The 72,089-nt window shown below is 37.4% G+C and overlaps 1 protein-coding gene across 2 annotated transcripts; it reads left to right on the top strand.

Moving 5' to 3' along the window:
- The first annotated feature begins 1,859 nt into the window (after positions 1–1,859).
- Positions 1,860–59,824, top strand: ADGRA3 (adhesion G protein-coupled receptor A3). Of its 2 annotated transcripts, XM_065633409.1 has the most exons (20): positions 1,860–1,914; positions 6,751–6,781; positions 18,535–18,606; positions 25,422–25,493; positions 26,824–26,895; positions 27,810–27,881; positions 29,471–29,631; positions 30,531–30,744; positions 31,692–31,856; positions 38,661–38,862; positions 41,049–41,198; positions 43,877–44,038; positions 44,355–44,558; positions 45,663–45,876; positions 46,033–46,241; positions 51,540–51,664; positions 52,196–52,319; positions 54,040–54,185; positions 58,032–58,127; positions 58,315–59,824. In XM_065633409.1, the coding sequence occupies exons 2-20, from the start codon at positions 6,771–6,773 to the stop codon at positions 59,555–59,557; spliced, it is 3,714 nt and encodes a 1,237-aa protein (XP_065489481.1). In that variant the 5' UTR covers positions 1,860–1,914; positions 6,751–6,770; the 3' UTR covers positions 59,558–59,824. The 2 variants fall into 2 exon arrangements, with proteins under 2 accessions (XP_065489481.1, XP_065489482.1); XM_065633410.1 differs by lacking the exons at positions 1,860–1,914; positions 6,751–6,781 and adding an exon at positions 2,903–3,263.
- The last annotated feature ends 12,265 nt before the right edge of the window (positions 59,825–72,089 follow it).

Genomic DNA, 72,089 nt, shown 5'->3' on the forward strand with positions numbered 1-72,089 from the left:
TCAGATCTTTGTCACAGAATGGAAGTTGCAGTAATTTGCATGAAAGAGGAAAGATGAGGGTAAAAGCATAAGCCTTCAAGAAGAGCCTCTTGCTTGAAGCCTTTAAGGTTTTCGAAAATAGGTGAGGAAAAAAATGCCCTGAAATTAGATTCACTGCAGAAACAGACAAACTAAGAGAATATAAATCAACAGAGAACAATACTTCAGGGTTTCAATAGTAGCAGTTTAAACAGAAACATCATTTAAAATTGTAGGAGCTTTGCAACTGGGATCCATAGTTAGAGATCTTAGCAAGGTTGGTCTCAGTGGAGCGGACAGAACAGAGCGGAGAGTTCAGAAACATCAAGGGCAAGTAACATACTTGAATCTACAAATTAGAAGGAAAGGAATTGGATGTGACACTAAGATGAAAAGCAGTGGCAAGAAATTTGTCACTCCATGATTATGGGAAAACCGAGAGTTAAGATGCTCTATGATTAGTGACCAAAAGCAACAGTTCACCACCTTGATCATCATCTTTAGATCATGTGACCATGTGGATCATCTCATTGATACAACTGGAGACTAATGAGGTCAAAATATATGCGTTACCACACATGCAAGACAAGGGAGAGGAGCAAGCAGCTTCAGAAAAACATGGGACTGTATCCTTAAGTAGCACTAAAGTGCAACCTTGATTAGCTATGCTCAAACTGTGGTGACACCAACCCAAAATTCTCATGGGATCAATGGTTTAAACTGGCATAAACTGGTTTCACTGCCAAAAGAGGCAGGTGTATGTCCTGTCTCCATGTTGATCCTTAAACCAGTACAATCTTTTTGTGTAGCTATGCAGTGAATTAGACCATGGTATTGACACAGCTGAAGGTTACAGGAAGAACCGTTTAACTCAGCACTACATTCGATGGAAAAAGTATCTTGGGCTGTGGTTTGATATAATTAATCCAGTTTTAAAACTCCTGGTGCCAGATCAAAAATTATGAAGGTCTATGACATAAAATGCTGATCCAACACAAATTCACTCTGCTGTTTTAATTTGTTTAAAACAAAACACAAAATGGAGGAATTTACTTTACACTGGTTTTATGCTAATTGGATCTCCTCTTACAGTTGTCACAACAGCAGCATAGGAGAACAAAGGCATCATCAACTTTGTATTTCGTGTCCTCACCTAATTTAGCTCAATAGTGGCCTTGCATCTCACTCAGATCAGGTTAGTCCTGCTGTGTGACTCAGTGGCATGCAAACCTAACATTAAAGTTCAAGGACCTGTGTCCTCTTTGCTTTCTTATCAACAATTTCAGGTTCCATCTTTGTTTGTAAGAGGCCATACAATTGAAAATCAGAAACACTATGGTGGGTATAGAGTATCTACAACATGCCCAGGTAATTGTGATGTTATTAGTGTAACCTTGTTCCATTTGCCCCAAACCACAGTTCCTATTGCTTGCCCGTATCTTTCGTCAGGTTACATTTAAAACGGTCAGAACCTGAGTGTTCAACATTATTCAAGGACACTTTAGGTTAAAGACTTTGTAAGACTCATTGGCAGCTGTTATTGCCAATGCCTAAAACTGCATTTCTCTGTAGCAACTGGTATTTTGCAGGGTGTTATTTGCCAGAGCTCTTCTGCAAGGATGGGCCATTGTGAGTTCTTGCTTAAGGACCAGAACTTCCTATGCGTTCTGCAAAGTCTCTCTTAAAATTCTTAAAGTAGGTGCTGACAGATTTTGCAATTTGATTGCAAGTTAGGTAACAGTTATTATCCTCACACCTACTGGAGGCAAAGAATGTATTGAGAATTTCTGTTGTCATTGGCACAAAGGCATTGCTGGCTGCAGAGAAATGTGAGAACATGACCTATCTATACCCAGAAGAGCAGTTCCGAGCGTGCAATGAAATGACACATTGTGGGTAGGTGTGGGTTGTTTTGGGGTTTTTTGGGGGTTTTTTTGTTGTTTTCTATTTGGTTGGTTGGTTGGGTTTTTTTTTTTTTTTTTTTTTTTGGGGGGGGGGGTTGTTTGTTTGTTTGGGGTTATTTTTTTTTTTTTTTAATATTTGAGATTGGTGATACTGAAGTAACTTTTCCCACCCTTTGGCTCTTTGGCTGTGAAGTGGGAATAACAGAGTTACCTCATTTTACAGGGATGATTTCAGGACAAATTAATTACAAGCACAAGATCCCTAGCATCAGAGTGCTGAAAACCATTCAGCACTTAGGCACGGGATTATCCCATCTCCATGAGGCATGAATGGCAACAGCCCCTCCTGCAAGACCAAGGATTTGGAGCTGGGGGCAGCAGGCAAGGGACGGAAGCAGAGGAGAGGGAAACCACACCGCTCCACCCTGTCCCGACAGGGCCCACGGAGCGTCAATGGGACTCTACAGAATGCTGGGGGACCCAAAGACGCCGGCCACTGGGGAAGGGGCTCGGGCCTGGGCGAAGAGCTCCCGCTGGAGGAGGCCGCGGAGGAAAGCGCCGACGACTGCGGGGAGACGGCGGGACCGCGGGCAGGCCCAACACTGCCGACGACTCGGCCCGGGGCTCCCCATGGGGCGAGTGCTTCTTCCCCTCAGAGGCGCTCCCCGCTCCGCCGGCAGCAGCACCCCCCCACCGCGGCCCCTCACCCGCGCAGGCGCCGTGGCCGCAGCCTCAACCGCGGCGCTTGCGCAGTGGGGCCGAGGCCCGGCGGGCGCGCTCGCAGCCGCGGGGCTCCGGCACCGGCGGAAGGCGGCGCTGCTACCGCTGCGCGGAGCCCGCCCGGCCCCGACACAAAGGCGAGGGCAGCTGTGGCGGCCGCGGCTCCTGCCCGCCCGCAGCCCACCGGCACCACATGGCGGTAGTGCTGCGGCCGCGCCTGGCGCCGCCCCCGCGGAGCTAGGCCGGGGCGAAGGGCGAGCCCTCTGCGCTCGCTCATCTCCCTCCCGGCCCAGCCGACCCCGTCCGTCCCCGCCGTCTGCGGGAGGAGCGGAGCGGGGCCCTGCACAGCCCCGCCATGCTGCCCCCGGGCCGCAGAGCTCCCTGCCGCCCGCCGCGCCGCCGCCGCCCGGCGGGGCTCCTGCCCGCGCTCCTGCTCCTGACGGTGCTGGGGGGCGGCGGCGGCGCCGCGCTGCCCCCGGGCTGCAAGTACGACAGTCGCCCCAAGAGCGCCGGCAAAGCAGCGGCGGCCGGCACACCGGTGGAGGTGAAGGTAGTTTGCAGCAACCTGGAGCTCGCTCAGGTCCTGCCTCCCGAGGCGCTGCCCAACCGGACGGTCACCCTGTGAGTACCGTCCCCGGGTGGGAGGTGGGCGGCCTTGCTGCGACGTGGACGGGGTGGGGGAGGGAGCGGCGGCCTGAGGTAAAATGGGGTCAGCCGGTGGCGGGGGGACGCGCGGTTGACCCCCCTCTGCTGCCGGGGAAAGCCCTTGGGACCGTGGGGGTTTTTCTGGTTATGCTTTTCGCGTGTTCCTTTAGCTTCCCAGGATGCTGATTTTAGGGGGGGGGGAGCGTCCCGTTACTCAGCGGCGGGCGGGGGCCGTGCGGGACGGTCCCGCTCTGTGCACCCCCCTCGCCGCCCGCCCCACGGAGCAACGTCCCCGCACAGCCCTTGCTGCTGCTTCCCTTTTGGGGCTGCTCTCCATCAAACCGTTCAGGAAAGCTTAGATATTTCTTTATTAGAAGCAGTTGCACTTTGTTTTTTAAACTTCTCTAAATGTACTTTTTTTTTTTTTTCTTTTTTTTAAATCTCAGGAGAAACTCAGCTTTGGAGTACCGCGCTCTGAGGTAGTTTTAACAACTGAGCACTAACAGAGAGCGTGAGCTGCTCACTGTGTGGTAGGCTAGCTGGGCCTGAAGTTTAGTGGTAGCAAACAGCAACTTGTTCATTATGGCTCACAATAAAACCAGCCAAAGGGATTTATTTTGTTTCCTCTTTGGAAAAAAGGTCAGTTTACTTCCACGTAGCAGTAGGCGTGCTGTTTTTATGTGGAGTTAATTCTAGCTCATCCATTTGAAAAACAAGTTTCAAACAGGATGTGCAACTTATTCCAAAGTAAGAAATATGTTGCTGTTTACTTAGACATGAGTGTGCACATGCAAAGAAAGGATTTGCATGTGGTTTTTCTTCCTGAGACATTAACTGGTCAGTCTAGCAAAGAAGTTCATAGGATGATTTGGGTTGAAAGGGACCTTTAGAGATCCCCAAGTCCAATTGCCCGGCCATGGGCAGGGACGTCAGGAGCACTGGATTTCATCAGTGGACGGCCCTAAAAGTGGGACCTTGTCCTTTGGAGAGCCATAAAGTGCCTGTGCTACTGTGGGAAGGCTCAAGTGCAACCACACAGTATGCGAGAAAATCAATGAAAAGAAACTGAATTATGGGGTCTAACTTAAGATATTTACGTACTTAACTGGAAATCAAAGGTTTGAAAGATTTATCTATATTCCGAGATGAATAATCCCAGGATATGTATGGTTCTGTCAAGAGAATAGTCTGACTGTTGCTTTTGTGAACTTCGACAGCACTGAAACACCAAGGAAGAGCTTCCTTCAGGAAGTGTTAGTGAGATGTGGACGCAGTCAATGGCAGATTCATGGATGTGGAGCTATGAGAAAAGGGAAAGCAAAAAAAAAAAAAGGGGAGATGATTAAGAATAAAGTAGTTGTTCTTCCTTGGCAATCTGTAAGGGTTCAGAGAACAGGTCTAAATGACCTGTGAGAAGTAACCAGAAATACTCATACGTGAAGGTTCTGAAATAGAAAAGAAAGCAAAAGGTAGAAGGTGACAGCTGTTTGATCAACAAATTCATTTTAGCCTTTGTGAGCCTCAAAGGCTTTGCAGCTGGTTATCTGTTAAAAATATAGCATTATCCATTAACATTTTGATAAAAGTATATGTTCGTATGGTTGATATGCCAAAATTGACTGTGGGAGCCTTTTGGCTCAGAAAACTTGGAGTCACAGCTCTGCTGTGAAAGACAAGCAGATATCAAACACAGTAGCCTGGCTGTGGACGGACCTTTGTTCATAACTGCAGTGACAGAAGAATTCGGAAGAATGATTCATCTTTCATCTTGATTTTCATACTCCTTAATTATCTAGAGTGTATCTAGAGCATATCTACATACGCTAATTAGTTGCTTTCATTTTTAACTGACCTTTGAAGTTCATGGTAACTTCCAAAACATTTATTTTTCCTCTTTAAACTTTTTAATAGACACAGCAAGAAACAATGTGATTTCTTTAAATGTTATTTGCAGCAAGTATCATAATGGTGTTGATACAATTAATATGAATGCACACTTTGAAATTTTACTTAAATATAAGACAAAGAGTATTAAACCAATGCTCCTGCTTTTTCTCAGAGTGGACACAATAACTGTTGTGATTCAGGATCTTTTAAGTTTGTTGACTCTTAAAGGTGTGGCTTCTGTATCTTGCGTGGGTTGTTTAGTGTGTGTGGTTTTTGTGGGTTATAGGGGTTTTTTTTGGTTACTGGATCTGCGTTAACCTGGTTATAAAGTTTTGTTGATTTATGAGGTGTGTTGCCAAGTGCCATTTCACTAACATGTTGATGAGTAGTGCCTGGGTTAATCATTATCTAATCTTTTGCCAAAAGTTACTTTTTCTTCCAAGCTGATGCTTAGAATTGCAACATTTGGTGGATAGTGGAAGGCTGTCTGATTAGCGTCAAACTACCCCGAGTTATCTTGAATCTTGATTCTTGCGGGATTCTTCTATTAAGATAAGTACTAGTTCTATTACAGCTTTTTGGATTAGTGGATCACTGCAGAGATAAATAGCTGAAAATAGATCACTGTTGTGTAGATGAGCTACATTTTAATTCAGTTTATTTTATGTTGGCTCTTATTTTGCACAAACCAATTTTAAATATGAGTAGTTTGTAGTTTTACAAAACTTTTTGGTTCTTGAGTGACCTAGGAATGTCTCAAATTAAGTGATTGTATTCATTTTGGAAATCCTGATTCAGTCCTTATTGCTGATCTAACTCTTAGCTTTGAGTACATCAGCTGCTGTGTATTTAGCATTTACAGTTGTGGCTTTTTTTTTTTTCCAGTGAAATATTTTTGAGCACAAAAGTGTCTAAAAAGTGAGGAAATAAGAGAAACAGTGGAAATTAGGATGAATTAGTAGCATCTGAGGATGCTGGCCAGGTTCTATCATTCTTGCACACCATTGTGGTTAGTGGTTAACAATGCTAATGATAAGTTGGACAAGGTCACTTAATTTATGAAATGCCTTGGCTTTTGTTTGCCACAAAACATTTTGTTGTCCTGGTAATTTAGGTCAGTAGTAGAATCTTTAGTTACTATTCAGAAAAAAAAAATCCTAATTTGTTTTCAATTGATAGGAGACAAAGTAAATTTGTTTAATGATTGAGGAAGGAAAGCAAACACTGGAAGAGGAGTGTTAAACTATAGAGAGATGTCTGTGGGAGAATAAGTAATGTTTAGGATTTCTGGGGGTACTGTAAATGGAGATCCAGGTAGAATTAACTGGTGCTTTACTGAGCAGTTAGGTCAGGTTACAAGATGAATTCAAATTAGTTGTAGTTAAGAAAAGGACTTTTTCATAGTTTTATGTAATAAAAACTGATTGGGATGTAAATGAAGGGTGTATCTACATGAACGCCATAGATGGCTTTGACCTTTGTAGTTTAACCAGCCGGATGAGATGCTTTTGATGTGAAGATAACATAACTGGGTGAATGTAACTCCATGCTTTGTCTGACGTGTTCTGTATTTCAGTAGATACTGAGGCCATTGCTATGATTCACACGTAAGTAAAAAATGCATTATACTCTTGTAATAGAAGTCTGAGATAAGAAATCCATTGCTGTTGTATTTCTTTGATGCAAGCTGAAATTATGATGTCATAACAAATTAGATAATTAGCCATTACATCATTGTTTGAAGGAGAATGTGTAATCCCACTGAAGACAAGCCCATGAGGTTGTAATCCTTGTTATTTGTTGAGAATTTTAGTTACCCATTACACATAGGTTATTCTATAGGAATAGGAATCTAAATCAACAGAAGAAAAGCATAGATATTCAGTGAAGAATTGTTTATCTGAATCAGGAGCCTTACTGGTCTGCAAACAACTTTGCTTACTCACGTATCCTGGTAGGAACATATGAGTATGAATGTTTGAACTTGCAAGTGTTAGAATTTACAAGCCAGAGCATTATCCTGGTTTTTTTGTTCAGAACTATTCAAAGATATGCTTAACTGGTTTACTGTTGAGACACATCTTAAAATGTCCCAGTTTTTGTCCAGCTCCTAAATAATCATGTTGAATTACATCCATTAAGCAGCTGAAAGGCAAACTTATTTGACCTGCAAGACATCTGCACAGCCTTTCCATTTGTAACACAAATACCTAAATCCAAAAGTTTCAAAGCAAAAGGTCACTCATATTGCAAGGAGTCACTTGTATCACAGTGTGTGATTACATTGTAATTACAGGAATTATGTGTAATTATGTAATTTTTTTCTTCTGACAGAAAAAGGACTTTTCAAGTTTAAAAAAGAAAGCAAATAGATATTATGTAGAGATTTACAGTTATGATTTTTAATCTTATTTTCTTTCTTTTGAGGTGTGATCTGGTATTTTCTAAACTGTTTTCATTTCCTTTGTTTTGCTTAGTTGGGCCTTTCTGTATTATGTGTTTGGAAAAAAGTGTCCTTTACCAAAACACTGACAAACAGGAAGTATAGACATAGTAAATGTCTTCTGTGGAAGTTTGTCTCTTCTTTTAAAGTACATTTCCATTACTAACTTGAAGGTACTCTTGACAGCTAATTCCTTTTTTTTGGTTGTTGTTAAAATAGTCTATTTTAAACTGTTGTAAGTGCTTGGTATTAATAACTTGGTCAGTGTTAACATTTTTTTTGAAGACACAAAGGTCTAATAACTCCCATTAAAACTCATCTTAAAATTTTATTTGGTCAGTCGGTACACGGGCTATGTAAAATACATTTTACTCATGAACACAAGGCAGTAGAGAGACAATACTTGAGAATCGTTGCATCCACAGTTTCGTAATTTGCAAGTACTTGCTCATCCCTTTTTACCAGTGGCATCTGACTCCTAAAAATCATTAGGGATGTTTCATTTTATATTAGGCTTGTATTTTAGTAGACCTATTCAGTATACATCTGTGAGATTTTGTGTATGTCTTTTACCTCATTGAAAAGATAGCAATCCACATTAAAAATCAGATTCATGCTTTGCTGTATGCCCTATTCCAATGCTGATTCATTATTGTGGGGTGGTTATTATAGAATATTGAATACATACAATATTCTTGTATGATTGTGGACACTACTTCTGTGTATATTTGAGCATTGCAAGAAAATTCTGAGGTCACAATTTGAACGGTGTTTTCTTCCAAATTGCAATATTTTGTTCTACCTAAGTAACTATTCCACTTCAGCAGACATCGATGTTACCTTGTTAGTAAGTATCCACTGGGATACCCAGACAAGTTTGAATAGTGTTTGCTTGTTTCTTTCAGTGTTGCAGTAATGGCTTTAATGTAACATGCATGGTGGGTTGTAATTGGTAATAGTCTTCATACAATGAAGATTGTATCAATGCATACTGATTTTTTTCTTTATCCTTCTATATAAGCATTTAAAAATTGTTTTAGGTGCCTTTCACGATAAGATTATTGTACTTTTGGTTAAATATGTGAATTAATTAGAAATATGGCTTCTGTACCATAGATGTAACTGTAGGCAGTTGTTACAAGCCTGGGGCCCAAATTTTGCATGAGAGCTATGTACTGATTACTTCTGAGTTAAAAATAAGGGAGGAGGATAGAGAGAAGTTCTGAAAAATAATGGAGAGCAAATTCAATTTTTTGTAATGAGGACAAGTTATTAGTAGTATTTTAATTCTTAAAGCCACAATATCAGTGTAGAATTTCCCAATACCTTTATTCCCTTGAAGATGTCCATGTGAGCAATGCCCTTTTTGTGTTCAACAGCCTCAGGAAGAGAGATTTTTTAGTCTTCAGGACTAATACTTTTTTTCTTTTATTGTTGTCTTCTATTGATCGCTAGCACTCCTGTTTTTGTTTCAGTTTGGCAAAACTGCAAAATGCTAAAATTTTAAAGTTAATGCCAAGAGTTAAAGAAATAGAATTAAAATTTGTGCTGCAGTGATGAACTGCATGTGTCTCATTCCTTTTTGCTTGCAGTTTGTTCATGTTTCAAGGGTTATTTTTGTAATTTAAAACAAGTATGGAGCTGCAAAGTTAGATATTTCAGAATTTAATGGTTCCCATATGTACTCTGCATGGGCCAGATATGTTGCAGGTTTATGGTTTTGTCATTACTGCCTTATTCAGTCTGTATTTTCACCGTAATAGTCTCTGTAATTTTTTAATCTGTACAGTTGAAATGCTTTCTTTGTATTAGTAGATAATCCATTAAGATTAAAAACAGTTGAGCATTTCTTTTCATTAGTAATAATAAATTGTTTTAAATTACTTTCTCAATGAGATACTTCATGAATTCTAAATATTAATTTGTAAAATCTTAAATAATCTATTAAACACATTTAGTCTTTAACATAGTTAATAGGTGAGAATTTTATTTTCACCTTTGGATTTCATTGTTTGGTTGTTTAGCAGTGAGAACTGTCTTACTGCCCTTAGAGTGCTACAGCAGGATAGTCTGGATCCATTAGTTGCTGTTGATGTGGATCACTGTGCTGTGACGACTCCTTCGGTAATGGCACAGGGCATGTCCAGTGGTGTCATACAGCTCTGTCCTGCACGTCTCCTCTGTCCTGCACGTCTCCCGGCTGCCTCGGGCGGCCAGGGTGCCAGTGCATGGCTGTGCAGAGCTGCTGGTCCCTGAGCAGTTGCTCTGGTGGTGTGTGTGATCCAAGCTAGTCAGCCAGTTTTGGCAGGGCTGCAGAGCTGTCGCTTTTGGAGAAGCAACTTGACCTTTTTGGCAAGGCAGACCAACTAAGAGCGTTTTTTTGAGGGGGGAGAAACAAAACAAACATAATAAATGCAGGTTGATTAAATAAGAAATAGGCAACTTAATTCCACAATTCTTTCTGCACTGGACAGTGTGTTCTAGGATTCATCCAGGCAAGTCTCCAGCATTACATTTCTAGGTGGCTGTGGGCTGTGCTGTCTTCAAATGCTTTGTCTAAGAGTACAATCTGTGTCCCCGGCTAGGTCAGTTCAATCTAGGGAAAAATGGTGCTTTGAGGTAGAGGGAGGGAGGTCAATGTCTAGATATGGAGTGAAGAAAGGCAGGGAGACTCGATTAAAAGGCAGAAACTACTGGAATTGGTGGGGAGCTGAGATGAGAGCATGGATTTCTTTGGTTGTATTGGTTATGGAGATGGGAAATAGGAAGGACTTTGAGGAAATGAAGGCAGAAGACATAAGGTGCTGAAGAATGAGTGTAACTGGCTTAGCATGAGATGGGCAAGAATTCTTTGAAATTCAGCAGCTGCCCACAAAATCAGTAAAGGCAGTATTAGTGTCTGGATGCCAGTAGGAGAAGATGGATCATATAAGGAAATGGTAGTGGTATAACTCGGTCTGGGAAAACTCTACTGCTGTTGTCTACATGTGCTATTTCCATCTGAGCAGGTGAACATAAAGGCTTATTTCTGTCAGATACCACAACTCACTATTAGTTAGCCCATGTAGTCATAGAAGAGGTTTTACCCTGAAATTTAGTATCAGAGTTTGCAAGTTATGCTCAGATTTCTAAAAGCATCTTGTAAGACATACCAAACAACTGATTCTAATACCTCGAACTGTTGTTTTAGGATAAAACAGCCTCTGGTGTTAACAGGAATTCATACCAGTGCTCAAAATTGCCTGTCGATGGGCTCATTAAAGTTTCTGTGGGTTGCAGTGAGCTGACCTTCCAGCTCTGTGCTGGAGAGGAAGTCCCTTCCACCCTCTCTTCCTGCTTCTGAGACAGGGATGTCCAGGAGCGAGGGCAGGGGAAGGATCTTTCCTACAGTTACATCCACATCCAGCTGCCTGTAAAACTGCAGCCTGAACTGGATCTGGTGTGTTTGTACCTTCACCTCCCAGCCTCCTGCTGTGTGAGTGTGGGATTTTTTTTTTCCCCTCCCTTGCTGCTGTACTAACATTTGTCTTGCTCTATGCCTAGTCAGCTCAGGGAGCTGAACTATCAGAAAACTGACTTCTGTAGCATTAGGATATACATTTTTGTGAAAACATATCTTTGTATGCCAACAGTTGACAAGAAATGCTTGCTAAAATGTGTCTAGACAAAGCCCTTTCTAGAGAGCACGTACACCTGATAGGAAATGTAAATACATGTGAGACTGGGTATGGCAGCATATGCTATAATTAATACTAGTGTGATTTGACACACACAATATATTTGCTGTAACAGTTTAAGTTAGAAGAGGCATCTGTGTGTGTGCAGTATTTCCTGTGAAGCGAGTTACTCTCTTGCACGTGCGTATGGAAGTTGGAGCGGTAAATTTGCACTAAACTGCAAGTCCGTGAGAATCCTAAAAAGTCTACATCTGGTGGATAAGGAGCAGGAAACTTGGGAGGGAGCAGAAGGGAGGTGAGTAAGACAGGAGGGTTACTATGAAAAAAAGTCAATTATCTCTTAAACTAATGCAGATGCTACAGCTATGAAGAGGGGAGAGGGAACTTGGAGGAAGCTTCTCAGAATGTAATGATCACAAGGGTTAGGTTATGAATGCTTTTAATTAGCTTTAGAGATGGCAACTCAGAGTTAGTGTTGAAAGAAATTAGATGTTGCTGTGTCCTCTTCATTTTCTCTTAGGTAGGCTTTCCAACCTAGGATAAGTACTAGAAAGAGAAATTTGGTTGGTAAGGTTATAATTTCACAAGAATTTCTTTTGATAGTAGTACAATTTTCAGCAACACAGCTACTCATTCTTGCATTCTGTTTTGCCCCTCGATTCTGTCCTTCTAGGATGAGTTTTATTTAGTACTTTTACATGGAAAATTCACTGAGATACTCCAGTGATTGGTACTGTATTTCACTGGAAATGAAGAATTCTGTCCTTAAGAATGTTTTTTTTCCTTAAAGAAAGGCAATAAATAAGGCACGTGGTCATGCACTGAATATCAAGAAAAAAATATTTGGAATAGCAGTGCACAAAGTGAGCATTGTTGCTTCAATGATGCAGGGATTGTGTAGAAAAGAAGTCCATCATTACATCATATGAAGTTAGCACATTCCCAGGTAAAAATGGAGTGATTATAAATTGGCACAGTTTTTATTCTGTAATTTCATTACTTCTGTTTTACTTTACAATCTTAATATTGTTTAATGTGCATAATAATGAAATAGCACAGGAAATATTTTATCAGTTGCAAGTTTCTATTTTGCAAATGTTTAATTGTTAAGCTTCCTCAGTTACAATGTTTTTGTTAAATTGGGAAGTACTATTTCCTTTTGTTAGGGGCTTTGGAAGGGTTCATAATTCTTTGTGTGTAGCTTGTGGAGTGTTTTCATTTCAGTTACTTTTAAGCAAGTGCTGTTCATGTTCTGCTTGGTCTATTACTTGCATTTCTTTCCCTTTGACACTAGCAACTCACTAGAAGGCAAAATACTAACTGTTGAAAAATACTGGGTTTATATCCTTGTTAAATCAGAGCTGCTACAAGATAAACTTTGAAAAACGTATTTCTTTTTGCATGTTCACAGCTTTTAGCAGAAAGCGTTTTTCTTGGTTGTACAGATGGTTACTTTGGTCCAATTTTTGCTGGTGGCTGCTTTCGCAGTCCTTAGAGTATACAGCCATTGTCATGAAATGATGGGATTTATTTTTCTGCTTCCTGGCTCTCTATGTGAGTCTTTAGCATTCAGCTAAAGACTTTATTCAGTTACACCATCTTCCAGCTCTTTGTACAGGCTTCTTGGAGGCCATTTTGACTTTTTTGTAATAGCGTTAGTCAGCATATGTGTAGATTTTAATAGTATCCTATGAAATGATTCATTTGTGAAGTTTGGAGATGCATTCTAAATTCCTGTCTAGTTGACTGCTTATCTTAGTGATGGTGGTTTTAAAGCTGACAAACCCAAATTGTTTCACTGAACAAAACTTTTCTCACTTAGAGCTTACGACCTTGTTCTAATTTAAAAAAGAAATCAAACCTTGATTTCTGCCTCCCCACAGTATGAGAAAACGATGATTACATAACCTTTAGTATCTGTTGTAAAACTATTTGTAGTACAAAGGACAGACTTTGCATTCGACTGCATAGTTATATTTTGCGTGCTAAAACTGGCGAGACCTTTAGCAAAAGATGCCCAATAAGTTAGACCCAGAGTTGAGGTTTTTTGCAGAGTTTTGCCAAATTCTGCCACTGTATGGAGCAAAACAGAATTGGGCTTTCAGACCCAAGCTATATTCAACAGAGGAACATTGCAACAATGTTCTTGGAATGGGTGAAAAGCTGGGATGGTTTTGGAAGGAGGGGATGTGTTTGTTTTGTTTTGTTTTTTTTTCTTGAGGTGTGTTGTTTTGGATCATCTCTTTGTCTCTGCAGCTATAACTATTCTGCTCAGTCAAAGGAGAGGGAAATGTGTTGCTTTAAGCTGACTTGAGCTGTTGTCCATAATGGTTTCTAGAACCTACTTTTCAGATGCCTTTTCATCCAAGTTTTTGGTGTTAATTCCTGTGTCTGTGAGAATGTTTGCATACAGTAGTTCCACATTTTATTTTCTGTTATGTAAGGGTTGGGCAGGCAAAATGCATTTGTTCTAAGCAGGTATTGTTGATCATTAAAAAAATTTAAAAAAAAATAAAATCTCATGTGGAGCTTGTAAGACATACAAAGCAACGAAATATCCAGGTACAACATTCATGTTGCAAAGTCACCTGTTAAAGAAGAGTTGAATAAGATGGGGAGGGGTGAAAATCTGTAGCTCTCTACCATTTTGCCTTTGAACTTCTTAATGATGTAAAAGTTGGCATATTTTCAGAATTACTTGCCTCTTAGGAAAAATTATGGTCTTAAACCAGTAACTTAGAATTATTATTGGTCACAAATAATTTTCTGTGTCTAAGTGGCACATGATAGTCCATCATTTCCCTGTACATTAATGCACAGAAATTCTGAAAGTGACTATAAAATGTCTACTTGGAGGTGAACGCTTTATCGCGTTTTGTCTTTGTATACCGCATCCCTTAACACTTCAAATAATGTATAGACTAAATATATTAATAGCAAGTTTTAAACTGCATTTTTTTTGAAGATTACACTTACAACAATTTCAAGTATGATGAAATGTCTTAGGTTATATGGAGTGTTGTAAAATCTATCATTTATTGTACTAAACCTTTATGGTTGAGCAACTTAGAACTTCTGCAGAGAAAATACTAAATCAGGCTGACTATTATTTGTACATCACACTCCAGAGAGAAATTTACCTAGTGAACAGATATTCAAAGGCTTCTACTTTAGGTCTATTGTTTTATAGGTGATGTCAGAAAACATTTTTTTTTTTTTAACAGAGCTGTAACTTTTATTTAGTTAAAATTTAGTCCAGTCAGTTTTAGCTACTTTTGAACTAGTTTCTGCTCCATTTTGCATAGTTTCTTTTTTCTGGAAAAAGTACAGGGGAAATGAATAAATCCTAAGATGAAGTCAGTTATAACTGACAAATTATTTCTGTGTTTCCAAAGAGTGTAGTTTTTTGCTCGCTTGTGTTGACTTGGATGTTTCCTGAATCTCATGTTTTTTCTTTTATCCATAGGTGTGAAGTTGGCCTGTGTTTGGTGTGGTGTGTTGTTGTTGTTGTTTGCTTGGGGTTGGTTGGTTGGTTTTGGGGGGAGGGAGGTGGTGGGGTGGTTTTGGTGTCTGTCTTTTTTTTTTTTCCTGCTGCGATTATGCCTTATGTTCAGTTTGCATTAACTATTGATGAGGATCTTTATAAGCTCCTTCATTCATTTCTTTATATATTATTATTTCTCTTCCCACATACATTTCTGAAACCAGGAAGGATGTTGAAATAAAGGTACGCTTTGCTCTGAATAGATTTGATTTGCAGAATAAATCCTATACCTACCATTTCTACAAATATTACTTACTACTTAGGTTGAACCCTTTTTCTCTTTGAGTAGAAGTGAAAGTAGGTTCAAAGACTTTAGGACATGTAATTTTTAATGCTTCATTTAAGTTTTACTACTTTTGCAGGCATTCCAAGTTGTAGATGATGATGCTGTTTATGATAATTATTCTATTTACCAGCCTTGCAAATGTGTATTCTGGTTTTCTGTTACATGTTGGGCCTTTCTTGATGCATGGATTCCTTGAAAGATGTAGATTGCTGAAGAGTAACTGTGCTTTCTTGATTTGTACATCTGTTTTTAAAAAATACTGTGTGTGTTTCATTTGTTTGGTCATCTAGGTTATCCCAGCTGCAGCCAAGGGGCAGTTTTCCTTCTTTTCTTCCTGTAAAGTAGCTTAATTTGTTTGGCTCTGGAACTGTATTTTCACAAGAGCAGTTTTTTTTCTTAGCTAACACTCCAGTGGATGTTGTAGACATTATAGGCACATACAGCAGCAAATTCTCAGAATACTTGCATATCTTTTTTCCTCATCCTTTCTACCATTCCTGTCATCAGTCTTCACCCAGGATTAGCTGACTGTGTAGCGTACTGTGTTGATCACACTTTTGTGGTTGACATATAAATTAATCTCTTGGAAGGTGCCTTGGGTGAATATGTAGTTTAATGTTCATCGCTTGTGGAGTGGGCACCAGGGATTGACTTGAGATGAGCTGCAGAAATACATGGGATGACTGTACAGGGAGGAGAAAGAGTGGGATCTCCTCCTTTTAACATCAGAACTGTTACCTCGTTTGATTGATTTAATCTTAACCTCAAGAATTTTCAAACCTTCCGTCTGTCAGACTGGAAATGGAAAGATTTTCAAATAATGTGTTCAGCTGTCTTGATTCTGTGTGTGTCAGACTGAGAGTGACTCAGAGCCAGAGCTTTGAGACAAAAAATTGCCTGCCGTGTGTTTGTCTAAACCACAGAGGCTCCAGGCAGTCTTTGAGAAACCTGGAGAGGAAAACTACTTAGCATAATATATAGTTGTGTCAAAATGATGCTGCTTTCATAGACTGCTGTTTCTGTATTTTAGTTTTATCTTATTCATGATGTGTTTTGAAGTACTAATCCTTGTAATCATTAGATAATAAAGTTTATGCATCGGAGGAAAGAGAGGTGTGTGTGTTTCATTTATGGCTATAGTAAAGGATATCTGAAAGATGCAGTAGGCTGGAAAGAAATCTCCTAGTGGCAGTTGTAAGTGCAGAAGTAGTTATCCAGCCTGAAGGTGTAATTGGTGTAAGTGAAGAAGTGCTTGGACATGTTGGATCTGCAGGATGCATTTAACAGAGGACCTGTCTGAAATTGAAGTGACTGTAGCAGAAGTTATGGAAAAAACTGACAGAGTGAATAAGTTTCCAGGACAAGATGGTGTGCACTGGGGAGTTCACAGAAGAACTCAGGGATGAAAAATTCAAATTAAGAATGTCTGAAGTCTTGTTTAGAATGAGCTTGATTTTTTTTTTTTTTTTTTTTTTTTTTTTTTTTTTTTTTTGAGGACTGGAAGGGCGGCAAATGCTGATTGTTGCGTTGCGTGTGGGTTTGTTTGTTTTTGTTTTTCTTTTTTAATAAATGCATCAGGAGTTTAGGGGAACTACATGGTTCAAAGTCCGATGTTTGCATCAAACAAATCAGCAGAGTTTATAGTAAATGCATTGGATACGTGGATAAAGAGAGAGACGTACTCTGGAAAATTTACGTTGCCTGTAATGGGAAGCTCTTCCCCACAAACCTTTGGAGTTCTTCAGAATCAGCAAATTATTTACAAGGATGATCCAGCTGATATGATGAGACATAAATGCTTTTCCAAAAGGCATCTCTCAGTCCCTTGCCAAAGGCATTTGATGAAAATAGTATGTCAGCATAAAATGGAAAATCCTGGTATGAACAGCTAACATGCTGAAGGATAAGAAGTGGATGTGGAAATAAATGATTAGTTTTCTCAGTGGAGTAGAGGCTTAGAGACCTGTAATGCACAATGTATTTCTTAATGACCTGTAAAACAGTGTGAGTAGGGGGTTGACAAGTTTTGAGTTGCTTGATGTTATAAGGATGAGGGTAAAGTGAAGAATTTTGGAAGAAGTTTGTGAAACTAATAATTGGGCAATAAAATGGCAGAAGCAGCACACTGTAGAAAAATGAAAATTGTTTTGGGGATGATGACAATTTTGTCTTTGTATATGAGATGATGGGCACTGAACTGACCAGAAATCTTCAGTTCTTAGTACAAGTGGTAGATCAGATGTTAGGAATTTCTAGGAAAACGATCAGAAACAAAATAGAACATTGTTATCCCACTGTGTATATTTGTGACTTGTCTGTGTAATACTATTTCAGTTCTGATGGTCTTATCTCAGAATTTTTCAAGTGTAATAAAGCTGGAAAGAGCTCAGAAATGTTTAAGGTGGCACAAAATGACTTTTTCGTGATTAACTATACTATCAATCTTTCATCTGGCAAGAGAACATCTAGATTCCTACATAATTACATGTGCTAAAGAAAGGATCGGTGTAGGGATTGATTTCTACTTGTTTGTGTATGAAGTGGGGAGCATCAAATGAAGCGAGCAGGAGCTGTGTTCAGAACAAATGAGATGAGGTGTTCTTTATGCAATGGAGCTTTGTACTGTGAAACGTTTTGTAAGGAGTGTCATGGATGCCAAAATTTTATGTGATACAAAAGGAAAATGGGCCTTTTTTGTGACAGAGAAATACGTAGCTGTATAGAAAGCAGGTCCTTCTAAGTAAGGAAACATCCAGCTATACAAGGGATTTCCTAACTTGCGGATAATTTGCATGTGCATACGGCTGTGACTGCAGAACAGGGTATTGGGCTAGATGGGCCTGATCCAGTTATTTGTGTGGAAGGGGGAGCTTGTGGTTCTGTGGTCCTTTAAGAGAAGAAAGGTTAGGTAGAAGTGAAGGAGTGCTTGCTGAGCTTATTTGCAGCTGTTTTTAAAAAGATTGCACTGAGGAGAAGGATGAATGTGTGACAGATGGCTGGGAGAAGTGAGCGTGTGGCTGAGGGTGGCAGCAGAGGAAATGGGTGAAATGCTGTGTGGTTTTGAAAACCAAAGTGGATATGGAAGAACAGAATGTCAAATGTGTAGGTTGGTTGTTCAATGCTTCATTTTCTATGACACCAGTTCTGGTGCTTTATTATCATAATCCTATATGGGTGAACTTTCTTTTGCGTGTTAATTACTTAAGCTTGCGTGGTTTCATAACACAGAAAGTCCTTTTTCTCCTTCATAATTTTTAAGCAGTTCTGTTGTACACCTCAGAAAATGACCTAGGCATTGTAGTTTGATATAAGTGTTGTTAAACAAAAAGATTTACACCAGAAGTGTAAGCTGCACTAAATCATTTTGTTACCAAACATAATATATTGTTCTTGTCTGTTTTTGTTTACAGGATTCTGAGTAACAATAAAATAACAGAGCTGAAGAATGGTTCCTTCTCTGGATTACACCTTCTTGAAAGACTGTAAGCACTTCTTAAAAAGCTATTTTCACTTTAAAAATTAAGTTATATTCTGTTTATGTTTCATTTATAATTCTGGGAACAAATGTCTTAAGAGATCTGTTCTTTATTATGATGTGGGTTTTTTGTGATTGAAGAGTTAACATAGTTGAGCATTCATGAATATGAAAGTCATTTAACAGCATAAAGGGATAATCTCACCTGGACATGAAATTAGGGCAGTTTTAGTGGGAAGTTCACTGGAATACTATGGTGACCATGTTTGCTTTCTTGTTGTTGGTCTCATAATATGAAAACTTATGTTTTAAAGAAAACACTTTCTTTAATTTACTTATGAAGTTTCACACCCTTTATCAAACAATTGTAAAGTATTTTTGTAGGGGAAGCAGATGTATTAGAGCCTCTAAAAGAGGGCAGAGTCATTTTAAGTTTGTTGACATTTATTTTAACAGTTCTGCTGCTTACTTTACAACTTGGGTATATACCGAATGTATGGGGGGTGTGAAATGGGAGTGAGGCTGATGGGAGTATCTTCTTGGACATCTTTTGCTTCCTGTTTTCACTTTTCCTTTCAGATGATTTATCACCTATGGGATAAGAAGCAGCATTGTAGCTTCTGTTACAGTCAGCTTTTTTCCAGCTGGTAGAAGGTCAGGATTGGCAGGCTGATCTACCTGGGAGCAAGCAGAAACTTTAGAGATAAGGATTTTTCTAGGCCATTTGACTGGGAAAGTAGCCAGTTTCATAATCATCTCGCAACATCTAGGAAGAGTTCCAAACGCCTTTTGGCTTCAGGGGATTAAAAGTATTTTATTCTTCCTCTAAAACTTGAAGGCTGCAATCCCAGTCACCTGGCCTAAATAAATTCAAATGCTTCCTCTAATCCATCCCCCACATGCCAGAAGAAAGATTTGTCTTCTGCACTGGCAAATGAACTTTATTGTAGAAATAAGCCATTGTGCCAAAGAAGCAAGGTTATCAGCTGTGATGGCATTCTAGATCTTTACACATTATTTTGGCATCCATGCTTAGGTAATAAAGGCATCTGCTGACAGTTGTTATTTGTTGTAACTCGTTACAATTTTCAGACAGGAAATACTTGAAACTCTAATTAGATTGAGATGATAATTTGCATTTGCTCTATGAATCCAAATCTTAATTTTCTTTAAAGTCATAAGAACCCAGCTTGCTTCCATTTTACTCCTGTCGTTTATAAGGATTTTCTAGATTATTTTAATATCTTTTTTCATGAAAAGGAAAAGAAGGCAGTAAGGCAGGTATCATGTTTTGAGCATTTGAAGTGATCTGGGATAGCAGTATTTTAGGTGGTATGGTGGTCTCATCTGAATGAGATGACACACTTTGTGCACTGGTGTAGGAGTTAATACACCAGCAAATGATTATTAATGGCCATGTGTCTTCATCATAAAGGAGAAACAGCTGAATAGTAGTAAGCAGGTCAAAAATTTTAACTGCTGTAAGTGCTAATTAAAGTGTCCAAAAAGATGTTAAGTATTTTAATCTCCATGGACTTTGTTAATACTATGTTTTGCTATGAATTGCCTGCTGTTTAAATGTTGAAGTAGCTTCTTGCACAACTAATTTGTGGCAGATAATTTTTCATCTAGTAAATACTTGACTTTATATTGCATTAGTCGAAGTCCAGCAACTTAGAAGCAAATTGCTGTCTTCTGTCTGGAAGCCAGCTAATGCTGCCTGTTGATTTTTGCAAGGATAAGAAGATTACTTTATGCATTTGTAAAGTACTATTTTTCATTATATGTGAAGGAGAAAGAAGGAAGAGACAGGCATGGAATTCAGTAAAATATTTAGAGAGCAGAAGAAGGGTTTGATATTTATCAAACTGTAAATAATGACAAGGCTTTACCAATGTCTTTTTAGGTTATAGTAATAAACCTTTGAAAAGGGAAAATATGCAATATGAAGGGAGTGTTATTTGTAGAGAGTCTAATTTTTTTTTCTGCTGTTTTTACAGCACCAATCTACAGATATATAGGTGCCTTAAGTAAAAATAGGAGCATTTAATACTTTTCCAGACAGTAACAGTTTCTGATTTTAATTCTTGTTGTGATACTGCAGCAGAGCATGTGAAAAGATAGACCCGAGTTCCTCCAGCGGTCTACCTGAACTTTTTTTTTTTTTAAGAAGTCTTAACAAGTGATTGGAGAGTATCAGTATTTCTTATTTGAATATTACCGAGCAAAGAAACAGTTCTATGAATATTCAGGAACATGTTTTCTGCTCTAACTTTAGTTCTGGTTTTGCTTCTGGAAGCTCCATCTCTTTGTTAGCTGTGGCTCTTTAAGGACAACACAGAGTGTTAGGCTAACAAAATATTTATTTTCCTCATCCTCACCTGCTTCTCAGGTAATTTCTGAAAGATGAGTGGTGAGGGGAGCAGGAAACGTGCTTCTAGTCTGCTGAAAAATCTGTGCTGTGAAATTGAATGCTTTGGAGTATTCTGAACTGTTGGGAATATAGAAATTATTCGAAGGAAAAAATAAAGGTTTTCTGGTCTAGACTCTAGCTTTTCTTTAGTTTGCCTAAGTGTGGTAGTCTCAAGCATTTTTCTTTCACATTTTTGCATTACATTTTCAAGAAATTTTTACTCTTGTAGTTCATCAGTCCATGCCACAGATAATGTGATGGGGTAAGCAAAACCACAAAACAAAGTGATCTAAGTTGCTATTGATTTCTTTAGGTGCAAGGGGATGTTAAAAGCCTACGTAAGAACTTATCAAAAAGTCAAGAGATGATTTTTAATAACAGCTTTTTAATTTCCATTTGTGAAGTATCCCAGTCTCTGAACTGTCATGTCTTTTGTAATTCCTTATGTACTTGGACACTCCAGTTGCTTTTTATTCTTGTATTACTCCAATATTATCAAAATCAGTGATAGATCTAAGTCACCTTTCCTTTTCTAGAGAGAGTTATTTGAACCTAGTGAAACAGCTCCAGCAGCACTTAAGCCTAACGTACAATTTGAATATGGTAACCTGAAAGCAGAATTCTACATCCGAGACCCACATGCAATAAAGTATTGTGCTTTCAGTTATCGACAGTTTTGGAGTTACCCTAAATGCTTGGTACACTGATGGTGAAAACTCTAAAAATAGCCTACTGTGTTTTAGGGAGGAAGTTTATGTATGTATAGGGTAGAATTTAAATCGTACTCGGTGAATGATGAGGAAACATAAAAATTGTTTAATTATTCATAAGCATTTGTTGGATCTGCCTGAATAAAATCTATACTTCGTAGGGCTGTAGGAGGGATAGGCTATGTAATGTTTAACCTCTTCTTGTCATTTCTTACGTAGTTATCTTCCCCCATTTCCTTTTTGAAAAGGCATTTTGCATAGTAAGAATCCATGGTAGCTAATGTATTTCATGTCTGACATTAATTTTCAAGTTCTGTTCAGGAAGAAAAGATAGTTTATCCAATAGTAGTGGAGAGAGCTAAATAATGTTTACGTGTTAGTATGTATACATATGCATCATTTGTGCCTGCAGGATGCTTTAGTAATAATTCAGACAATCTTCATTGTGCTGAGACAGAAAGCAGTAAATTTGAAGTAAGATGTATTAATACATAAGTAGTTTTTATGTATACATGCACTGAAACATTTAATTATAAATTCTAATGAAATGAAAGGATTTTGTTTGTTACGTGGCAAACCATAGTTATATTTAAGTATTCTTTCATTAAGGTTTTTCTTATCTTAGCAAGATAACATTAGGTGTGGTTGTCAGGCTCTTAAAAATATTTTTGCTTGTTGGTAAGTTGCTATTTGCTCACTTGATCATGGATTTGAAGAACAGCTGTTCAAACTGGACATAAGAAAATTCTTCATAATGAGAATGGCTAAATACTTAGAGATTTGGGTGATAAGATGGGTGAAATCTGCATCCTTTGAGGTTTGCAGGACTTCACTGGATACAACAGCAGGGTGGTTGGTCTGATTTAGTTGTGCTTTGAGCCAGAAGTTGGACTACATGTCCTCAACACATCCCTTAAATGCCAAGTTTTTCAACTATCGTAATCTCAGTTAATCAACTTCCCTGATAAATACAGGGTCATCATCATCTGCAGTGTTATTTAGATTTAAGAGAAAATGTTATATTTTGTGTAGGTTCTCAGTGTAAGGTTGCTCTACCGCCTGGCTTGTGGGGGTTTTTTGTAGCAGTATTTTTAATTGCTAGATGAAAGATGTAGTTACTGTAAAATAAAAGGTGTACTGATGGTGTAGAGCTTGGGGTGTTGTAATATTACCCTATCTTAAACCTTCTTCTGATGGATTTCTTTTGGACAGATTTTCTTTTATTTGGAGAAACAAATACCTATAACTATATCCTCTTGGTTGAGCTTTGCCAAAGAAAAATTATTAAAATCGGTGGCTGAGATGATTAAATTCCCATTGTTAAAACTCACTAATTTGTAGATGCATATTTGTAAGTGTTAAGAACAACAAAAACTTTAAAGCCAAACACAACTTTCAGAGATTGGCTTCCCCACCTCCCTTTTAGTGAGAATCTTATCAGTCTGTTGGTTTAACCGCAACTGTAATTTCTTCATTTAGAAACTGTCCCAGATACTGGAGTCCTGGCAGTTGCACCAGCCTGTGCATCAACATCTTCTACTGTTTCTGAAGAGCTGCCAGAGATGTCAGCACTGTGTTAATTTTGAGATCTTTAAATATTTTTTATTTCACAGTTTTCATCTGCTAATACTTTTTGATAGATGGATGCCTAGCTAGTGCTTATTAATGACTGCCACTGGGAGCAGGGGGAAAACCTCGGAGACTCCCCAACTGTTGTGGTTGCAGGTTGAGAAAATGCGAACGCTTGGGGCATCCAGGGTGTGTTTTAAAAATTACTTGAGCATTGTGGTTCATTAACGCTTTGCTATCTTATTTACAAAATACAAAATAAACATCAAGTTTTATGAAAACATGAAAATTGTTGGCATTTCTTTTTAAAAATAATTTATTCATTCTAGTGTAATCATCCTTCTGGAACTGATATTAATACCTACTAAGGGGAGGGCAAAAAAGCAAAAAATTACATAAAAAAAATAGACTAGTCAGTTTTTATCAACTAATCTGACAAAATGTATAAACAAGCTGTGTACATAGTAAAACTCTTGCTTTTAATTTAAAAACTAGATTTTTTTTTTCCCACTGAAGCAATGGATTTAAGAAAGAAGTGTATCAGGGAGTATGCTTTGAATTTAAGTAATTAAATAAAACATCACTGATAATCTAGACTAGTGGATTTCCAAGACGTGTTGTCAAGCTTTTTCTCCCTGAATGTTTTTCAACAGTAAGATTTTAAGTGGGAGTTACGTGATTTTTAAACTGGAATTTAAAATATGAACACTAAGTATCATTTTTCTTCCCTGTCCCAAAGACTGATGGTGAGTGACAAATAACATTTAGTATTCTCAGATTTGTCATGGTTTTGGTATTGGGTCGAAAGAGGCTTCAAAACTCTACAGTTCTTCAGGTTCCTGATACTGCTTTGGAAGTAGTTGGCAGTCCCTGCCACCGTACAGGGCAAGAAAATAAAGCTGAGATAAGAGAAGTTTGTCATAGTTTTATTTAGAATTAATTTACTGTACTGCAAGGTAAATTTAAAGTATTTAAAATATTTCAAGGATTGAAAATGTTTATTAGTCACAGCATTGAAGTGGATTCATGTGCCATGGCACTGTCTGTTGTACCATGATTTGTTAAGCTGGCTGTAGGAAATGCTATTGTGAAATCCTGGGATGGATTTATATTTTCACTCATGCATATCTGTGTGATGGTAGATATAATCCTCTTGTACAATTCTCTTTCAGGCAGAATTATTAATGTTGTGGTAGATGTAGGAGTTGTTTTTTCTACCCTTGCTTACTAAAATATTGCTTTTAATTGAAGTTACTACTTTTCTTTTAAAATGCAGAACATTCACATATTACCAAGGAATGAGAATTTTTTTCTTGTAGAAATAGGTGCCTGCGAAGTTTCACGATAATAGTGCAGTAAAAAATCTTGGATTAATAAGGAGGTAGAAATAATTTTAACATTCATACAGTGATAAAGTTTGTTCAAAGCTGTGTAGATGCTGGCCGATGCTTTCTGTGACCTTTCAAATTAAGCTGTATCTGCAAAATATCCTGAGTTAGGAGTCAATACTCCTATGTTACTTGTACAATGAATAAAGCAGTTTAATGACATAGTTACTATACATTTCTCCTTGCAATCTCCTATTCTGGAAATTTAAGATTTAAAAATCTGTGCTATTTTTCCACCAGCTGTGTTTGGAGTTCTCAGCCAGGGCTTTGCTTTTGTGCCAGTAACACTAGTGGAAACTTTCAATATTGTGTCTTTGGTGTATTTTTAGGATCTTGTTTGGCTTCTTTTGGCAGATGCTGGGGACTGCTAAAGTATTTAAAATTGGGTAGGCTGAGGAAGACAACACAGTATTGTTCTGTGTAATGAGCAAATGTGACACCCTGAGCAGCTGTAACCTATTTGGACACTGTGGTCAAGTATCTTTGACCCTTTACCCTTTCATGTGATAGGAACTAATAAAATATTTAAAGGAATACACATGCTGTTTAGATTATTCTTTCTACGTAAAATACAGATTTTCAAATTTTGAAAGATATTACGTTAGAGAAAGTAGAAATGTATTGTTTGGCTTTTTTGGCAGTTTCCAAACAAGTTGAGACAAGTTAAGTGTATCTTCATGCATGTGTATCTGTTTTAAAGAGTAGTTTATAGTAAATGTTATGTCTTAATTTTTCTCCACAGGGACCTTAAGAACAACCTTATTAGTACTATAGATCCAGGAGCTTTTCTGGGGCTTTCATCTCTGAAAAGACTGTAAGTAGCACATCTAGCTAGTCAGTTTAAACAGAACAAGCAAAACAAGCCTGAGAGTAGAGTAAGTCTTAGGTTTTGGCAATGTAGACAGCAAAGTTTTTATATATTTAAAGCTGAATATGTATGTGCTCTTTAAATTTATACATGCACACATAGATGTATGTATAAAACAAAGTCTGCTCTTAGTTGTATGACTGAAGAACATCCTCTGCTTGTGGCTTAGCAGTCTTGCTTGTTCTTCCTGGCAGTCTCTTGTGTTATTCCTCCCTTTTTGTATTTTGGTGACTTGAAACATCACTGGGTAGATGTTCATTCAGGGGTTTGATGCCATCAAGTCTTGCTTTGTTAAAACTTTGTTAAACATTAAGCTCGTGATTTTTTTTTTCCTTTTTTTTTTTTTTTCTTTCCCAAAAGTCATAGTGGAACATTGAGTCCCTTACTATTAATACTATGCCGAAGTTACAAAGTTACAGCACTATTAATGCTGCTTTATTGAAGGTTGTGCCAACATTCCCATTAACACATTTTTGGGGGATTTATACCTCGGCTGTAAAAATTCAGTCTCAGGTAAAGCTTTAAAAACAAGACCTCAGCATGATGGCTTTTAAAAATTTTCTTCAAATACCCTTCAGATTTTCAGCCTTTGAGTCTGAAGTGATTTCATTGACACGCCCCACATTTAGTCAGTATACAGCTTTCCTTCTTAAATTTTTTGTAGTGTATATGTTTGTTTGTCACTGATCATATGATCTGTCTCACTTAAAAGGAAATTTTGCTGGCAATTGCACTTTTGAAAACCTTGAAACTAAAGCTGAAGGTCCAATTCTGGACCATTACTACTTGCAAGTTTAATTCTCATTTGCTTAAGAATTTTTGGCAATTTGATTTAAGACCTACATTGTAAAATATATAATATTTGTTTATGTAAGTATAAATACAGAAGTGGTCCTATTAATGTAAAATAAATGCATGGTGTAGGTCTCTCTGACATAAAAAAAATTAAGTGATGTAGTGCATGTGATGAGCATAGTGTACAAATATGAAAATTTGTAGTGATGTAAGCTGAGCCTGTTCTAAGGGGATTTACTGGTAAAGGCTAGGCTTATTTAACTGTACGTGGGCAAACCATTACTACTTCAGAAACGGAATAAGGACTCTGTGTATGTGTGTGTACACCCATAGAGCAGTACCTTTTGGGTTTTAGAGACTAAATGTATATATGGAACAATCTGTTACTCATGAATTTTAGTTTAAATACTTTTGTTTGCAGACTGTATGTAATTTGGAATTAAAACAGTTTATTCTGAATTTTGCTTTTTCGTATTTATAGAGACTTAACTAATAACAGAATTGGCTGCCTGAATGCAGATATATTTAGAGGACTTGTAAATCTTATTAGATTGTAAGTATGATTTGTATATAATTTTTACTTCTTAAGTTTTAGCCTCATATAAGTGAACATTCTTTGTTTCAGTGGGAGTAGTTTGTTTTAAGTATGTGCTTGAAAGACACACAGTGGGGCTATGATTGTGGTTTTGTTACTCAGTAGCAAGCTTAAAAAATAAAAGGGTGGTGGGGGCAACCAAACCCCTACTACTCAGTGTTTTGTCTGCTTTACATCCTTTTTCCAGTTTCTTAGAAGCTATGGAAGGGAGAGAGTAGCAGACTGTAGAAAACATTTTCCCTAGAAAAATATTTCAGGGTTATAGAATCTTTTAATATCTATGCCCTCTACCATAGCATCAGTGTGGTTGTTTTGCTCACTTTCTTACATTTTGTAGTTCTTCATTTACTTTAAGAAAATAACATGTAAGATTATGGAATACTTCTTTTCCCTGGTTGTTAACTTCTTATGCAGTGATTTTACTGATGTAGGGAAAGTGGGATGTATAATATTTCTAAAAATATTTGGCTAGATTAAAACTTCTTCTTACAGCATGTTAATGGTAACACATTGATTCACTGTGAACAACAAAGTTAATTTTAAACTTTTTAAAATGAATGCTCAACGTGTGCTAGTTGTTGCTTTAAATAAAAATAAAGTCTTTTCTTTCAGTCATTGTTCCCAGTCTTAAAATTGTTCAGCTAAAAAAGGAGCATTGGGGAACAGTTTCTTTTGTGATTTTTTTTTTTTTTTTTTTTGCTAGGCTATCAGACCTGATTATTATTCTTACAGTCTTGTGAACTATGACACTATTGTAACATTATTTTAAAGCCTACGAGATATTTTTATTTGAAGAGGGATTATTTTTTTTTTTAATTTCAAATGTCAGTTGCTTGAGCATGACTTCGAATCATGATACTTTAATTTCTTAGGAACCTTTCTGGAAATCTGTTTTCTACGCTTACACAGGGAACATTTGATCATCTTGGTTCACTAAAGGCTCTGTAAGTACTTATTGCATCTTAATTTACACGATTATTTGTGTTCTTAACAAAAAACATTTAATATACACCTGTTTATACTACAGTTTTGCATTTTTACTTTTAAACCTCATAATAGTGGTTTCTTTATCTGGATAAGCACATGGGAGATGTATGTACAGATATTTAGGTGCTTATATAACTTCCATCGAAAGATGCTCGGTATTTGTTACATAGTTCTGAGAACAAAGCTATACTAGCATCTGGGCTTCTGAATGTTTTTTTCTGTATGCATAATTTTTTACTTTATACTAAATAAATAGCAGTTTACACCTTTTCAACAAAGGGAACAAATACTTTTAAGGAATATCTTAGTCCTTGAGGAACAGTATAGTTTTGTTACACGTAACAGTGGATACATCTCAATCTCATGTTATTTTTCTCTCTTTTAATTTCATGAGAGTTGTAATCTTCTGTAAGGAAGAAAGTAGATGGGGAAAAAAGTATCAGCGCTGATGATTAGCTTGCATTTTTGCCTGGTAGTCATTACAGTTGGCTCACTCTACTGGGACTTTCTCAAAAGCTCTGACTTGTGGCTTTGACACCTAGTTAATTTCTTGTTTGTAAAGGCAAATGTTTCTTTCCCTCCTCCAGCTTCTTCTAATTGTTCATAAGTTGTTGTTCTTGGTATTTTAGTTGTGTACATAAAGATTGCTGGCTAAGAACATTACAGGTCTGACAAGAGAACCTGGATATAACTATTGCTATTAAAAATGTGCGTTTCTGGAGGAATCCTTGTGAATAAAGGCCAAATGGAGTTTTGCAGGAATGTTGATTTAGTGTTTGAAGTGTTCTGCCTGTGAGTTTGTGTTATCCTCTAGACATTTGCAAAAAGAAAAATAAATTGTCGTCACTAGAGGTAAAAAACCAGTGTAGACACAGGGATACATTTTGGTAATTTTTTGACTGTTTCTAAATAAAGTATTTGTGTTCTCCTTTAATGTAGCCGACTACAACAGGCACCTGTGGGGGATTTAGTATGTCTTTTTAGTAGAAAGTATTAAATTATTCAGAGAAGACTTTATGAATCAATGAAAAGCCTTATGATTTTCTTGTAAAACAAAAAACTATCATTAAAATTGTGTGAATTATGGCTCTGGAAAGAGAAATAGGTGAGAAGCTATTTTTATCTTTCTTTTGATTTTACTGTCAAGGCATTGGATTGCTAAAATGAAGCAATAAAGTGTGTGCGTAAGTTATGGTGATGCATATTCAAGCAATTCTTTGTTATTGCTCGCTTAGATGTTGTCAACTCCCTCATGAAAGAAATTACTAGAAATTTTTTCACGCACAAGTATTAGACGTTCCTCATGTTTCTGGAGAAGATTCCTTTTCTCAGGGAGTGTGTACTTTTGTTTTTCAGACTATAGCTTGCGGAAGATTAGAGTATCTTCTAATACATAGTGGTAGCCAACTCTGCTGTATTCTGGGGTTTGACTGCTTGTTGTTTGTGTGTCTGTGATGACGGGAGGCATCACACAGCTGTTGATGTCAAGCTTTCAGACCTTTGAGTGTTTCATTTTGTCACTGTGAATACCCATTTTGTGTTGCAGAGAATTTCAGACTGATTATCTTCTTTGCGATTGCAACATCCTGTGGATGCATCAGTGGTTAAAAGAAAGAAATATAACTGTACGTGAAACTAAATGTGCCTATCCCAAGTCACTTCAGTCACAGATGGTGACTGGGGTTAAGCAGGAGCTTCTGACCTGTGGTAAGCACTCCTGACAACCGATACTTACTTTCTAATGCACTCTGTATTCTCTTAGTATTAGTGAACTGACTTTTTTTTTTCTCTGTTTTGTTTCCCTGAAGTTCAGCACGTACGTGATAGTAGTAATAGTGTTTCTTTTTCAAAGGCTGATTTTTAGTTGTAATTCAGTGTTGTTTGCTTTTGGAAATAAATAATAAATAAATTGGTGAATGTGGATGTTAGTTTGTAGAAACTAAGGATGAGTAGCATCTTTTGGAGATAAACTCCTTTTTCCTCCTAATCCTCCCTGTTTTTTCAGGGATTTTTACCTAAATTTCACAAGAGGAAGCAGAAACAGATAGTTGGTTTTTGTTTGGTTTTGTTTTTCTCCAAAGTCTAGCTATCTGGCTTCAGATGTGCAAATTATTCCAAGCTCAAGTTTTTGAATTTAAAAGATCTACATTTTATGACTGACTTTCCTTCATGGTGATTCTGTTGTTGATTAGCCACCTTCTTGTGGTGAAGAAGACATGACCACCTTGCTTAACTTTGTTGTATTGTCGTTATTCCTTCTGTCAAAATAATATAACATATGTGTTTGTGATTTTGAAATATTTATAGTGAGAAATCGTGAAGAAATAAAAGGCATATACTTTTCAAGTTTATATTTTTCAGTCTTGGATACGGGCTAACAAAAGATTTTTGAAATGTATTATACTAAAGGAATACACATTTTGAAAAATAATGTATTGAGAATTTGTATTTTTCAATATCAGATGCATGGAATGTAGTTTTTATATAAATCTTGCAAGATGCAGTTTACAAGGAGGTTATATCAATAATTGATACTCAGTGTATTTTTCTTCTCTCTTGAAAACAGTTTCTTGCTATTAATTGCACTTTTATTTCTTGGATTCTAGAACCGCCGCTTGAATTACCGTCTTTCTATATGACTCCATCTCACCGTCAAGTTGTCTTTGAAGGAGATAGTCTACCCTTCCAATGTATGGCTTCGTATATTGATCAAGACATGCAAGTCTTGTGGTATCAGGATGGAAAGATAGTGGAAACTGATGAGTCCCAGGGTATTTTTGTTGAAAAAAATATGATTCATAACTGCTCACTGATTGCAAGGTGAATCCATAACAAGAAAATCTATTTCCCACTCCTTATTTTCTGCTCTAATTTAGTGACTATTTCCATAACGAATGAGGCCCTCTTATATCCTTGCTGAGTGAACACCTGTAGACAGAAACATCCCAAGTAGGGAAGTACTCTGTAATTTCACACATCTCCTTAATTACCCTGTTTTGGTCACTGTTGCTGACAATCAAGTTTGAGGAGGGAGGTCTAAATATTTCATTAATCGAACCCAGCTGCTTAAAACAGGGTTAGCTAGAGCAGGTTGCCCAGGACTGTTGCAGTTAGGTTTTAATTAACTGCAAGGAGTACCCAATGCAGTTCATGTAAAACATCTTTGTGGTAGGATACATTTGTTCCCTTGGAACATGAAAATGATGGAAACAAGGTGTTTAGGTAAGCTACTCATGGATTCTTTCCTCTTCCTTTTGAGCACACCACAGTTATGAGTGATCTCCAGCAGAAATCTATAATTATAATTAGTTTGCCTGCAGCAGATTTGTGACTCATTCAGCATCTACAGGCTGTAATTGCATTAGTAAATTAGGGCTTCTAACTTTATCACAAGTGATGCATTTAGGAAGTTATTTTAGTTTGGCCTTTCTGGGACAACTATAAAAATTTTGTGTTGAGCAATGATAATGCTTGGGGAATTTGGACTTTTCATCTCTTCTTTCTGAAATGAAGGAACTTTTTTTCATGGCTGTTCTTGTTCTTTCCTACCTTGGCAAGGTTGAGAGCTAGAAGAAGAGTAAATATTTCTCTGTTAAGTACAGTACATTGATTCATAGATAGCTCTGGTTTTGTAAGATCACTCGCAGTTGTATGTAACTGGTATTTTCTTCCATTGTCTTTCTGTACTTTATTAATCTTTTGGTAAAAGCTTGTGTAAATTTCATTGGAAGACTGTTGGGTTTTATTTGTTTATTTTATCTTTGCAGTGCACTGACAATCTCAAACATTCAGGCTGGCTCCACAGGAAACTGGGGTTGCCATGTACAAACCAGGCGTGGGAATAACACAAGGACAGTCGACATTGTGGTGTTAGAAAGTTCTGCGCAGTACTGCCCTCCAGAGAGGGTTGTGAACAATAAAGGAGATTTCAGGTTGGTAACCTTTTTTTTTTTTTTTTTTCCAGAGAAAAGTCCATTTAATTTTGTTTTTAATAAAGATATTATGCTTTAAAGACACCTGTGTGGATGTTTGTTAATAAATGGTGTGTAACAGATTTTTAACTGTTCTAAATTAGTATGTTTTGAAAGAATTGCATATAACTATACTATGAAATGTTAAGCTTTGAGCCTGTTAACTCGCGTCTTTGGAAGACATGGAAAATAATCTATGATATTTGAAATATAAAAATGAAATTATTGGAATAGAGTGAAACTTTTACATGGTCTGTGAGTTAAAGTTGGATCACATACTGAGAAGGGGGGGTTTCCACCAGGTTATTATTCTGTTTTAAAAAACCACCTGCTCCTGTACAACAAAACCACTATATAAGAAACATGTAATATACGTGGGGTTTTGTTTTGGTTGTTTATTTTTTTTTCTCTCTCCTGTAAGTATTAGAGTAAATGGTATGAATGGTGTTTCCTTTTAATGAATATTGGGACTGCAGTGGTAGCTCTATTCCATTGTATTGGGTATTGCAGAGTATTTTATCTTTTGTTCTTACCTCTTCACCTGTTTTCCCTTTTCTGATCTTTCTGCTGCTGGTCACTCTAACAACACGTTACTCCTGGAGGTGCCAGCTGTAACAGATAGCTTCTGTATAGATTCTCTATATGTAAGGTAATTCCCTTTATAACTACTCTGTGTTGTACCTCCCTGCAGTAGCTCCTACTGAGAATCAGTGTATGTCATAGCGTATGTTTTCACTACAGTTTGTAGGGTTTCTTAATGTTGTAGTAACTGCTTTTACCCAGTCATTTATTTTCACTTTTGTTACGCTGCTTGGCTATGTTGATCTTCTGCTTGATCTTTTGTTTGCATTTATAAAATTTTCTTCCTTTCCCTGTGTACATTAGAGTTCTTTAAAGTTGTAATCTTTCTATACAGCTAATCCAAGACCATAAATCGTTTATTTTAAGAAATGAGAAACAAGTTAAAGCATGTTGCTGGGACATAGTTCTTGCAGGCAGAGCAGGCAAGCTTTCAAGAGCAGAAGGCCTTTTCCAGTTGTAGCAAAAATTCAGGTATAGCCCTGGCTGAGAGCATTTGTTCTGAGTTCACCTTCTATATGTTCATCAGCTGGACAATTAGAGATAAGGGGAGCTGGTGTCTGAGTATGAGGAACTATTAGTAAGGGAAGTGCTGCACAGAGGCAGTTTGGAACTACTGAAGAGCTTCACCTTCACATTGTAAGGAAAAAAGAAACTTTGTGCATATCCTCTTTTTACATTGCGGTGCTTTCAACTGCAGGGATGAGCATTACATTAGAAAATGAGAACTTCCTGCTTAAGATAAAAGGTGAAGAAAGTCAAACAGATGCATGCTGTATTCATCAAAGAACACGTCTATTTAAATCAGTTACGCATTTTTTAAATGATACTAGTGTGAATCGTTCTTCTTTGATTTGCCATTAGAGGTGAAAACAGATGTTAAAGGCTTATTTCAAAGTGTTTTCCATTAAATTAACCTGTGCTGTTCAGTGACTGTTCAGTGTAATAGGATTTACCCCCTCTGGAATTCAGTAGAAAGAAATAAGATTTCAGGAAATGTTCAGCTTATCAAAAAGTTCACTATGTCTGGGTTCACTATAACAGACTTCCATTTGTAGTTTAGGTAGTGTAATAATAAAGAGTAATTTTTCACCTTTGAGACCATATGGAAATAAGGCTTTGACTAGTGAGAAAATGGTTCTGAGCAGATGGCTGTAAATGATCCTAGGTGAATTTGATTTTATAGTTTTTTAGTTGGAACTGGTTAGTCATTTTAGCTTGGAAGCTGTTTCAAAAGTTGCATCTAGATTTTTATCCCATCAGAGATGGGATAGTAAAGCGTAGCAAAGGAAGATGTTTGTCTTCGGTGTCTTCGGCTCAGTAATAGTAGTTTAGCATGAGTTTATAAAGATTAGGCAGAAAGTGTCTTCATCATGGAATATGTTTCTTTTTTTTAATTTAGATATTCTTTTAAGCCTTACTCAGAAATATCTCTGAATATGTTACAATCCATGATTAAACTGAAAATACAGTTTGCACGTTGAAATGTAACCTAATGCTTCTGCTTCAGTGAATCCTTCAGCTGTTGTGTTTACAATAATTTTATGCTGGTAGTTGATGGAATTCTTTCTTAAATATAAGAAGTATCCTTTTGAGAACTGTTACTCCCTGAGTGTAATTAATCTTAAAACTCTAATTGTCATGCTGAATTTAGAAAATTACTGAGATGTAATATGAAAAAAATATTAGACTACCTGTAAGCTAATGAAATTATGATATAAAAACTCATTGTAACTGAAACTTATTGTTGGTTTAAAGAAATGAATGCTTTCAAAACATAATTAATATGCATAAAGGGAAGGATTCTTTTATAATCTCGTGGACTGGCTTTATTTTCCTGAAATGAAATTATAATATTTAAATGTAAATGAACCAACTTTTTCTCCCCCAGCTGTCTACTCTCATGTATATGTGATAAATTTTGAACACCTAATTATAAGCAGTGATGAAATAAGAGGGTTAATAGAGTCCAAATTTGTACTTCTGCTAGCAGTTGGGTAAACTGTGAAAGATGTTCAAAGCTTTGGCTGCATTCTGAATTTCTTGTCAGCCTAACTTTTGTAGCCCTTGTTTTCATGATGAGAATTTCATGTCATTAGTCACCTTTTGAGCCCTGCTGGAAGGATGTCCTCTCTGAATACTCAGAAAATGGAGAGCACCTCATTTGCTCATCGCATACAGGTGCTGGGAGGAAACAGTTCGTGGCCGAGAATGGTCCAGGTTAACCTTCAGTTAGTAAAAACAGGGAATAAGGGAAGTGTAGTTACAGCTGGAATCGTTTCTCCCATCTCATTTGCTGTTGGGCTGTAAAGAAACTTGTACCTGCACCATGGGTGTTGTGAATGGGAGAGGAAAGAGGATGAGGGACGCTGCTCCCCACAAAGCGCCTCTGTTAGTGACACTGTGCATTCGTGTTGGTTTTGTGTATGTAAAATTATGTCAGAAAGCTGGGAGTTTTAAGTTGCTCATCTTTTATGTCTGGTTAGTAGAAAGCCTTCCAAATCATTAGATGAATAATATATCAGTTTTATTAGTAAAATGTTTCTTTGGATACCTGATTTGTTATAAAGGCAGCATAGATTATGTGACTGTCTAGTATTACTAGTATTCTTTTGATAAGATCATGGTAAAAGATGATAAAATGCTGTGCAGGGAGATGAGTGAAAAGTAAATACAGTAGCAATAAAGGAACAGTAATAAAAGGGAAAGAGATGGATGAAAAAATAGGGCAAGGGGTTAGAAGAAGAGGGAGGGAAGGCAAAATAGTCTTGTGGTTATCTAGTAGCCTTTGAAGTAGTGTTAAATACTGAAACTCACTTTTTTCTATTTGATGGCTACAGAATTTCTTGAAGATACATATAGCTTAGAAATTATCCTTATTTTAAAATATACTAATTACAGCTTTTCTGAAAGGCTCGTTTTTCATTTGAGTCCTAGTGTTTCACTCTGGTTTATCTAATTCTTCTAGGTGTGAATAGTGAGGAAAGGAATGGCACATGCCATTTTTCAGTGAAAATGTTTGTTTTGGAGGTTGTGTCATAGAGTATATGTCAGGACTACAGAGTTTAAATTATCATAAGGCCATGTGGCACTCAGTCTGTACAGCGATACATTCGGTGACAACTGAGCCGACCACACTTTAAGTTAGAAGTGCTTTGGAAAAATACAACTTTTAGAAAACTGTAAAGAGAGGGGTGGGTATCCCTTTCAAAGTGGAATCTTTGTAGAAACTTAATACAAAAATTTCGATGTTGATAAAATTGCTTTGGAAATGATGTTTTGGACTCTAGTGTCAGTGTTTCTGGGAACCTGACTGTATTCTGGAAGCTGAGGTTTGGGTGTATTATGCAAGGTATTTGTGGACCCTGCAGGTCTTCTAAGAGCTGTGCCAGCTGATTTATCAGTTGTCCTCATCTGCCTGTTTTCTTTTTGGCCTTATTCTTGGAAGGCTCATTATGTATCCAAGAAGTGCGAGCAGAGAAGTAGCTCATCCTTGTCTTTGTTTTTTTTCCTAGTCTGTGTTGATTTGACTTCATTTTAATTGTCCATACAGAAATTTCAGAGGCTTTAAATAAGTTTACGTCAATTGTATCCTCTTATGCCTTCCTCCCTTCACAGCAGATTCGTAACTTGCTCTGTCCTTGATCAGAGTTGGCCAAACATGATCTAAAGTGATGATTTTTTTAGCTTGCTAGAGTGCATGGAATGTTGCACTGGGGTCACTACTAGGATTGCAAAAATTCACAAAGGCTGTCGTGATTTTTCTAGGGAAGATTTTTGTCCTTTCTGCTGGCTTTTCTTCTTTATGGGAGAAAAGATGGTAAATAATTTACATCACTGTTGCAGACCCCATATCTGTTCTTTGAATTAATTTACATTCTCTAAAATGCCTGTGTATAACTCCTGGCATTTAAAAACTGAGCAAATTTTAATTTTTTTTCCTTCTTTCTCTTAACCACCTCCATTGCCACCAATTCTGATATAAGCTTTCCTTTCTGATAAAGGTTGAATGGTGACACTTGCGTTAATTTCTTGAAGTGGCTGCTGAGGCTCTGAATAAAAGTCTATATGTATTTGATAGGCTGGATGAATCTGCTATGATACCCAAATTATCTTCTGTGTCTTCTAGTATTCAGATAGTACTATAATGGTTGTAATAATAAGTCTCCATTTCTTAACTAAATGATGTCACTAGAATATGGAGAACTGATTTGTAATGCTAAACATGTTATAAAAGCTAGTAGAATTTAAGTCTTTTTTACTACCTTAAGGTAGTAAAATTTAAGCCTTTGTTTTCTATTTTGGTTTGTTGTAATTATTGTTTAGCCTTTTCCCTTAGATTACTTACTGACTTTGAATTCTTTTACGGTTGTTGCCATGACTTGTGCATTTTAGGGATGCCACCAGCAGCTGTCCTGGAGTTGCTTGTTGCCCAGCCCTAAGTAATCTTTGTCAAAATGGCCTGAAGTAAGACACTTTCTTCCTTTACTGAACATGCCAAAATTGTTCTGTTGGAGCTGATTAGGAATAAGTAGGAATTTGAGACAGAGAAGACTTTCAGTATACCCCAAAAGGTTAATCAGTGCATCATTGAATATAATTGAAAAGTGTCGCCTTTTGCCTTGGCCCGTCCCTGGAGTTAATTCTCTTCTTGGAGAAAGAACTGTGATAAATCCCAGTGTCTTCAGTAAGAGAAGTTACTTAACTGATGAATAACGAAGGAAAATGGGGCTGACTTGTTCAATTTCTCTGCTTTTGCAATATTGGTTAAATTTTAATTTCCTGAAATGGAACATTTTTCAAGGGGTTTACTCCATCCTCCTCCAAACACAGAAAGTTGTTGTGTTGTGTTTTTTGTGGGTTGTTTTGTTTGTTTGTTTGCAATTTTTTTTTGTTTTCAAATATAGGGATGTTTTGAGCATCTCTTAATTTAAATGATAGTAGGGACTAAATGGCCATTTACTGAAGTGCAGTCCAGGTATAAAAGCAAATTTTAAATCACTGTGTAATCTAACAGAATTTTTTTTGTTTGACCATTTCAATTTTTGGAGATGACTGCTTTGTGCAAGGCCCTTAAAAATACTTAAAACTGAGGAAAAAGTATGTTAGCTCTAAAGCCTGTTCAAGGAGCTTGACTTAATTATGGTACAGAAAGCCTGGGATGATCAAATGAAGCCATCTTTTGCCCTCAGTTTTAGTTGAACCTTACAGGTTGGGTTGTTGGATTTGAGATACTTATCTAAATTGCGGAATGCTCTATATGCTTTCTGCTTTAAAACTTTAAATATTAGCGTTCTGAATGATAAAATACTGCTTATGCATGTCCTAACAGGACAGAGGGCTGGAAGCAGGGGCAGGCAGACTGGATGGCTTTCCTTGTCCCTGTCCTTCTCTCTTCCCAGCATTGCAGCCTAATTCAGGCATGGTTTCCTTTGAATCAGTTCTGATCTCGTGAATGATCAGTCTATGACAGGTGTATTGCGTTTGAATTTTCTGTATTTATTCATTCATTCTTTCATTTTTATCTGTATATGTTTATACAGGTACAATATGCAGTAAAATCCTAGAGGAGAAAGCTGAGAGAATAAGTTTTCTTCAAAAGTGCTTAGTTCCACATACCTTGAGTGAAAGGAATTGTTTTCTACTTAACATCATGAATGCTTTTGTTTCCCATTATTTCTGTTTGGTTGTAGTACTGCTACTGTTTATTAATTGCTGTAAAAGTAGTCTTCTGTTCATATCTGCAGTTTACTGTTGATACCAATGCAGTCATTTGAAAGTTACACTGATGCATGTGAACAGGACAAATAGAAAGCTTGCAGGGCTTTCTACTGTTTTTAACTGGTTTTATAGTGTTAATACAAAATTTTTCATGAAGTAGGCAAGGTATTTTTATTAAAAAATTGTAAACAATTTTTAGTAATTTTATGAGCACCTTTTTCTCTCCATCTGCAACCTCATGAAAGAATTCAAAAAAAGCATGCTAGGATTAGAACTCATTTTGTTAATAATACACAAATATGAACAGCTTGAAAATACTGCAGGCGAGCCAAGGTGGCCCTTTAAATAGTTTAGAGATGCTTAGTTTTGAGTGTCTCTTTATTTCATGCTGTAGTGCTTAATCCTTTTATTTACTTGTCATGTAAATTTGTCTAATTTTTTTTTTTTTTGCTTTTGGCTCCCCAGGTGGCCTAGAACATTGGCAGGCATCACAGCATACCTGCTGTGTACGCGTTACTCTGCTGGCAGTGGGATATATCCTGGCAACTCGCAAGATGAGAGAAGAGCCTGGCGCAGGTGCGACAGGGGAGGGTACTGGGCAGAAGAGGACTACTCCAGGTGCCAGTATGCAAATGATGTGACTCGAGTTCTTTATATGTTCAATCAGGTAATTTGTGCATTTCTATGAAATCAAATTCTTTAATGAAAATAAAAACTCAAAAGTCCGTTTTTGGTTTTTTTTAAGCTGGTAATACCGGTGGTCTAGATGAATTATAATGAACACATGCCTCTGAGCACAACACTAGAACTTGTAGGTTTATGTTAAGAGTTTGGTTTAATATCTGGTTTGAGTGCTCTCAAATTGAAAGTGCAAGGAAAATTTTATTCTTTGGTGTACTTGTGTGAAGTATAAGAGAATGGTACTTGTCATGGCTTTTTTTGTCAACTAAATGCCCTGTCCTGCCCACAAGCTATAGAGAAACAAGGCAGGCTGAGATTGTAATGGAGAACAGCTATTTTCATTATGATCACAGAGAATAGCAAAACTCTGCTCTACCTCTGCTGTAAACCTCTAATGGACTTGATGAGGCTGATGAGACTTAACTAGTGAAAGCAGTGAGTATTAACTAGGTGTCTGTAACCTGGTAGTACTCACCAGGATACAATAGAGTATTCTAGATTTTCAGTGTAGCTGTGAAACAAACCTTTTCAGCTCCTATCTCCTTTTGAAGCTTGTCTCTAGTTAATGCACACTTTCACAAGCACTGTTCTGCAGTGATGTACCCACCCTTGTATGTGAAATACTCCATAAACTTTGAACTTCTGGTTTGAGGTTGATGTTGTCCAGTGCAGTGAGCACTTCCACCAGCTCCCTCAGAACCCTTGGGTGGATCCCGTCCAGCCCCAGAGACCTGTGCGTGTCCAAGTGGTGTAGCAGGGGTGAGGGTCACACTGGTATCTTCAGAAAAGCAGAAGTAGAATTTCCGTATGTGAGGTAGATAACTTCCTGTTATCTGCTTAAAAATACATGCACACAGGTATGCTACACGGAAAGAGAGATCTCAAATTAATTTTCTTTTCTCAAATGGAGAATTTGGCGTGTTCTGACTTTAGGACTTGATTTTACTCATTAGAGCCTTCCTCTTTTTGTGTGTAGTAGGTCTGGAATTTTTAGCAGTATTCTGCACAGGCTTTTATTATCTCTTTGAGATTAATATTAAATGTAATATTAGAAACATCTTTAGAGCCTTTGAACACAAAGGTAGTTGACCTGTTTTGAATATTAGAACTATGCCAAGCAATTGAAATCAAGTAGAGGTCTAAGTTTAAAATGGAGTGAAACCTTTGTAGCATTTATACAAGACCATTTATATTACACTGTTCTTGTTTGCGTATTGTACAGATATAGTTTTAATATAAATTCATGTTTAAAGAAAAAAGTTTAAAGAAATTATACAGAATATCTGAATTGGAAAGTTTACTTAGTTCAGTTCTTATTATGACTTTGAACTTTATACTTTAAATGCATGGCTTTGTGTTTTAAAAAAAATAATCTTCCATTAATTGCATTCAAATCTATGTACAAGTGCTAAGACCAGCAGGGACAAACATGTTGTTGTGCTTATGTGGCACATTGCAAATCCAGTCGGGCGGCCTAGATATCTGTACACCAAAATTGGAGAGACAGAACATCTCTAGTTTGGATTATCACGGATAAACAGCATCTGAACATGAGCTGATAACACTTGCACAGCTTTCCACTGTACTATGTGAAATGTCCCATTTTTGTTCTCTGCTAGCTCAGGCACATTGATGTTGCATTTCAGCAATGAAATAATGAACTTTGTCATAGAGTCGACCTATCTTGTGGTGTTTGTGTTTTTCTTTTTTTGGTGTGTGTGTATGTATTCCATTCCAGATGATTTCTGTAATTACAGAATCAAGAGTGAATGCTACAGTAGTGATGTGTTTGAATTTCTTTTGGCTTCTCTTGCTATAAAATGCTATATTTTAGGAGCTTTGTGTTGTCGTGCCTAGGCTTTGGTATAAAGGAAGGTAAGAATTTGACAGTACTGTCTTATGCTCCTTTTCTTGGTGCAACAACTCTTCCCCTTCTAGGACAACAGGAGAGAGCCCAGTTTCTGGCTGTTGGTAGAAATGCTGGTTCTCTGGCTTGTAGGAAATGTTCTTGCTAACAGATAAGGTGGTAGTCCCTGGCTACTTAAAACACTGTGATCCCTGTGGGAATTGCTATCTTCTTCGGGAAAATTCTTATTTATTAATTGCTGAAGCATTGCCTCTATCTTGTACTTAATTTTCACTTCAAAATGCATATGTTTGTTCTCTATGTAGATGCCGCTCAACCTTACTAATGCAGTGGCAACAGCAAGACAGCTCTTGGCTTACACTGTTGAAGCAGCAAATTTTTCTGATAAGATGGATGTTATTTTTGTGGCTGAAATGATAGAGAAGTTTGGAAGGTTTGCTGAAAAATATAAAGAGGTAACTGCATAATTTGCCATCACTTTGAAGTCTGTTTGTCCTTAAGTATTCTGAGCAGTGAAACCTTCTCAACGTTAGATGCAGGCACTGAGTTAGTGGATTATCAGTTTCTATTCCGTGTTTTTGTTTGTTTAGTAGGTCCCTGAAGTTGCTGACCCATGGTCACAGACTTTGCATTCGTGCTGAGATGATCCAGCATTCACTGGACCTGTAATGTGAGTAACACCTCTGGTCAGCACTGGAGCAGGGAGATAGGTACAGTAAGTCTGTTTTTATTTAATATGGAGTGGGTCACACAGGTTTTCATTGATGTTTTTCTTATGTAAAAATACAAATAATGAAAGCCTCAGAGATCCTCTCAATAATGAATAAAACAAGACTTATCTTCTCCCCTCCTACCATGGTAGGCTGTCTTTATTCAGTATTGAGCTGTATCTCTAAGGTTTTCAGTATTCCTATATCTTGCAGGATATAAGATAAGGCATTAAAATAAAATCTTAGAGAACGCTCATTGTTGGGGAGGAAAATGTGAGTTGTTGAATAGTCCCACCAGTGGGTAGGAACTCTCTGTTTCACTGCTGAACAGAGGTTATATTGATCTCACTGTACAGTCCATGTTGGGAAGTTGGAGACCACAGCACCTCAATTATAAACTCGCACAAACAAACAGACAAATTTTCCCTGTCCACCCTCAGCAAACCATAAATGCTGGTTCTAAATTCTTTGCAGAAATCCTTGGAGAATTTTAAGGCTAAATCTCCTTTTTACAATCATGCCTTGTAATTTTTTGTGTGTGTGTGTGTATTTTGGAATTATTCAAGCAGTTCATTAAATGGCTGGTTTTGTACCCAGTCAAAAACAGAACCATGTTTTAGATTGCTGCTTGATTTGTTACATTATAAGGATGTTCTTTTCTCAACTGTGATTTATTGTATGTGGAGCGATACAATCTGGCATTACTTTGCCGTGTCTGAAGGTAATAGATGATATGAAAAAATTAAAGTTAAATTCATAGGTAGTTTTGATCTTAAACAATGTATTTTTTTATCTTAATTGGTTTGATTTTAAGTCAAAGTTTGATTTGCTGTTATATCCAATGATCATGAGTGAAATTTCATTTAATATTTTTTAGTACCTATAATTAAGATTTAGTTATTTCTTATTAGGGTATTAATCTACAAACCTTTTCTTGACACTGTATTCACTTATACCATCTTATTTAGTTTGTGTTACAGTGGCTATTCTGAAAGATAAAACTATAGATGATAAAAAGCATTTAGTAAATTTTTCATGTCAGAAGAAATAAACTGAAGGCAAATGTTCAGGAGGGTCTTAGGAGATTTTCTTAAGTTAGAACACAGTTGGAAAAACTTGTGTGTACCTTGATAAGCAGGAGATAGAATAATGTGTAATATTTTTTAAAGTATGAAACAACTTGAGTACTGTGACTTTAGGGTCTTAATACTGTTAATTTATTGTAAAACCACCCTTTGTTGATGTGTAAAACATCTTAGAATTTTCCAAGTAGTAATAAGTCATAATAAAGATCTTCAAGTAATTTAACTTTGATTTGGTTTTGAGAATTTAATGAAAAGGGCTGCAGCCTGCAAATGCTGCTTGAGGCTCTGTGTTAGCTGTTGTGAATGTTTGCTGAATTGTAGCTTCTGTCCCTAAAACTGTCAATATCTTTATATTCCTGTTCTTGCCTTTATGTTAAAAGATTTTTAAAAATAACAACAAACTACTATGTTATCTCCTTATTAGTAATATTTCGAAAGGAAATTGGGAAGCATGGATAGTAAAGGAGATGTCTTTCCAACCCCACCCTCTCTCTCTTTATGCAGAAAATTCCAGTCCCTAAATTTTAGCACTGTGAATTGCATTTCGGTCAAGTCAGCTAGAAAATACACACACCTTCACTTTTGGCCAGTTTTTGTCACTTTCTTTAATGTTGTGAAAATCCGGTGTAGGTCAGCGTTGTCAATGTAGGTGCTCATTAATTTTGGCAGAGTTGTGGCCTAAATAAATGAATTCCCTTTATATTAATGGTTTGTCCGTCACACAGAAGGCAGGGCAGGGAGTGTGAGCATAAACTTAACAGCAATGTAATTGGTGGTTTGAAAGCAGCTGTGGTACCTCTGGGTGTTTGCTATCTCTCTCATGTATAACCTGCAACATGGAACAGTTCATGCAGTATTAAAGGCAAGCAAGGAAACAATCAAAGAAAAGGCAGGCATAGCGAGAGGAAGAAAAGCAGAAGGTTGCATGCGATTTTTTGCCTGTATTACTCTTTTCTTATTATCTTCCGTCATACGTGCAAACTGTACTATTGTTGATTTATATAATAGTTTATTTTAGGTTTAAAGTTGATTATAAATAGTCCTTTTCAATAGTACAGTAGAATGTGGAGTATTACACTTTGCTTTTAATGAAATATCTGTATCTGTTTTCTAAATATAACGTAAACAGACAAAAATTAGGTTGGCATAACATTTTTCTTGAATGGAGGTGAATGTCTCAGTCAAAGTATTTCAGTATCTCAACGTGACAAGTGGTGATTGAAACAGCCAATTTTCTTTCGCTTTTTGTGCTGACAAGTTGCTTTGTATTTTCTGATAATGATCCTACTTGACAAATACTTTGAAAGATAAACTAATCTTATTTATTTTCCCTGTTAGCTTGGTGATGTGATGGTGGACATAGCAAGTAATATTATGCTAGCTGATGAACGTGTTCTGTGGATGGCACAAAGGGAAGCCAAGGCTTGCACTAGAATTGTACAGTGCCTACAGAAAATTGCTATGTATCGGCTTGCAAATGGGGCTCAAGTTTATTCTACCGTAAGTACAAATTTATTTATTTAGAAGACATTTTGCTGGCTCTTGAGTTTCAATAGCCTTTTATTTTTCTTAATAGATGTTGGCGTTATCCAAAACGCCTACCATTTCTGTAGGGAGAAGAGAAATACTCTGAACAGATTTATCCCTGCCAGATAAACAGAAACATTTTTCTGGGTGGTGTTGGTGGGGTTTTTTTGGTGGTGGTTTTTTGTTGGTTTGGTTTGGTTTCTATTAAGGCAGAGAATCCATTCAAGACTATTTATTATTCTTCCTGTGAAGTGTAAAATTATTTAATGTTTGACTTTTTTCATCACAGTACTCTCCAAATATTGCTCTTGAGGCTTATGTAATAAAAGCTGCTGGTTTCACTGGGATGACATGCACCGTATTTCAGAAAGTGGCTACATCAGACCGTACAGGACTCAGTGATTATGGGAGAAGAGATCCAGATGGAAATCTAGATAAACAATTAAGCTTTAAGTGCAACGTTTCAAATACACTGTCAAGTCTGGCTCTAAAGGTCGGATACTCATTGTTTCACTACTGTCGTAATATCTTAGATATGAATCATTTAGAAAGCAAGCTTATATTATTAACTTTTAATGTTGAAGTAGCATTTTTACGTAATCCAGAATGGCTGTGACAAAAGATAATTAAAGTCACAAAGGATAATGAAGTTTGATTTTATAATATATTTTTAATGGACACCATTTTTAATGAGTGGGTGTGGTTTTCTTTATTAAAACCTCCTAAGTTGAAGGATGCTTTCTGATCTTTTCATAAGTGTGGAAATTGAAATACTCCCTACTTCATAATGATGCTTAGCTTTATTTTGCTGTATATTCACCTTCATTACATATTAAATCAGGTATTACCAGTCTCCTTAGATATCTGAAATACTCTGCTTAGTGATACTGTTATTAAGCATGAAGTAGAAAATAGACCTGAAAGGTTAAGTTGATTTGCATGTACATGTGCATGTGTGCGCGCGCGCACACACACGTATATATATATATATATATATGTATGTGGGTGTGTATGGAATGGAAACTCTTCCTCATATTCTATAGATTTTTTTTTTTTTCAGTTACGTTCCCCAACATACCAATTTGCTTTTATTGCTTCATTTGCCTGAACATCACTGCAGGGTGTATATTTGAAATCATATTTATGTAATTCTGTGAAATCACATGCAGGCTTCCCTACTCTAGCGTAATTTATATACAAGTTATTAAAACCTGTTTGTATACAGTGTTTCATTTTGAATGGTACTAATGCACAATTACAGCATTTCTTTGTCTGCTTATCTTGGTTACTGCTTCTAGTTGCCAGTAGTTTAATCTGGAAAACTCTTGAAATACTTTACTGTTATCAACTTCAACTTTACTCTCTGTAACAAGTAAGGTAACTGCAGATTCTTAGCTTGCTTTTTCTTTTAAAGAAAGTGTCAAGACTTTAATAAACCAATTGGACTATTTTATCATGGATTACTTGGAAACACTGTCAAATAGGTTTGTCACAATACATAGTTAATCTCTGACACTGTTCAGTTGGAGTTGCTAATTTAATCTCTGTAAAGAATTTCATTTTCTCTTTAAAACGTTAAAAATCTGTTTATTTGTAGAACACAATTGTAGAGGCTTCTATCCAGTTGCCAGCTTCCCTTTTCACCCAAAAGCAAAAAAGAGAAATCAAACCAGCAGATGAATCTGTCTACAAGCTTCAGCTTATTGCATTTCGCAATGGAAAGCTTTTTCCAGCAACAGGGAATTCGACAAATCTGGCTGATGATGGGAAACGTCGTACAGTTGTAACACCGGTTATTCTTACCAAGATAGGTTTGTTTTTTTATTGCTACTTTTTAATGATCTTTAAAAATCAGAAACATTTTCGACTCCTTTGTTTTTACTATTGTATATCTAATAAAAAGTTTTTAGCACCAGATGTGTTACATGTTGAGAAATTTATGTGCAAATGCATTTCTTTTGTAACAGATGATTTAAACCTAGCCAGTCATCACGTTCCTATAAATGTGACACTGCGGCGCATTGCACATGGAGCAGATGCTGTTGCAGCTCAGTGGGACTTTGATCTACTGAATGGACAAGGGGGATGGAAATCTGATGGTTGTCGCATTCTTCTATCCGATGAAAATATTACTACCATTCAGTGCTACTCCCTCAGCAACTACGCCGTTTTAATGGTATGAGACTTAGAATTACATGTCTCTTCCTGGAACTTAAAAATATGCAAAATACAATTCTGTTTCTTTTTTTTCTTGCATTAAAGAAAACGAGCATTCCCATATTCCATTTCACGTAAAACTAGACATAAGATATAAATGTTGATGTAAGATGAAGTTTAAGTGGAAATCTGTCAAAGTGGAATTAATTGCTGAGTATACTAAACACAAAAGACTTTTCATATAAAAAGTACTATATTATAGGAAGCCATTTTAATGAGCTAGTTAATCAAATAGGCTTTTATGAACTGTAGTCTAACAATGACAGTTTAAAATAGAGAAAGGTAACAGTCAAAAAAATAATATTTTCTGTGCTAGATAAAAATTGTTAGTTTTGTCTCTTGGCAGGACTGTTTTCCAGCTATTTTTTTTCTATGATCTGTGACCAGAGATTTGCTATTTCACTGCAAATCAGCTATTCATTCACTAGTATGTAGGTCTGTTACCAGAAGATATCAATTGAAAAAGGAAAATAAAATCAAAGCGCTTAATTACCATCCAACATGTTTTTGAAATATCACTTAAAAAAATAGTATCTGAACTCTAGTCTTAGTATATTGATGGCAATAGAATGGTTAACCAGTTCTAAAATATAGTGATCATTAAAGAAGGGAGCGAGACACGTTTAGTGCACTTCAGTCATGAAGTAGGTTTTCTTATTTGCCTGTTCCCGGAGCTCTTCATTTCAGAATTTGGCCTGTGAAGCTTCCCTTTTTACAGATGGTGACTGCTACTCTGCTCGTCAGTCATCACCACAGATGCTAAATGATAAAATGTGATACAGAAGAACGGTAGGCTAGTAGGAAGCTGAGTGAAATAGTAACAGGTTTAGGAAATCTTGTTAGCTTAAGTGTAAATTTGGTGTGGGTTTTGTTGTAGGTAATGTGCTTTGTGTGGAATTAAATAGATATTTTAATGTAATTGTACGTGGAAGGAAGAAGATTAGTTTATGATGAGCAGTGCATGAAAAGTTGCTATTTTTCAAAAATCTATCTCCTAAGAGAATTAAGTAGCAGAATACCAAAAAGCTAAACATAAATAAAATTAAGATTTATATGCCAAGCTTTTTAAAAGAGCTCAAAGAAAGCAACTTTTCACTTTACCTCTGAAGGTACTGTTTTAAGTAACTTCAGACAGTTAAAATACTATAGTTCCATTTGATATTTTTCAAATGTAATCCTTTCCTAAAACATAACAGCATTCTTTAAAATGGAATTAAACTCCATTTGTATGTGTAGTGTGCGTGTAAAGAGAGATTATGCTTTAAATTGGTCACATTTCTGCCATCTGGAGGTAGAAAAATGAAAAGCATATTCAATCTGCTGCTGTAAATGACTATTTCTAAATTAATACATGGTAAGATTATATCAGTATCTTATTGTGAGTTATGTAGAGAACTGTTGACAATCAGAAATCAAAAAGGTTAGAGGGAGAGGCAGCTTTCTTTTCTGCCAGTGGCTCTCATTCTATGCTTGCTCGAAACTGATATTCCTTAAATATTTAGCTATTTCCCAAAATGTTGTACTGTAGAGACTGGAGCGGAGGGACTAGGTGGAGGAGGACAGAGTAACATTCATTTGTTAGATCAGGGATGTCAAACTTGTTTTCACTGGGGGCCACGTCAGCCTCACGGTTGCCTTCAGAGGGCCAAATGTAATTTTAGGACTACTCCTACATTTATACAGTCCTAAAATTACATTTGGCCCTCTGAAGGCAACCGTGAGGCTGACGTGGCCCCCAGTGAGAACGAGGCTGACACCCCTGTGTTAGATGGTCCTTGCACGTAGTTAATACGCTGCAAAAGCTCTGGATGTCTAAGTGGCTGTTGAAAATGGTTTTCATAATGTCTATCGTATATTAACTAAGAAAAGCAATAACAGCCTGTTTCATTTGTGAACTCTCACAGTGTTGTGAAGGTCTGGATTCTGGTCCCAGGCTCATAGGAAATTCTTTTGGCTTCAGTTTTAGAAGTTTGGCTTTTAATTCAGCAGCTGTCATTAACATCAAGTACATGAACAGTAGTGGCAGGAGGAACTGGAATGCAATATTCCATCATCCTGACTGGATGGTGTATGACTTAACCAGCATTATTTCACTTTTTTTCAGTCTACTTTGCCTTAGTACGTATGTGTGTAGAAGAAAGCAGGTTGTGATATACTGACTCGTCTTCATACATTCCAGAACATAATGTAAAGTCCTCTCTGACAAGGAAACCCATAACTGAGTGCCTAGTTTTCTAATCTTAGTAACTTCAGAAGATACAGTTATAAAATTTTGTATTTATTTGGAAATTATTTTAACCACTGTTTAATAATACAAGACATAACCAGGAAGCTCAGCTGAAATCTCATTCGTATAGGCCTGCAGCAGATTAAATAAAACTAACAATGGTAGTTGAGAAGAAACAGAGTTCTGCTAGTTTGCCATAAATGCCCTAATGTTCTTCTTAATGTTATCTCTATGGTTACTTTACTGTCATTCTTTTTTACTAAATTATTATTTAAGATCAGTTTAGTTCAGAAATAACATAATTAGCTCCCTGTACTCCTTTTAGCGGATCTGATTAAAAATGTCAGCGCAATTACTAGGAATTCCATTGACTTAGTGAGTGTTGGGGCAAGGCCTTTGCTGACTAGGCTAGGCATACTGATTTTTCTCAGATGTTTTAGAAGTTTATTGTAAATCTTGTGATTTTCGTAGCCCTTGTTCTCAACGTTCACACAAATACATGCAGACATCTTGTTACCTGTCACCAATCTGGAAGCAGCAACTGGAATTCTCCTACAGTTCCTGTTCTCTGATACTCACCGGCTGTGGGTGCCAGTGCATTTGCTCATGCTTGTAGCAGCACTGAGTTCCTAGGAATCTGCAGCTGGAGATCAACCAGGCCATGGGTAGTGTTGAAATCGGATAATACTGCCTGCCTGAGGCATGTGATTTTATGATCTTTCTCCAAGTGTTTTTTCCAAGTGCCAAAGAAAACCAAATACATAAAAATCAAACTGACAATCTGATTAAATTAGTTTGAAATGAGGTAGGTGAGTTAGTTAAAAATACCAAACTTATATTCTGATGAAAGAACAATTGAAGGAGTGGTGAAGAGACTGCTGACTCTAATTTAATTGTAGGCCTCAATTCAAGAACTCTTCTGTCCATGAAATCAGATTACCCATCTTAACTTTAAAAACAGATTGTATATCACTGTGGTTTTTCTCACAACAAACTGAAGCTTCCTCCTAATGTTCTACTGTTCTTTGTGAATGCCAAATTTGTTCTCCTTTCCCCCAGCACACTTTTGAACTTTGCCAACTCTAGAGGTTTAGGAGTGACTCAGAGGTGAGAGACATTTCTGTATCCTGTCCCTTCTGAAAAATTAAAATAGCTTTTCCAGTGATCTTAGTTAAACAAATTTATTTTATTTTGTGCTGGAAGGGATGGATGTTATGTTGGTTTGGGGTTTGTGGATTTGTGTGGATTTTACCCCCGTGCCCCCAGCATTCATTACCATAATGGAAATGGAACTCCAGTAAGTTGTAACTGCATCTAAGCAGAATTATTTCTTCTTGCTATTGTTAATAAATGAAAATGTCACCCCTTAAATGTCATTTGAAATACTGCCATGCTTTAACAGTCCAAGGTCCCATTTCATGCTTACTCCTTAAGTAACATTTTGATGGGTGGGTTCAGAAGACTTGAACAAAGCTAAAGAGCTGTTGAATTATTTTTGAGTTGTCAACTATATATTCCAGTCAAACAGTAATCATAGAATAACAGTCTGGTAGGGAGAACGTCTGGATGTCATTTGGTCCAATTATCTGCTTGAAGTTTGAGCTTCAAAGTCAGATCATATTGCTCCAGGTCATACTCAGTCAAGCTTTGAGTATGTACAAGGGCAGAGTCTCTCTGGCCAGTGTGTGCCCACTGCCATTACGATTTTTTTCCTATATCTGATCAGAACTTTCCATGTTGCTGATAATGTCCATTGCTTCTCATTATTTCATGGTTCAGCTCCAAGAAGAGTTTGACTCAGTCTTCTTTATACCATCCCAGTAGGTAGTTCAAGATGAGTTTTCTTCTGTCTTCCTAAAGATGAACAAACTCAGACATTTAGCCTCAGACATTGTATGCTTCAGCCTGCTAATCGTCCCAGTGACCTGTTAGACTTGCTCCATCCAGTATGTCAGTGCCTTTCTTGTACTGGTGAGCCTCAGATTGAAGACAGTTCTGAGGAGATGGTGTCACAGTACTGAACAGAGGGGAATAACCACTTCACCCACTTGCTGTGTTTTTTGCTAGTACAGCAAAGTCTGGCCTTGGGCCACAGGCTGCACTGCTGACTTGGGGTCAGCTTTTGTCTGCCAGTACCCTCAAGTGGTTCTTTGGTTGCTTTCTAATAAGGCAAGTGCCCAGCCTTTATTTTTGCACGCATGAGGTTATTACATCCCAGATGCAGATCTTTTAGCATTTACCTTCGCTAAATTTCATTATATCAGCCCATTATTCTGCCTCACGAACATCGCTCTGAATATCCTCCAATCTACTGGTCAGTCCCTCCAGTCTATAGCATCATCTGCAGACTTCACAGAATCACAGAATGTTAAGGATGGAAGGGACCTCGAAAGATCATCTAGTCCAATCCCCCCGCCGGAGCAGGAACACCTGGATGAGGTTACACAGGAAGGCGTCCAGGCGGGTTTTGAATGTCTCCAGAGAAGGAGACTCTACAACCTCCCTGGGCAGCCTGTTCCAGTGCTCTGTCACCATCACTGAGAAGAAGTTTCTTCTCAAATTTAAGTTGGAACCTCCTGTGTTCCAGTTTGTACTGATTAGCCCTTGTCCTATAGGACTTGCTGGGGGCCCTTCCTGTAATGTTCTTTGGGTTGTTGCAGAAGATAATAATCATAACTGAAACGCACAGTTGTTCTACATGCTATACATATAAATATTTTAGGAAGAAGAAAATGGTGTGTGTCTATAAGCTGCTGACTTCTCTCTGTATTAAAGTATGTATGAAGTTTAAGTGTTCTGTAAGATGGGTGACTGCATTTATAAAGATCAGCCAGAATAGCAGGTAATAGTGGAAGAAAGCCAGAAACATCAAATAATAAAAAGTTGGAGGGTTGGCTTTAGGGTAGGGTGGGGGGAAGACATTTCATCTAGAAGGTTCCTGTTACTACTTAATTTGTGCTTCCTTTTCCATTCCCCACCCTCACAAAATGAAGAGATAAGGTGAACTAATGTTAATTTTGTTTTTGTCAGGACTTGACAGGAGCTGAATTATATACGCAGCCAGCTGATCTTTTGCATCCAGTAATTTATGCCACTGCCATGGTTTTGCTAATGTGTCTGTTGATGATCATAGTCAGTTACATATACCATCACAGGTATGAATCAAAGTTACTAGACTTAAAAAATTAGTTTCATAGTGCTTAGACTACTTTTTCTTTTTGATAATACAGTGATCTGCATTTGTGAGGGGTTTTTTTTTCCCTATAAAATTTGTTGATGCAAACTAATAGCTAAGCATGTGTTCTTGAGTATGAAAATTTAGTTCTCCTAACCATGTATCTCTTTAATTTTTCACTTTTCGCTTTTGCTACATGATGAAAGAGTCCACTCAAGCACGATGGTAGAATTTAACAAACTCTTCAGCCTTTTACACTTCTGTTGATGTGAAAGCTTGAAGCCTAAAATTTTTGAATCAGGCCCCAAATAGTTGTATAAAGCGAGTTAATAGGAGGGTGTTTTAATTTCTTGTGATGAAGACCAGAGATTATATTTGATTACAAAGTACATGATAGTCAAACAATCATTAACAGTAATTATATCTCATTTATCACAAGTGTATCATGCTAGTTTCTGAAAGACAATAATGCAGCTGTGTTTTATGTTGTCTAATTTGTTTCTTTTAACAGTGTGATCAGGATCAGTGTAAAAAGCTGGCATATGCTAGTTAACCTGAGCTTTCATATTTTCCTGACATGTGTGATGTTTATTGGAGGCATAACTCAGACCAGGAACGCCAGCATTTGCCAAGCAGTAAGTAGACATGCAAACACTTCAAAAAATTAGTTACCAGTCTCATCCTCTTATATATGTATACACTCCCCTTGCCTCCTACAGAACTGTCGTACTGTACAGGCATTTTCATCAGAATGTAAAATTTAGACCAAAAAATGATTTATTTTGTTACTTTTAAGATTTCTCTTGTATTTTCATCCAGCCATGAAGATAAAACTAGTTTGTTACTTGAAAACTGGAAAAATATTTCAGAAGTGCAACAGAAATATTTTTTGTCCAAAATGCTATCACAAAGAAATGTGATACCTGTTTGTTTTATTTTTGAGACTTACTTGTTATGAAATTGTTTTATAGGCTTGTATGTGGCCTTTACAGACCTTGAGAAAACTGATTTCCACAGGTATTAAAAGAGTTATTTCTATTTGCTCAGTACAACCTAAAAGGGAGGGAGGGAGTTTCTAGTCAGAGACCAATGCTTTCTCTAAACAAACATCACTGGCTTTATTGAGAGTGCTCTTTTATATTGATTTGTTTTGTAAGATTTGGCCATCGCTAATTCAGTTGTAGTGTTTCAGTATAATAACAGTAGCCACTTTGGAATTATATCAGTGAAATTTTTGTTTTCTTTTTTTCCATCCAGTGCTTCAGAAGTTTCTAGTCCTTCAGCATGATATTCCATAATGTTTCTTTTTGAATTTACAGTAATGAGGTTGACAGTTCAAAGTGTTGCAATAAAATGTCTCTGATCCTTCCCTTACAAATATAAAGAGAATGCTTGTCTGTGCGCACACGCACACGTATATATGGAGATGAGGAAATAGTTTGACAAACGGTAATCTTTTTTTCTTGCATTCTTGGAGACAGTAACCCTCCAAGAGAAATTCTGTGATATGGAGGGTGTTGTTTAAGAGTTGTGCTTTCACTGGTGATTGAAACTTGCAAGGAACCACCTCCAGTCATCTTAAAAGAAACTGAAGCGTCGCCTCTTCTATGCATGTGCTGTCGTTTAAGGGACATATGAAACCTACTTCTCGCAGTCACTTCATCTGAGTATTGGATTTTAAGTAAGGAAATACAGGACAACCAGATTGTGGCTTTCCTCAACAAAACCCTAGGGACTTAAAAGACGTTCTGGGAACTCCCAAGAAAAGAATGTTCACTTCAGAAAATAATGCAGATGCAAATGGATCTGTCAGACAACCATTTTCTTAACAGCAGTGCCCAGTCAGTCTGTGGTGGCTGGTTAAATATCCAAAGTATGACACTTCCTGTTTTTTTTTTTTGCATTATATTAAAATCACTGAGTGTTAGCAGTCTGTATTTTGCCACCTGCTACATAGTTACCGTAATACCATTGGTTTGCTGTTCTCTTTTTTTCAGTTTGAATAGTATCTGTAACACAAGATATTTTAAAGTGTTCCACGAAGTGTATGATTGATATGTAATCTTAAAAATGCTGGCCAGCAAAGTTGTTCCCACGTTACTAAGTTTTCCTTCCACTAGAAGCAACTGTAAATATGTAGCATTTCCAGATTCAGCTGATAGGAAGATGGATTTGCATAACATTTTGGTTTTTTGAAACCCACATTGAACAGTCATAGTAAAATAAAAGGATTTTTTCTTCTCTTGAACTGAGCTTTTGAAAACTCAGGCTCTATGCAAGTTTTGTGTTAAATTATTAATTATTTAACTTGTAGAAAGGAAATGTTTGGGGCTTAATTTTTTTTTTTTTCTTAAGGTTGGGATAATTCTCCATTATTCCACTCTTGCGACAGTACTGTGGCTGGGAGTGACATCTCGTAATATTTACAAGCAAGTAACCAAAAAAGTAAAAAGATGTCAAGATCCTGATGAGCCACCTCCTCCACCCAGACCAATGCTAAGGTGAGCTTATTGTTTGTTTCTGCAGCTCATTATTTCCCAGGTTACTGTGCTTATGTTCTGACCAAAAAACGTAACAGGTCACTACTGTGTTTTTGCAAGTGCCTTTCATAAAATACTTTCTTTCCAAATCCATAAAGTCATTTCTCAGCATTATGTTAAGGAGAGTGAGGTGAAGGACGATTGGTCTTGGCGTATTACTGTTGCAATGCTGTGTTCGTGATCTGTAAACTAAGAAATGGGTGGTGTTTCAGTGTCACCACTGGAGCTTTGATTAGGAATTCAGAGAGCAGCGTTCCTATTAAGTTATCATAGAAGAAAGAATATGGAGAACTGTTATCACACAATTAACAAACACTGCAATTTAAATAAATAAAGTTTAATATGTTTTCCAAAGGTTGGTTACAAATAATTTGAAAAATAAGTATCACTCATTATCAAATGAAAATAGAGTTCTTTGTGAAGCATTCCTCTTAGAATGTTTATTTCTGAAATCATTGAAATGAGATAAACTGATTGTCTCTGAAATTCTGATGTGAAATACTTTTTAATAGAAAACATTAACATACTTCATTCACGGAGCTTACTGAGCCTCTTATTAATTAAAAACTGCTAAGCTGAAATTCTCCACAAGGTGGCAGAAGTTGATTAACTTCGATTAGTTATAGGCAAATACTTGGAAAGCTTGATTTTAAAGTACAGAGACTGCAGAAAATCAGAAATGCTTTTCTGAATATCATCAACTATGTACAAGCATATAGAAATATTTGATTGATAAATTAGAAGGTAGATGGTTTATATGTATATCACTTAAGTGTTGTCTTTGCTTTCCTTTTATTATTTTTCTTTCTTAAAAAGTAAAAAAAAGTAAATCTGTTGTATTCACTGTATGATATTGTGCCCATCACCAACTGTGTGCCTTCCAGCAGGGTACTGAGGAACCTTTTTAACATCTGTTGTGATTATTTTTTTTTCGTCATAGAGTTCTTGCTTTGGAAAATGTTACAGTAAAATTACTGGCCTCACAGGCGCAGTTCTGCATAGACATACACATGTACATACCATTTCATATCTGGACACCTCATCTGTGACAGTGGCAGTAACTTTGGAGACAAGCATCAGAACAGAGTAAACTTGCTTCATGTTTTTCAGATTTACTCAAAACCCAACTTATTGCAGATCAGGGATTTCTTTAGATGTGTGATGGTTTTGCATGGAATCGCCATAGAAGGTTCTTTTTTTGTTCGTCAGTTGTCTTTTAAGCTTATGTTCAAAACAAAACTTCCTATAGTGGCACAGCACAAAGAGTTTTGTGCAAGAGTTTCTTGCTTGTTTGGAACTGGTCACCTACTGTTATCATGCCCCTTGTTACTGGAATTTAGAGAGACAAACCAACTGATTCTTTGTTGGCCTCCACACTGTTTATATTCCTCCTCCGTGTGCCTTTTCAGAATTACAAAGGGTCTTTTGGAACAGAAAAAAAAGCACTGATAACTGTATGTAGGTACACATTTTTCTCCTTATTTTCCATATGTAAATTATTCTGCCTTATGTGCTTTGGGTTTAAAGAAGTCTGCCTTACAGGTGATAGGTGGACATGATATTTACACTGATCTTCAGTTTCCGTAGGTATTTTCTGAGGGTGGACTTCATACCTGTTAAACTTCCTTCCCCTCTAGCATAGATAAGATGTATTCTTAGATTTATCATAGGATAGATTTATTCTTTATTTGGGAAAATTCATTGCATGCAAGGCAGTTTTGTTGGTGATGATGATCTTCATTATATATTAAATGGGACTTTGTCACAGGTCATGAACAAGGTGGAAAAAGACTTTGAAATGGATCTGGGGTTCTTCAGAAAGTTGCCATAGGCATTAGACGGGAGATTTTTTTGTGGCTCACAGTAGCTGTGTTGAGAAGAAAGTGCAACACTTGGCACTGACTGGAATTTCTTAACTGTGAAGAACTTTATGCCAAGTATATTTTCTTGCCATGCCAGGCAAGAAAGTGTAAAAATAACTGAGGTCCTCAGCTGCCAGTCACAAGAAGGAAATGGAGTTTGTTGTGCAGAAGCTGTATTTTGTTCTGCAGACTACAACCGAGACAAAAGGAAACGGTTTCAATTTTTTATACATAAAAGAACCGCTTTGCAAAGAACCTTGCTGAAGATCTTAATGGGATACTTCATGTAGAGCATAAAATAAAAATACAAATATTTGTATTTTGTAAATTTTATTTTAAAATAAATACAAATATTTTTACTACTGTAATACAAATACTGGGTGACTGCTCTACTTAGAAACACAACATTTCACTATTTACATTTCTTTTTTGTTACCATCCTAACACCTCTTTTGTACCTGTCATTAGATTTGTTTTTCTGTTTTTGATCTAACTTAAGGAAAAGTTTTAGCTTGTACAGCATTCAGCCCCAAAATCTGAATATTACTTTGTGCATCCTCTAGCATGCTTTGTCTGTGTTTTTTTAATTACTATTTTGTTCATACAGCTCCCTGTTGCGCGATAGTTTTGGTTTGTAATTTGGACTCTTAGGAATTGCTGAAGACTTAGACACTGCAACACACAACCATGCACTTTGTTTTTTTTGGTGTTGGTACTTGGTGTCTCAGTATGGTTCAAGGCCAGTTTTAAAGATGTTCCTTCAATGCAGCAAACTGAACTATGGATGCAAACAATCCATATTGCTTCACTCTCTCACCGATAACAATTTGCCTTGTTTAGAATGGGCATCACCTGTCTGTTCATGTTTGAGTAGTGATGCCTCTTTGAGGCAGTGATTTGGTAACTTGTAGTGAAAGATAAGTAGAGTAAAATGCCACAACGATCTTCTTCATCTGGCCAGCTTCTGATTGCTACATCAAGATACAGAATAAACCAATGCCATAGGATTCAGCATCTAAGAAATATACTTAGTGTACCTAGACTTCGAAGAGATTTAATTTATTTTAGAATGTTGGTTTGTGTCTTAAGTGAGACAGCAGAAACTTCTGGTGAATAATCTAAAATGCAGTGAAAAGGTCCAGGACCATTGGAATTGGTGTCTCCTGTTGAAAAAGCAAACTACCCATCCACATGTCACAGTAGTAGTTTTTGCTGCATGTTCTAATCTGAATTTGGACTGGATTAGCATAAGATACAGGACAGAGTGGTATTAGAATGATTATCAGTAGTTATTGAGCTGCCACTAATGAATTCAATGTGAATTTATGGAGATTGGAATGAAAAGTTAGATACTCAAACAGCATGTGCCCTTGTCCTTGTGAAGGCTTAAGATTTATTAACACCAGCACAGGGAAGCAGGAGGTATATACTATGAGATTACAGAGTCCATTAAAAATAAATACATAAAACCAACACCACCCCCCCAGGCCCCTCTACACACACACACCCCCCCACACACACATCCACACCACCACCCACAAGTAACAGGAGTTCTTATGACTGATCTTCTGCACTCGGTGTCCATAATATCAGGCAAGTTCATCTCTGGAGCAAGAGACAAACCACTTACTGCTTTCTTTCCAAGCTTCTGTATTCTCTTCCATCAGTTTACAACTTTTGACTGCCAGCTTTTGCTTCTTCCTTCTGTATATATTTTAATTCAGTGCCTGCAAGGGAGGTGAGTTGTTGAGAGAGGTGGTTTACAACAGGAGGAAAAATACAGTAGCAAGGAAGCCTTAGAAATAAATGATATTGCAAAAGGCCAAACCTGATTTACCCTATTTATTTTCTTAAAGAACTTGCATATTTCCAGAACCCGTCATGGTGACTGAATAAAATCCATTGCCATTAAGCAGCCACTGATTATAAGGGCTTTACTTTCTAGGTTCTACCTCATTGGTGGAGGGATCCCTATCATCGTTTGTGGAATAACAGCAGCAGCAAACATCCGAAATTATGGCAGCAGACCTAACGCTCCTTAGTAAGTACCATATCACTGAGAGCGCTGTCTTAAGATTTCATGGATTTCCTTTTCTAAGTACTTGTTGCAATTAATTCTGATTCTTTCAGAAAATATAACACAGCCAAAGTACAATTATGAACTGATAAAGCATAAGTGACTTGTGAGATGATGTCCATTTTGATTCTTTGGTTTGTTTGTTTTCCAGTTGCTGGATGACTTGGGAGCCCAGCTTGGGAGCATTTTATGGACCAGCTAGCTTTATAATTTTCATAAACTGTATGTATTTTCTCAGCATATTCATACAACTAAAACGTCACCCTGAACGTAAATATGAACTTAAAGAACCTGTTGAGGAACAGCAGCGTCTGGCAACCAATGAACATGGGGAACTGGCTCATCAAGATTCGTTGTCTGTGTCTCTGGTTTCCACATCTGCTTTGGAGAACGAGCACAGTTTTCAAGCCCAGCTGCTGGGAGTGGGCCTTACTTTGCTTTTGTACGTCGCTCTGTGGATCTTTGGAGCTCTGTCGGTTTCCCTGTATTACCCCATGGACCTGATCTTCAGCTGTTTTTTTGGGGCAACGTGTTTAAGCTTCAGTGCCTTTCTTATGGTGCACCATTGTATTAACAGGGAAGATGTCAGGCATGCATGGATAATGACTTGCTGCCCTGGAAGGAGCACGTATTCAGTGCAAGTAAACGTGCAGCCCTCCAGTTCCAGTGGAACCAACGGAGAGGCCCCCAAGTGCACCAACAGTAGCGCAGAATCTTCATGCACAAATAAAAGTGCATCAAGCCTAAAAAATTCTTCTCAAGGCTGTAAACTAACAAACTTACAAGCTGCAGCAGCTCAGTGCCACCCTACTTCGCTGCCATTGAACACAGGTCCTCAGCTTGATAACAGCCTCACTGAACATTCAGTGGATAACGATATCAAAATGCATGTGGCTCCCTTAGAGGTACAGTTTCGGACAAATGGACACGCAAGTCGGCATCATAAGAACAGAAGCAAGGGACATCGTGCTAGCAGGCTTGCAGTATTGAGGGAATACGCGTATGATGTTCCCACAAGCGTGGAAGGAAGCGTGCAGAACGGCTTGCCTAAAAGTCGGCAAAGCAACAGCGAAGGGCATTCAAGGAGCCGAAGAGCCTATTTGGCGTATAGAGAACGTCAGTATAACCAGTCCCAACAAGATAGCAGCGATGCTTGCAGTACGCTTCCAAAAAGTAGCAGAAATACTGAAAAAACAATAGCTTCCAACAACAAAAAAGATATTATAAGGAAACCAATAGCAGTTGAACTTGAAAACCAACAAAAATCTTATGGCTTAAATTTAGCCATTCAGAACGGACCGCTTAAAAGCAGTGGACAGGATGGACCCTTGCTCACTGCAGACAGTACTGGTAATATTAGAACTGGGTTGTGGAAACACGAAACTACTGTGTAGCATTATAATTCATTGCGGGACGAATCCATATGAACTGTGATTACACATTCCTTAATGCTGATAACACTTTTAAAGACTGTTTACAAACTAGGTACTTTATGCAGGGAGAGAACAAAGATAATCTGCCAAGCAAAAGATTGTATATGTTACTATCTTTGCTGTTCTTACAAAGATGAACTTTTGGTATTTTGTGAAGTGTTTTTTTGAAGCGTCAGTCTTGAGAGATGCAGAACATAACTTTGTACATTTTAATTTTTTACCTGTAACCCTGCAGATGTGTCCACAACACATTTCAAATTTGTATTTAAATGTATAATAAATAGTATTTTCTACAGCAGTGCAATGTTGCACTTATTTGTTGGCTTTTTTTTAAATATTATTGCACTGAATGTCATCTGGAGTTTTATTACTTCGTTATCTGAAACTTTGGAGTTTCAGTTACGAAAGAAATTTTTTGGTGTCTGAAATAGACAATGCCAATAGCTCAATTAATTGCATAAGACCTAGAATTTGTTTGAAATGAAGAAGCTACATTTTAGAGAGACTTTTAGTGTAGAGGCAACTCGCTTACTCCAAAATCCTTGTCTTGTATTGCTGCATAAGTTAGCTATATTTTCAAATGGCTGTGGATTATTCTAAAGCACTTGCACAGAGTGTTAGTTTACTTGGTAATATTTTTGGATAATACTGTGTTTTACCTTCATAATTATTTGACTTGGATTTTTTTTAATTTGTTTTAATCATTTGCAATTGAGAAGGTTAGGAATGTTCACAGACAATAGGTGCTAGTTTTCAAAGGTTGCCAGTACATATCTGTGAAAACTCAATCAGCTCTAATAGTGTGGAGGAATAATAGTGCAGGTGTTTTGATAGGTGGTAATGCGATGATCTGTGAAGACTATGACCAGGATGCATAATCAGGGTCTTCAGGTTTGGTGTCACCATAGAAGCTGCCTCTGGAAAGAGTGTTAAGTTGCAAGTTCACTTTTACTCACCCGTATGTGACAATTTGCAGAATAATCTTTTCCAATGCTGTACAGCATCTGTGCTTTTTTTAAAAAAAAATAAAGTTACAGTAGCAGAGCTATATTAATAAGGGTATAAATTTTCAAAAGCATGTAAACTCCTGCAGTAGAAATAGCTAAAACATGCTGTCCTTTACAATAATGTAAATGCTGAAAAACAAAAGTTTTAGTTAAATTAAACCCTAATTTAAACGTAATTGCAGTATAATTACAAAAATTAGAGTCATGGTCAAAATATTTCACGTAAAATGACATATTGTAGAACAGATTGAGTTGAGTATAGTTTTCTATACTTAAGTTGTTGACAGCTCGATGTGAATAAGATGATATTTTGTGTCATCCTGCTGCTGTGGCAAGTTTGAGGTTGTAGTTGCAGAGTAATGCTTGGGGCTTTACCTGTTGCTGGTACTGAGACCCTTTTTGCTAAAACCACAAGTACATTAAATAGTAAAAAAGGATTCTGGGTGATTGAGTACTGATAACACAACTCAACTTGTAAGAAACAAATGGAATTGGATTGTATATACTTGGCTACTTGATCACCTAATTCAGACTTGTCACTGTTGAATATTTTAGTTAAGTGTATCTGTTTGAATACAGATACAGGTCTAACATTCTCAGTTCTCAAATGTTAAATAATTTCTGATGTAAGGACTCAGGTATGTTTAATTATTGCTTGTGGGGTTTCCTGCACCCTCTCTTAATTGGTTTGATAGTCTCAACTGATCTTGGATGTGTTGTATTAACACAAACCTCTCCAGTAGGACAGTGTTGTTAGGATTTGGGTTCTGGTTTAGCTTCTTGTGAGGAGTTGCCATTTAGGAATTCTTAACACAATACTTTGAGGGGATGACTCAATTTTGATTGCTATTCTGTTTTACTGGCTTCAGGAGAGGTACCTTTTAGCTTGTAACCAACCTTCAGCTAATGTATGGATAGGTGCTCAAAAAAAAGGGAATTGTATAGATATTACCAAATAAAGGAATTTAAACTAAATGTCCAAATATATGTAAAATATTTACACTTTAAACTATTGGACAAGATACTTAAGCATCTTGAACAACTTATACAACTTCTTTTTTTCCCAATTACAAGGCAATATGGGCTGTTATTTGGTGGCAGAAATACGTTTTAGACCTAGAAGTCAAAAGCAGTGACTTGATCCTATTCCATTCCAAATGCTGCAGGTCTGTCTCTCTTGATTTAGTGATGGATTGAATGAAAACTGAATTGCAGACAGTAAATGTAAGGGCATGTGCTAACAGAAACACCTCTCTGAGCTGAACTTGTGTAATACATAACTAGCAGCAGTTCCTTCATACACAGTTTGTAGCCCCAAACCTAGGTATTTTTAGATTATATTTAATCTAAATCTTAAACTGTACTGGTTTTTAATACATAGTAACAGATGCATGTATTAATGCAAATAATTTAAGCCTACTTTGTGTTTTATTTGAAATTATAGATCTAGAAAAATATAATCCATATTATACATGGAAAAATGTCAAAACAGTCTCCATAGATTATTTCTTATTATCTGAACAAGGTATGATAGGGACTTAGGATAAGATCAGTTATCCTTTAGAATCTGCATGCCCTTTGCTTCTAGGGCTTGACACCTTTTGCACGGGTTTGGAATTGAACATCAGTTCAGTCTTTATTGAAGCCAGTCTTAAGAATGCCTTTAAAATTAGTTCCATATGTAATACTTCTGCATAGCTTGATAACATGCCTTAAGTTTTGATGCAATTAAAAAAAAAAAAATCTTTGCGAAGAGCCTCATATATTATGAATAGCCTTGGTACATACAGGGGTTGCCAACGTAAAAATTTTTCTTAAATCTTCACACTAATAAACATGGTTACTCCACTTAATAGCTATGTACACAGCTACATTTGCTTTTAATCTAACAAGTGCTTTTGCTCAGATGATGACAAACTAAGACATTCTCAGATATAGTCTTGACAAATACTGAAGAATACACTCCTGTGTGGAAGGCAGCTTTGTTAGACTCTGAAAAAGCAGAGTTAAGTACAGTATCTTATAAGGAAATTGGAAACAGAAAATCTTCAACATTTTGTGTGTGTGCTTTCCTAATAGTGTAAAGCAAGCTTATTTTCAGAGTTGTAATTAAACTTGGCATGAAAAACCACCTAAATCACTCCAGTGGAAAAAACCACCATACAAATACTCATTTTTGCCTGTTTGTGGAACAAGGAGAAAGTAGCCACAATCATTAATCAGATATATAAAGGAGAGTGGATAACACGAAGTGGAGTGAGTTTGTGATATCTACCAAAAAAAAAAAGGGAAAGACTAGAAACAGCAGCAGTTAGTGCTGGTCATCATTGTGATAAAAGCCAATATATTTGTCCATTCATAATAGTGACAATAGCAGATTTGAAGAGCAAGTGCCACAGGTTAGAGGAAAAAGACTGTGAGCACAACACCCTGGTTTAAGGCTAAAAACAATTTGGTGGTGATACCAAGGGGAGGGATTGAGGTGGGGAAAAAGTGTAAGTAAGAAAAAGGAGTTGGTTGAAATGAGACATGTACCTGATAGATCTCTAGAGTTTTGCAGCCAGCTTCTAATTTAAACAAACACACTGATTTTTTTTTTTTTTTTTTTTTTTTTAAATCCCTGCTTTCAAAAATGGGGACCTGTTCTATTGTAGGAGTTTGGGTTTAGTTTAAATTGGGTTTATATACCTTTTCTGGTTCCAAGATTGGTTGAATGTGGACATTGGAGGAGGTGGAGGAGGAAGTGAAGTGGTGGTATCTGTGAATACAGATGTAAAATTTGATTTATGTGCAAGACAACTTTTGAAAAATATCAGGTTAGCAACATCAGAAGTCCGACAAGCTGTCATCTCTGTAATACCAGCCCACCGACACCACTTCGCATCTGCAACTCGCCTCCGTGCAGCAGGCGGAGAGGGGCAGTGGCTGCAGTCCCGGGGCAGGGTGAGGAAAGCGGCCGTGTGCCCGGTGCTCCTGTGCCCGGTGCTTGCTGGCCTGGCCGCTGCGTGACATCCACGCAGAGCTGGCACTGCTGACCAGGCTGCTCCGCTGACTGCCCCGTGGCTCACTCGTGTGTCAGACCCAGTCCTGAGCCAGGAGGAGGAGGGCTGCAGAGCCGAGAGGTGGCGGCGAAAAGGCCAATGCAGAGACAGGGCTTGCTGGATGTCTCAGAGCATCCTCTGTGGCCAGCTGAGTACCTGTCTAACGTGGCTTTAGTTTAAAAAGCCCAAACAGCCTTCAGTCACTGCAGTAATCTGCAATGAGGATGGAAGTTCTTGAAAATTAATCACAAATAAATCCCAAAATACACGACTTGAGTATACAAATGAAGTGCGTGGTTAAACACAGTATTTTCTTTGAAGTCAGCATTTACTCAGTGTGATAGTGCTTATAAATCTGAAATTCTTTGAGAATGTATGAAATTGATGCGGCAATACTTAAGATACTGGTGGGATAAAATTGAGGGAAAATGTTTAGTTTCTATTAGATGAAGATTCTTGAAATTTTGCACTTGATAGTGCTGAATATAGTAAAAGCTTCATACAACTCTTCCAATGGGACATCATAAAAAAGCCTCAAGCTTACATGAATGAAATACTAAATGTTAATGTAAATAGATTAATATTTAAGTGAGTAGGGATTGTTTCAGAGAACACACTTTTTTGTAAAATGTGTAAAGACATAGCAGACAAAAATATTTATACAAAAGAAAAAAACAATCCAAAGTGTAAATTTCAGTTTTCACTTGGAGGAGGAGTTCAGCCCACCTGCAAAGCCTGAGAGGCCTGCTGTGTACCAGCACCGTGTAGTTCTTGATATGATGACCTCTGTTTGATATAATACATACCTGCCGTTTTCACTTCATCCACTTGAAGTTCTGTTTGCTAACTATGGTTATTCTGTTTCCTTCAACATCGAATATTCCTCTTGTGCCCTTTTTCCTAATCTCTGACCAGCTACGAATTAATACATTGTTTGCTGCAGTCTCCAACAGCCTTCCATGTGGTTGAGCTGTAGAGCAGCTTCCTGAATTGTTGGCAGCAATTTCCCTTTAAATCACAAACGAGTGAGGAGCTCTCTGTCAGAGTCCAAATCTGAGTAGTTGAAAGGTACAGAAACTTTATTTCGTCTATTCACTGATGACATTTCTATTGGATGCAACTGGTGAAATGGAAACTTGCAGCAAGGACAGGTTTCCTCCTAGGAGAGGAGGGACCCCTGGTAACATCCAGAGCTGCTGAGCAAGATATTTAAAATGAGAATAAATACTCAGATGTAGTGTGCACCTGATCATTAGCAGGTTTATCTCCAAAGGTGGCAGACATGCAACTTCTACAGGCTCTCACAGGAGCTGTAATACATGAACTTGTCGATTCTGTTGACACAGAATGCTTGACTACATCAGACCACAGCTTAATCTTCAGCTCTAATGGCCTGAAGATATACTACTATTATACTCAAGTACAGTTTTACTTGAAAATGTGTAATCATGGCTTGGTGACTACAAGGCAGATAGTGTTTGCAGAGGAGAAGAGTTTGATGTGAAGTGGAAAAGGATGGTTGAAAGGCTATCTCTATTTAATACAGTTGCAGAGGTAAAAATACTTATACTTGGGCCATTACAGCCTCAAGGTTTGACAAACCAAAACGGATATGATCATCGGTACCTTGTTCGTTCCACCTACAGATGATGATCAACCCGGCAGATTGCCCATGCTGGAGGGTCGTGCACCGTTGGCCAGTACCTCTCAATTGAAAGATGATGTGGGAGCCATCACCAGTATAGCAGCGCATCACGTTATCCTGTCCTGTGCAGTAAGGCCATTTGGTTATCCCATAGCAGAAATTTTCCCTGGACCGTGTGGACAGTACAAATGAGCTTTAAAAATGCCTAATACAGTGTTAGAATGGTTTTATGTTATCAGTATTTTTTCATCTAAACAAAGTCAAGTGCACAAGGATAACTGCATGTGGAGTAAATAGTGTCAGCTGTTCTCTCCAGTCCATGGCTCGATAGCTTTCCTGTCACCTTTAGCAGCCAACAGAGAAGCGAAACCTGTTATCTCCATTTTTTTGACAAGCGTTTTATACTTGAGATTTTGTTCATCTTTCTGTTATGTAAGTTGCTTTCATCAAATATTTCCACACTGAGCTACCTGGCAAGTTTCATTCATTAAAGGTATCAGCTCAGCTGGTGTGATTTCCTTGTTACATTTGCCACCTTCTATTTAGTGTTCCTGGATTCAGGAACAGGGGAAAAAAAAAGATAGCTTGTATCTTGATCATTAATTCTGTAATGAACTAATTAATGTCATATATAAAAGAAAGCTTGAGGAATTTGTGGAGAATTTACTAATCCTCACCACTATTTCTGATAAAGGAGATGGGAGGAGCTCTAACCCAATGCTTTGCAGGGCGGGAAGGGCAGGGCAGGGTGGGAAAGAGAAGGAAAGCAAACTGGCTTCTCATGCAGATCCCAAAAGAAATGAGAGCAAAATTTTAATACTGCTTGATAGGTAAAAATGTGTTCACTGTGGCAAAGATGAAGCTGCTCCTTGCACTGAGGTGCCCTTAGAGTGCCCAGTGCCTAGACGTGGTGATAATGCTGGAGTTTAATTGCTGAGATCTGATGGTGTTAATTCAGCTCCTACTGGCTTAGTGTTGAAGCCTTTGTCTGAAAACAGGCAGGCAGACCCAGGAGTGTCCTGAAAAAATTACTTGGAGTAGGATTATGTGCTAGAAATACCACAGCAATTAATGGTCAGAGCTATCCAAGGGGTGATCCGTGTTCCCAGAACATCTTGTTTTAGAACAGTGTAATTACCAGAGTCCTAGTACTGGAGTAAAGTTATTTCCTCCCTGCTGTCAAACAGCTTACACTCGACTTAAATAGGCACCTGTTTGGGTTTATTTTCCCTCCTCCCCCATGAAGTTAACAAGTAACAGCTGTTAACTCAGCAAGTTGGTAGCTCAGCTTGTCCAACACGTATGTCAAGTATCTCCCCTCTCCTAACAGGGTCCGTCTAATTTTCTCATTTCCCAAAATACATTTTCTGCTAAATATGCATACTATAATGAGCAAAACCCCCATGTCCCCTGCACACACATCCCTTTTCCTCCAAGAATACTGGCTTTTGCCACAGGGTGTCTTTATTTAACTGGGAAGCATTTTTTTAAAGTTTTATTCAACATTATTGAAATTAAAGCAGAGGTGATAAATTTCTGCAAGGCCACAGGATTTCTTCTGTGAGACAACTGTTTACCTATGTAAGGCTGATGTGCCCTGTAGTAGTACAACGTCACTATTAGTCTGGATCAGAAATCTGAAAGATTGCCTGGAAGTCTTTCTAAGAGCTGCTATATTATTCCTGTTAGCTTCCTTTGAGTTTCTGCGTTTCAACAAGTATCACATCATCCTTGTCTTCTCTTAATGCACAGGAGAAAGCTTAAGAAAATAAAAAGCCCAACCCTTTTATTTCTGAAGGTGCATGATTCTAAATTTATGCCTACTTGCATGAGTAACTTTAAGAAGGCTGTTTAATATATCTCTATTAAAAAAAAAAAAAGAAGACACATACAAACCTCCTCAAGGGAATGAGTTTTTCTTTTCCAGCTGTGCCTGCTGAAAAGATCCAGGTTGCTGTTACGGTGTATTTTTACGTTAAGACAAGTTCTTCAATTACAGAATAGGTGTCCAGAACCACAAAGCTATAATGAATGCTTCTAATGCTCACACATTGTCCCATGTGCTCTGCCCTTTCCATTCCAAGTTCTGTACAGACAAAATCAAAGCCGGGTGCTGTCAGGCAGGCATTTTAGAGGGAAGCTGCCAGTACCGTGTGCCCTGTGATAATGAGGCCTTGACTCCCCATTTCTGCAGATGTAGAATCTCTGAATTGATGCTCTCACACTAGCCATGTCAGAGCTGCCTGCTAACTGGAAGTTATTGCTCACCCGAAATACCATTCTACATAAAATTTCCACACGAAGAAAATGCCTGGTCCTTTCCAAAACCTCACCCGCACAACTGACCCCCCCATATGAGACCTGCAAGCAGCAAGCCTGGTTTTTACTCTGGAAAAGCTGTCCCTTGAGAGCCATCTCTATAGCACATCATCTGGCAGCGCTCAGCCCACAGAGGAATTAAAGACACACTTCATTTGAACTTATTTGACCTGTGGGCAATAAACATCAGGAGAAAGAATCTGTGCAGGTTGGATATCAACCAAACGCCTTACAGAAGGTGGAAGTCTGCTGTCAAAACCAAAATTGTTGATCTCTTTTATATACTGTGAGCATAAGATGCAGAGTACTGTACTCCGTCTGCTTCAACTCTCCTATTTTCATCCAGGAGTATAAGCTTCAGTGGCTGCGTGAGAAGAAAGAGAACTGCCCATACTCTGGCAAGAAAGAAGGCAGCAACACTGACTTTTTTCCACATTTCTGTGGGCTTTGAATGTCAACAGCTGGTTACTGACCTGGGGGGGCAACTGAAAAATACAGGAAGTCAGAAGAGCCAATGTTCTAGGTATAATACTTCTGAAGAGTCAAGAATTTGACCAAGAGTACTGGGAAAATGTTTAGTTCTCTAAGTATGTCCTTTGTTTAAAGGAAATTCGCTATTAAAAAAACTAGCCTTTAATCATGCGAATATTCCCTTCTTCACTTCAAGGACAGAAGTAAAGCTGGTGTGTTGCAAGTTCCAACTTTTGCAACATTTCCTTTGTTCAGATTTACATAAAGCACATGCTTTTCAGCAGCATTACAACCCAATCGAGAAGGTGAGGAGACAAAAATTCCCAAGAGCTGTGCCCCACTTATGAATGCAAAAGTGAGCAGGAAAGAAATGGAACAGAAAAGGTAGATAGGAAAGTGGAAATGGTAACGGAAAAAGGAAATATGAAACAAAAGGTGGTTCATAGCAGGATTTTACTTTTAGGCCAGGCTGGCGGAGCTATAGCAGCCAGGGCTGGTCGGTGCCAAGAGGTCCGGACCGCGCTGCTGCTCCTGCCTCCAGTGCTCCCGCACCACCGGCCAGGCCGTGACTGCAGGGATAACTGCAAGGGCCTGAAAGGAGCATAGGAAGATTTGAGAAGGAGGAATAGAGGAGAAAAAATTGTTAAAACAAATGTATAAATATATTGTAACGCTGCTAGTGACATGCCGCTTGTACCAGCGTTGGGCAAAATAAAGGAATGGGAACTCATCACAAACGGAAAGGTGAAATAGCAACGTGAGTAATAGCAGCATGGTAAGGAGGCAGTGCAAGCCTGTCACAATACATGGCTTCAGTCACAGAGAGTGTTGCCATGGGTTTCAGCAGGGAGCAGACTTTCAAAGGTGCCTGCAGTCACATTAAATGGAAAAAGTTCCCAAATGAGAGCACACTCACGATCAGCTCCAGAAATGAAAGCCTACTTCAGTTAGAGTGGTGGCAGAGAAAACAGGGCACAGTGAGGCTGTGATAAGAAACAGAAAATGCAGAAAACTGGCAGGTAACACTGAATTCAAAAATAGATGATACTTCTATTGTTTTTACTTTTCCTAATGTGCATTAGAAGTGTATAATTGTTCTCTAGTCCTTATATTGTTATTAGCTCTTCAAAACCTTGCACTACCAAATGCCGGACATCTATTCTGAACTTGATGCAACAGAAAAAAAAAAAATGCTCCAAATAAACCAACGTCCCCCACCCAAAACCTCAAAGTCTTTGCTTTTGGGTTCTTTATAGCAATTCTTCTACAACAACACTCTACATGCGTTATTTTGTAGGCAATCTATTAAATTACTCTGATGCTTTCATTGATCTCCTATGAAGTGAGTGAACAATAAAATCCAAATAGTTAAAAGGTCTAGTTATAAAACCCAGATGCAGAAAACAACCTTGCTTGCCCAGCCCTGGCCAATGTAATCATTGCATTAAGGAAACTGCTTTATGGTAAGTGACGTCTGGCTGTTGCGTGTGCATCTTATGTGTTAAGAACTGAGCCAGAGAATTAAATAAATTAAGGTGATTCACAGTCAATAAAAACCAGCATTTCCTAAACATGTACGAAAACACTGAAGTTAAAGCTGTAGGGAAACAAATAACAGCTGGCCTTGGTATTAAAGCTTAAGTTTGGTTCTAATGTTAATACCAGCAAAATGCAGAATTACTTCTCACATGCTATGCTTGTATTATCAGCTAGTAACAAAAATCAAAGCTTTCACTCAAAATCACAGTGTGCATAACTGGTATTTTTGCTATACTGCTCCTGTATTAAGAAGCTATTCTAACACTCACTGTATTACGTGAGGAATTTAATCAAAGAACAGCCAGCTCTCATGTCTGCTCAGCAAAACATTCTGACTCTTATGGCTACATAGATTTGTAAGGTGCAATAGAAGTTAATGCACAAAGTGATCCTTCTGAAGAGTTTATGTGCCGGTTTATTGTAAGCCGTAAATTGCTTTTGGAGATGAAAGACATTATTTTCTGTTAACAACTACAACATAATGACACATACTGATTCTGAAATAGTTTCAAAGGTGGGACAGGAATATACTCATCTCGGTGCCACCCAGCACTCCTGAAAGAGTACAGTGCTGAAATATTCACCTTTCAGTGTCAGGAGAGAAATATATATATGGACGCAACAATAACAAAACCCGTGCCATAATATCCATGCCATTACAAGTTTGGTCTTCTGGATTTTTCATGGTCATTTTTACATAAGTGTAGTTCATTAAGACTCTTTGTCTAAAATGGCAGAGAAATTATCATAAATGTACCAAGAAACACCAGAAATCAAAACTTTCCACAGACAATACCAGGAAACCAGTGGAATTTAACCTATAAGCACACATCTTCCTTGAGCTAAGAGGCAATTTCAAATGCTGTTTAGCAATCTCCTAGGACTTGAGTTGTCCTGCCAATTTTCATGGGATTATTTGTTGATGAAGTTACCAGTTAAACCAAGCAACATTATCTCTAAACCCATGCAATGAGAAATTTACTGCAATTTTTACCTCATAAACTTCTTTCACTATCAAGATACACAAAATATATTATCAACTGATATTAAGTTTCCTAAAGCATGAAAACAGGAGTTTCAAGTATCCATTGTATGAATACCAACAAACAGCAATATTGCGACATAGCTTATGAATGCAAAAGTTACACATATGTTCACCATGCCCTTCTGAGGTGAGTCATGACAAACTTGTCCATGTGGTAGATTCCAGTGGTTCCCCAGGTTGAGGGTAGTGATGAAAGTTTATCCAGCTATTCTTAACGCCACTGAAACTTAAGAGAGAAAACAAGCAAGGAAACACAGAGATAAGAGGAAAAAATAAACCAGCCACCTATATCAAGGAAGTGTTTGCTGGTTTTGTTGTTTGCCAAACAGAGGCTTTATTTAGGCTAAGAACAAATAACAGAAGTTTGGGTGCAGTCTAAGAAAAGCCTATGTTTGTGTCAGAACTGAGCCCAAATCCTCTGGGTAATTCTGCTCATTCTGGATTTTTTGCTAACTTCTTAGGATTTGTTGTAAATCAAAACAGAGGTTGTGTGTGTGTGTGTATGTATGTGTGTGGGTGGGTGTATAAAATGTATCAGCTTCACCCTCTTCCAAATATCCCCTGGTAGCTAATTAAAAAATATACAATTTCCTATGGATATTTTCAGAAGATCCCAGGTGATTAAGGAGCTAATAAATTTATTTCACAGAGATCCCAGAGATCTTTTCTTCTGCATCAAAATGCACACTATAAAATCCCATCTCGCATTCTTGTGTTTTGAATTTGTTTAAATAATCATCACGGTTTTATTTGCTGCTGTTGCTTTTTTTCTTTTTTATAAAATACAATTCGCTACATTGGCAAATGTCCATTTCTTCCCCAGAAGATGGCTCTGAAGACTATGTTGCAAGGTGCACGTTTTTCTATACTGCAGTGTAAAATCCTTTCATGCATGATATATTAGAGACAGCTGAGCCAGAGGAATTTGTGGCTAACATGCAAATATTTCCCAGAGTAAGTTCTTTATTTTGCCCTAGGAGCCTTACTCCAAAACCCACAGTTGGTGAATCTTTGCATCTATTTGTGAGTGACCTCTGTGGCAAGAGGAGCTCTGCTCATCCCAGAATCACTTACTTAGCTTGTCTTTCCACCGCTATAACATGGTAGAAAGAGGAGCTCTCTCTCCCAAGTGAGTGCTAATTCTTAAAAATACTGTAAAGCTTCAGATTAATCTTGATCAGAGAAGGAATAAGTTCTAATGAAAATTAGACTCTTTGTAAAATTAAAATATTTGTATACCTCTCACCTGTAAACGATTAATAAAATGCAAATTCTATTACTTGCCTAAGCAAAACTGGCAATAAGGAGAAAAACTTAATTCACCTTGTGAAAACTGATTTTTTTTTCACCTCTAACCCATGCCTAAGAAGACAAAAATATGATCTCATGCTGTGATTGTCTCAAATTGAATTGCTTCAAGAAAAGA

The sequence above is a fragment of the Caloenas nicobarica genome, chromosome 4 (genome assembly GCF_036013445.1).
Source record: "Caloenas nicobarica isolate bCalNic1 chromosome 4, bCalNic1.hap1, whole genome shotgun sequence".
In the NCBI taxonomy this organism is placed as follows: domain Eukaryota; kingdom Metazoa; phylum Chordata; class Aves; order Columbiformes; family Columbidae; genus Caloenas; species Caloenas nicobarica.

Bases quoted from the DNA above. Each gene is read 5' to 3' on its own strand.
- ADGRA3 (XM_065633410.1), top strand. From the start codon at position 2,998: ATGCTGCCCCCGGGCCGCAGAGCTCCCTGCCGCCCGCCGCGCCGCCGC. The intron at 27,882-29,470 runs GTAAGTACTTAT...TTTGTGTTGCAG, and splicing joins CTTGGTTCACTAAAGGCTCT to AGAATTTCAGACTGATTATC. The intron at 51,665-52,195 runs GTATGAATCAAA...TTCTTTTAACAG, and splicing joins AGTTACATATACCATCACAG to TGTGATCAGGATCAGTGTAA.